The following is a 72089-nucleotide window of genomic DNA, read 5'->3' as shown; positions in this document are numbered from 1 at the left end:
TATTGTATTGCAATGATGGCAAGTATATTGTAATATTCCAAATATTCTGACAAAATGTTCCAAATTCCTATCACATGCACCTTCTTCAATCAACCGGTTAACTTTTTCTCCTTCTTTGAGTGAATAATATACATGTAACCTTTTTCGCTAGCATCAAAGTAATAAAACCAGTCCATGGACATTAAAACTCAGAATAACAAACAAACAAACAATTAACAAACGATATTGATTTTAGAAATAAGGCCCAAAACGAAACAAAACATGTTTATGAATAAAACTTAAACCTTGGAAGTGAGGTACTTTTTAAAAAGTAAAGAAATGCTATGGCGTTAAATAGTATCGGCATCTGAAACATAATGCAAATGTAAAGTTCTGTTTTCAAATTTGAAAGCACTTGGTCGATACTGCTTGTGATATTCACAGGGTATCATCAGCTCAATATAGTCAGTACTGACATCAATTTTTAACAAACTTTTAAAAATTGTCCGTTTATAATTTCCAAAATTATTAAAAACCTAAGGTTTCAACTCCCTCTGGTAAAGTTGGCCATAGATGAACATTTAATGTCTTTTCTGGTTATACAACTCTTTAACGATTTTATTTATCATACGTCTTTGCCTTTCAATTGGACTTTGAGCGTTCCTTGTGGAGTAAATTAAGAAAAGTGCTTAGAACGCATGAAATTTATAAAGTGATGTTTTCATATTTTTGGTATAGGACGGGTTTGCCAAATATCATCCCGTTATATGATTTAATTAATTTTGGGGACTGAAATGATTGTAAAGAACATATAAATTCCATTAGGCGTCTGAAACATCTGAAATATTTCAAAAACGAGGGCTCTCGGTGTGATCGGCTCGCCTATTAATTTAAAATATTTTTTCTTCCGATTTCTTACTGGCCTTTCACAAATACTACCGATTTCAATGAATTTTTATAGTGATACTTCGTGAAACCTCTTAGGAGTTCTGTTTCTATATATTTGTATCCCCTCAACAGTTGAATTTACCTTAGTTACCTTTCTGTAGTAGATAGTACATGTTCTATACGCTAATTGTTTTTGCATTTCTATTATTTCCTTATGTTTATCCTATCTATTGCGGTGTTCACACAGTGCCGAGTATGGGTCAAATTTGAGTTCAGACAGCGATAAGACACGACAAGTTGAAAAGTCGGATTACTATCCCCAATGATATGGAATATCCTTGTGTTGTCTACACGCAGTTTTTTACGTTCTAAACAGATTCCTACGGATCGAGAATAGTCCGGAGAGTTTGGCAAAACACACAGACTGTTAGGTGCGTCCCGTAACATTTAGGGAAATAAACTTAGCCGACTTTTTCTAGGCGGATAACAATCGTGACTATATTGTAACAAATTATGCCTTATCGGGTCAAAATTGTATAAACGTTCAGTGTAATTTGGACGGTATCCGGTAGAACGGACATAATCTATAGAAGTTTTCTATTTTTTTAGCCGATTGAGTCCAGATTACATCTACATGTAGATTATATCGAATACGAACTCTCTTTGTCGAAACCGTTCCGACGCAGTCCCGTTATTAATATAGAATTCGGCAATGCTAACCACATAAGCGTCCTGACAATCAAAGAGAACGTCATTTGTAATGCAATATAGCAGTCTGTGATAGGAATTGCGTTTCAACAATTCTAGTACCTGATTATCCTAAATATGACGAAGAAAGTTTTTAACGGATATTTTCTGTCAGCGTCGGTTCACTGTCTGGTCACGACTGTCTGAACTCTATCGAATCACATTCGGAAGAATCGGGACGCTGTCGGGACAGATGCTGTAATTTTTTTACCATGCGAAAGATACACAACTCTTCCCGTCAGAGCAATATATGATTGTTGTCGTGAATAAATAAATGTTTTGACAAGTTTTAATTAGAGTTTAAAGTTCCAGCCACAATTCACAGGATCTTGATGAGACACTAAATGGGTTTCCGATTGGGTCTTGCTGCATTTTTTGGTGCCCAACAGGTTTAAAATGGAAGATAAATTGCGTAATGATTTTTTGAATTCTGCTCTTTGGTGGGGTTGTCTTTTTGGCACATTCCCAGTTTCCATTCTCAATTTTATATTTAACCAAAAGCATGAAATATATAACTGAATCTTCTTCATAGTACTAATACTTGGACTGGATGATAGTGCGCAATTATGCTCCTAGGAGTCAATAAGACTAATGTAGATTAATCGTGATTAAAAAAGTAATCTAAATGTTTTGAAATATTTTAGTAAACTGGAAAATTGTTAAGACTCGTCGAGTCGGCGTTATGTTTTACAACAGACTACAACTGACAATTGTAATTTATACTTTATACAAATGAAACGGCTCAAATATTTTTGAAGATTTTTTTATTTATCATATCGAGATATAAAGAACAGATAAAAATGAAAATGATTTGTTTTGTAACATGGATGTTTTGACATTTTGTTATTTTCCCAAGGTAATTTTGTACCAAATTGCAAGATATGATTTCTGCAAAAATACATCAGAGCATCAATATGTCTCTAAGATTTCAAGTGTCCATCCATTATTTCTTTTATATTTTGATAAGAAATTATTGCATACGATTAATAATGCTAATATATCTTGTGAACTTCAATTGAACCTTTCAAAGAATTATATCTGGAATATGTCTAGCATGTATATATGTATATGTATATACAACGTATCAAATATGTTTAATGTTCAGAAAGTGTGATGCCATAAATATTACGTTTTCATAAATATTAAATCCGTGGCCACCCTTACGTAAATTGTAATAAGTTCACCCAGTGTTTGTGTTAATAGTGTGTTGTTCATTTTGATAAAGGCTGTTACCAAATACTATAGTATACAACTATCGACTATATGTCTACTTTTTTAAGCCAGTTTTATTTTCTTCACATATAAGTGAGAGAACTAGACATTTCATCTATATACTTATAGTTGTTATTCAGCTCTTCAATTGTTTCGGTTCTTATACTAGTATATCCTTCCAAAAATTCGGCTTTGGACGTTACTTATGAAAGTTAATCCAGCAAAGCGTTTCGGACACATGCAATTTATAAAATTGTTGTTTTTGCATTATTTATAGCCGACCCAAATTCGGTCGCCGCATCACTTTGTTCATTCTACAATTAATAGTGCTTAGACATTTACTAGTTTGTTCATATTCGTGTTCATTCTCATTAAAAATGATTCTTTAAAAAGTTCACTCTTTCATATTATTACTGCTGAAGTTCTTGTTTTAAATATTTGGCAGCGAACCAAGATGTTTGCTTTGCACATACGTGTTATTTTTAATATTTACTGTAGGAACAATGGGTGCTTGCCAAAAGAAACAAATATGGAAATATTCTTTTTACTTCGAGATGGATACAGTAGTAAGGGCAAAGGAAATTTGGCTTTGATGATTGAAATTGTCCAAATCTGGGCGAAAAAGAGTCGTTTTGATGCGCTCCGTTGAAAATAAGCAGCTTTATGTGCGGTCTAATTTTTGTAGTTAATACAATGCATGTGCTATATGTAAATGTATGGATAGGAAGCCTGCTTTGTTCTTGAAAAGGTTATGCATGTTATTCAAGTTTGGTAACTACATTGATCGCATATATACATGTACCAACGAAGCCGATAGACTATAGATGCAGTTAATAAACTCATCAGAGATGCCAGGATTAAATTTGTATTTACGCCAGACGCGCGTTTCGTCTACCAGTGACGCACGAATTCAAAACTGTTATAAAGGTCTGCGTCATATATAAATGTGTTACATAATAAAACCTCCTTATGTAGCTTCGGTCTAAAGACACGTGTACCTCAATGTCAAGTTTATTGTATTTCCAAAAATATAATGAAATTTGCACTATACGTAAGGCGATAGTTTTAAAGAAAAGTATGCCTCTTTTAATTTTTCTAAAATAAAATAAGTGCAGAAAAGCAATAATATCTATTGTTTATCATTTTCTAGACACTTAAGTTTTGAAAACAAAGAGTAATCGATTCATATATTGAATCGTTTGAAATCATTTTCCGTACAATAAACCAGAGAACGCGGATATTGTAGAAATACAGAGTTCTATATTAAAAGATGGTATACACCTTGAAAATTATAAGCTAGTTAAATATGGATTTTGTGTTATGAACAGTTTTATTAATCTGAGAATCATAGAAATTGACTCATTTCCACTGAATTGAATTTGCACAAATTATGCACGAAACGAATATTTATATATAACCATATTTTATTTATTCAGAATAGCGCACAAAATGAGAATATGAAGCCATTAATAACAATCTTTTAATGTAAAGTTTATTATACGATACAATACCGATAATACTTTGATCCATATTTTTCCATATCAAATATACTTGTCATAAACTTGCAGGCTCTTTTGATAATTACGTATTAACGCAAAATAATCGCATCAAACTTGTTAAACCACAAATAAATTTTTGTCATGCAAATTTTTTACGAGTTCAACCGTCGTTTTAATACACCTCCATAGAATTAGCTGTTTTAGTTAGCAGTGGTATTAGGTACGAGTCCGGCATCACCTTTGGGAATTTATGGAAAAGAGCAGATCTTTACTAATATTAAAATATTAGCATTTTAACAATTTACTAAAAGCATCCAATAGTGTTTTTGATGTGCTTGGGCTTAATGGATATATTTCTGCATATTTGGTGATAGAGCTAATTGACGATGAAGGTAACATCTCCGATATACTTAATTCATATATGATGGTACCATTTGATGTTTTATATATTGCAAAAAATTATAATCCTATCAAATCAAAACGTTCATTAAATTCCTTGATAATACTTGCAAATGAAGATTTAATTATTAAATTCACATTGACTTCAGCGATACATGTCTGCGGTTTTCTGAGAAATGTCAAAGTATTTAAAATTCTTTAGTTATCGTCAGTGTGTGTGAGAGTGAATTCCATGACGTGTCCGTTAATTACAGAGACAAAAAGAAAGCATACGTTAACTTAAATGTACTCAAACAAAAGTACAAAGTATAAAAAAAAAGTCTCTTTCTCCCCACGACGGGTGCCATATGTTAAGCTGAATCTAATTACCCTTCCTGAGCACCTGAGATCACTCCAAGTTTTTGGTAGGGTTCGTGTTGCGTCTGTTTGTTTTTGCTCTTTTCTAGCCATGGCGTTGTCCGTCTATTTTTGACTTATGAGTTTGAATGTCCTTCTCGTATCATTTCCTTCTCCCACACAAGATTTGTTGCAAATGTTTTTTTCCAAAAACGTAGAGCGTGTTCGTCAATTAAAGGTTACATATATGTCTCTGTTATTCTATTGTCCGACATATATGTACTATATATGTATTTTTGTCATTAAAGCACACAAAGTCATGGGTTTTTTTCCTGAATGTAAATGTCTTTATGCTAAATCCATTGGATGTTAGATGTGTTCTGATTGATTTTAGTCCTAGATGCATGATTTTTCATTAGTTGTTGTTGGCTTTGAACTATCTGTCAGTCACTGTGAGTCCTCTCAGATATGTCTTTTATGTTTTGGGGATGCCATGTCCGGTCTTTGCTTTTATTTGTTTTTTCTACTTTGTACAAAAAATATATAAGATTTGATGAGTAAGGCCCTTTCAAATGATTTTTATAGTTTGTTAATATGTTGTGCTGTCCCACAAACATATTTAACCCCGTCACATACGGTATATATTAAAAAAAAATAAGAAGGTGTGGCATAATTACCAATGATACAACTCTCCACAAGAGACCAAATGACACAGAAATTAACAGCACCAATGAGCAAAATTCATACCGCATACTAAGATAAAAAAAAAATACCCCCAAATCAAAAATGTAAAAAAATTCAAACGAGAAAACTAACGGCCTAATCAATGTGCAAAAAAAATGAACGAAAAACAAATATGTAACAGAGCAACAAATGACAACCACTAAATTACAGGCTCATGACTTTTGAACAGGCACATACATTTAGAATGAGGCGGGGTCCCATTCCTCCCCTAACCTGGGACAGTGGTGTAACACTACAACATACGAACGAACTAGATGGATACAAATTGAAATACATCTAACAAAAACACAGTATTGACGTGACCAAGTACTTGTACATCCCCACAACAAAAAACATTAAGTACAGACGTGAGAGTATGTACCTGTCCCAAGTCGGGAGCCTGTAATTCAGTGGTTATACTGAGTTAGTTGCTGTTTATCATATTTGTATTGCTTTCATTGTTTTGTATACCTCAGCAAGATATTGTTTATTAACAATTTCTTTTTACAATAAATGGAAGTTTTTAACGACCTTGACTGGCTATACAGCCCTTGCACGGTCGGCAATTTCTTTTTGAAATTGTGAAAACTGTTTTAAATGATGCCCCCCCCCCCCCCATTACTACCTTGGTCTCCAGAACGTTAAGAACATCAGATATTGTGTTTAAATGGTACTCATCACGATGCATACTGTTCTGGATATAAATATCCTCGAAATCCATTACTCTAAACATTTTGTTTACCTATCTTTTCAACCCATGGCTATGGAAATTTCCATCTTCGCATTTTTCTATTTGTCTCCTCAATTTGAACTAGGTATTCATTTCCTTAAATTGTAATCGAAAGCCCTTTATATCTACTAATTTAAAAGGCATACATATGCAGTCCAGTATCAGCTATCTAGAATTCTCAATTCTGGACCCAAACAAGAGACCAGACACTCAGTAAATGACTAGACGACTGGATCTACAATAAAAGACATTCATATCACATTCGTATCACTACAATTTTTAAACAAGATATGGTAAATATTCAGATCAATTCAATTTATGAAAAAACACTTCAAAGAAAATAAAACTGTTCGGCTGTACAAATCGCTGTTCTGGTTTTATTTTACCGTCATCAGTAAAGCTTACTCCCGAACATTTGTGGAGTGAGGGATGTATAAATACATAGAAACGTCAAAAGTTGTATGACAAAAAGGATTAAAAACAAAAGTCAAATTCATCTGAAGTCAGATGTGTTTGGGGGGATTGAATCATTTCAATTCTAGTTACTTCATCTTACAGCAAACCACCAAAATCTGTGAACAAAATTTCTTCATTTCAAGGCAAAACATGCAAATCATTTCAATTTATGCAAAAAAAATCTAAATCATTTCAAAACAAAACTTTCAAATCTTTATATTTTAAGATCAGAATCAAAACATTAAATTTCGTTTTTGGACAATCAAAATATTAAATCCCATGACTGGATTTGACTTTTATATTGTCTAATTCAATTAGTCCCAGACATTCATGTGTCCTTAATCCAGACGTTTGTATCTCCTCAGTTTCAGATTTGACATTTACGTTACCTGACAAAGGACTTAATTTATTTCTTGATTTAAGATCATGGATTTTAAACATTACGTATGAAGAATTATGAGCTCTTACATGGCCTGATTAAGCTCATTTTCAGCTGCAAGTTTTTATAATCTCCTGCGTTTTCCTTGGTTGTACTGTAAATATGTGTCAGTATTTGCTTATCCTTTGCGTAGTACCCGAGATCCCTCTTCCCCCGGTTTTGTGTTTGGTTGGCATTTCTCAAACTTCAGTTTTTTGTATGTTGTATTGTGTAAGATGTTGCTAGACTTTTATGGACAAAACACTATAACGTAGTATTTGTTCATGAGAGACCTTAAAATGACAAGACGTTAGTTTTTAATTTCTAAAATCGCAGGCCCACAGTTTTTCCATTTTAGCTCTTAAATCCTTTATAACAATTAAGTGAAAGTTTCACGTAGCATTGATTAAAATTTAAGAACTAGATCATAATGAGAAAAATGCTATGTAAATATTTGCGACTAAAAAAGTGTCAGATTCCTTGCGTATGAGTTTCAAATATTATATATGATGTCTTAACATTGTCAGAGAGTCGAGACTAGTGGTATAGTCTATGGGACGCAAAAATACAATTACTTTTATGAGAAATAAAAAAGTTGGACATGTTTATGTTTTGTGTGGATTAAAAATTTAAAACATACATGACAGGACGTCTAAATTGAAAGGAGTCAATCCCCGATTGAATTATTTAAAAGGCATTCCACACGCGATATTATGGTTTTTTATTTCATCACTGAGAGATTCAAGTTATTATATATCATAAACGTCTCCGCGGCAGACGTTTTTACGTAACGAGGAATGTAACTTCTGACGTTAACTACGATAAAATAACAAAAATATTATATTTGTTTAATCTATTTCCATCTAAATATTCCCATATGACATGAATATGTATGGCTGTTATTCAAAAATAGGGTAAAAAATTAAGAAAGGTCTGTGATCGAAAGTGAATTGTTTTTATTTAACGTCAGATTAAGGTGCAATTATAACCTGCGGTTACGTTTACGTTGATAGGTTGGATATAATTGTCAAAGCGGGGAATATCATTTCATAGCAAATTAATGCTTTATTGTGGCGTGTAAACTGTGAAAGTACTCTGAAGGTCTGGAATATATCTACAATGCAAAGATGAATAGTGCTGATTGGCTGTTTGAAATGGGAAAGAAATTATTCCGGGTAATTTATTAACTTCCATAGCCAGGCATTTGTACTTTTAATGCCTTCATATATATTTTCGTCGTGATATATCAAAGTATCAAAAGCTTTGTATATTTGAGACACAAAATTCTACCCAAAATTAAGCAGAAATGGAAAAATATAGATGGGGTTCAAAAGAAGGGGCTAAAAAGAAGGGATTAAAATTAAATAAAAATAGAAACAAAATGAAATGAAATACCAAAAACAGTCGTAAAATGGTCGCAAAGAACGACATCGCATATATCATACTTATTGAGAGTTCTTAGTAAAAAATGTAACTGCTATTTATCAATATAATTCATATTACTCAGTTGATCTTGAATTCTCCTCTGACAGAATCCAAACAAACTAATTTCCGTGTTTATATCATATGAAAATATATACATAACATAATTTTGCTTTGTCTTCGAGTAATTTAAAACATTCTTTGCTCGTAACTATGAAATTTATTAAAATGGCATAATGAAATATGATTCTTATTATAAGGGATTCCAAAGAATGTTTTTATCCATATCATACTGGATGTTTTTGATTGTCACTAACGGGCTTTTTATTTACATGTTTATTATACATAATTATTACTTTAAATTTATTACTGGTAGTAAAAACGATATTTAATATCCTTTATCCATACATCAAAAATTCATTCTTTTCAAATCATACAGAATGAAAAATAGGTGATGTAATTATTCTTCGTACTTTTGCGTATATCTCATATCAGAATGCAGGTAAACACAGATTAGAGACAACTTTTGACATTTTTAATATTATCATAAATGTCAATATGTTAAGTTATGGAAAATTAAGATATTTCTGCATGAAAGGCAGATGTCCCTGTAGAAAACTTTTCATAATCAGCGGTCGCTGTTCGCTTTCTTTGTCTAGAATCTTCAGTTACATGAATAAAGAAATTAAAATTTTAAGATACAAGAAAATTGTATATTATGGTAAATTTAAATATTCTAGATGAAATCTAATAAAATTATAATTTGTCTTATGAATACATAGACATCTAGAGGTCACCGTACGGTTCCGACAGGACAAGACTCGTTTCAAATTAAAAAAAAAACTCTTTACAGCACAGTACAGGGACACGTTATGAATGAACTCATCATAGATACCAGGATTGACATTTTGTATTTGCGCCAGACGCGCGTTTCGTCTACAAAAGACTCATCAGTGACGCTTAAATACAAAAAAAGTTAACTTAAAAAGGACAAATAAAGAACGAAGTAGAAGAGCATTGAGGACCAAAAATTCATAAAACCTTTGCCAAATGCAGCATGGGTAATCTGTTCCTGAGGTAGAAAAGCCTTAGTATTTCAAAAATGTTAAGTTTTGTAAAAAGTTATTTATAAGTATGACCATATCAATGATAATTCATGTCAAGACAGAAGTGCTGACTAATGGGCTGGTGATACCCTCTAGGAATAAAAACTCCGCCAGTAGTGACATCGACCCAGTGGTTGTAAATAACCTCATCATAGATACCACGATTGAAATTTTGTATTTGCGCCAGACGAGCGTTTCGTCTATACAGAAGACTCATGAATTACAGACGACGAAATAGCTGACATCAACAATACTTCAATTGGTCAAAGAATCATATGTAATGTGTTCCTAGATCAATACTTTCTGTCTTCTTCTGTTTGTTAGGGGGGGGGGGGATTATATATATAGACCTAGACCTGACTTAGGACAGGTGCAAACAAAGGCAGAGGGGTTGCACGTTTTATCTGACTCCAACCTTCATCCTAACCTGAGACAGTGGTATAACAATATAATAAAACATTAATTGAAAATAGGTTCAACTCATTAAAGTACGAATGCTAACAGATTTTAGACAAAAGATAGACCATGAAAACAAAATTACCAAATATAACTATAGTTAATTATAAACCAAAGAAATATATATCAAAGCCAAAAACAGAATCAAATCACTCATGGAACATTCAAAACGAGCTTGTTGATAATGATCTTTAACGGGGAAAGAGCGTGGTACTCCTTGAAAACGGGACCTCGGATTAAACGTCCCAATCTGACGGACATTAATGCAACAATGGAGAGACATTGATTGTCGAAATGCGCATCTGGTAAAGGATACAATGTTCCGTTTACGACATAAAGGTCATTATGGAAACAAACTAAGTTTATGAAATAAAACATTATGGAAGCAAAACTAAGGCCTTTTATAGCTGACTATGCGGTATGGGCTTTGCTCATTGTTGAAGGCCGTACGATGACCTATAGTTGTTAATGTTTGTGTCATTTTGGTCTTTGTGGATGAACGCCATACTACACTCCAAATTATACACAAGAAGCTAAAGTGAAAAATAATACAAGACTAACAAAGGCCAGAGGCTCCTGACTTGGGACAGGCGCAAAAATGCGGCGGGGTTAAACATGTTTATGAGATCTCAACCCCCCTAATACATGACTGTGTACCTTGAACTTAGCAGTAATAAGATACTTATTTAATTTCTAATGTTCCTTCTTCTTCCTTTAATGCTGCTTATGCATTACACGGATAACGTCATGTAAGCGTCAACTATTGCTTACTGATTAGAAGAAGCTTTAAGATTATTTCCAGTGATACTTACAAATAAAACAGTTAGACCTTTTACAAGTCTATATTTTATACAATTCGCAACAGTACTTCCGGAAGGCTGCTGCTGTGCAGTATTGACTGAAGTGTGAAGCTATTTTAATACAGGTAATTTTTTTTCCTTCAACACTATAATATTATAGGTTGGTTTCGTAGAAGTTATTAATTAAGAGTAATTTAAACAGAGGCACCAATCTCAGAAAAAAATCATATGTATCTTAAAATATGTTAAGGTATATAGGAAGTTTTCTAAGACAAGTGTCGTGAAATTAAAGCTTCGTCCTCTATTGAAGGTGTATTTAAAGAACATGAGCACCCATAATCATTTACATTCTATAATTTAATTAGAATTATTGATTTCATATTTCATATTGGGATGCTCAGATACTTAGTAAGATCATTGAAGTAATATATTGACTATATTTTTATATTAGTTAGTTTTCTCGTTTGAATTGTTTTACATTTGTCATTTCGGTGCCTTTTATAGCTGACTATGTGCTGATCCTTTTCCGTTACTTGTTTTGCAATCAGTTGTTTTGAAATAGAAATGTTTTAACTCGCGGTCTTTCACTGTCGTTTATAAATTTTACATTTAATTTTTAAAAGTTGCAATTCTGCCCTCCAATACCACGAATTTCTAGATCTGCAGTTTATTAATTGTGGTCCTTTTTCGTTCAATATGAAACTTGCTGGTGTCTCTTTTCCGCTTTGTTTAGTTGATATATGTAAAGTGATCGGCTTGGAGACCAATACCAGTATCGGGAGAGAGCTTAGATGGACAACAACTCTTCATATGGAATTTAAAAAAATCATAAATCGCTGCATTGTAAAACTTTTTAAAAGTTGTGATATGATTTCCGTATGGACAATGTGTGTTAAGAAAATAATAACCACCACCTGCACAGGGACTCTTGTGTTATAAATCTTTTTGAGAGTATAAAACGTGGGTAACATTTATTTCATAATTTTTTCGTTATTTAAAAATGTCAAACTCACTGGCTAGGCAAGATTAGACGCTTACCGCGGACACTGTCAGTCCACTATAGTAGTTGTCACAGTAAAAACGAAAGAGAATGAATTGAATAACTATATCGACTGCCAAATGATGAGAAGAAAATAAAATATTCTATGACTAGCATTAATTATTATTATTAAATTCAAATAATAATAAGGAACGAATCATGAAATGTTTGAAGTAACGAAATTACTTGTTAAATCACGTACCAGCATGGCTTTACATTAATAAACTTATGAAATTCAAATGGGTATCATTTTAATATAACTTTATATGAGGGAATGTATAATCACCACATTAATATTCGCAATCACATATTATTGCCTGGCTCTGGAAATGGACCGCGTTAATAACATTTGATATCATATTAGCTATGAATATACAAAATCTGAGCTGTAGTCATATGTTGATAAATTAGTCGTTTCTTTTACAATAAGAAATCCATACCGACAATAAAATTACCCAAATTGCCCCTTATATTTCTAATAATAATTGTCTTGTACATAGGTCAGAACATTATTCTCGATTATCAAGATCATTTGATCCATATTTTGTATCATAATTTGACGGATTGATAACTGAATTTACAAAGATATCAACAAATGAGAAAATTGTGAATATAGACTGGTTATTTATGGAAATAGAGGTTGTTAATATTGTATTGTTCATAATTGTTAATTTCATAACTTTAGATAACATTCTATAGTTGTAGCAGCTCTAATATGACAGCTACTTGGGTGAATTACGCCACTTGGGAGTATTACAGCAGGAGAACAAGACTGGGAAAAAACAGACATGTACATAAATTGTTGGTATTTATTTGAAATATTGGAAATGGACAGTTTCCTAGGTTTTTTTATAGGGTTTTTATACATGGACAATACAGTTAGTTTTACTTAATAGTTTCGGCTTAGATTAACTATGCCGCGACGATCCTATAGATAAATTTATCATAAAAGGTTATCAACTCATCTTTGAATATTGTTTCATTGGTATTAATATAACTATCTGTCAGTAATTGAGAGTATTCTCCGATCTGTACTTTGTGCCTTTTGTTGTTGGGATGTACAAGTACCCGACCACAGTTATTGTTAGATGTATTTCTATTTGTATCATTCTGATGAGTTAAGCCTTTTTCACTAGATTTTTATAGTTCCTCTTATGTTGTACTGTAACACCACTGTCCCAGGTTAGGTGAGGGTTGAGACCCCGTTTTCATGTTTAACCCCACCGCATTATGTATGTATGTACCGGTCCCAAGTCAGCAACCAGTAATTTGGTGGTTGTCCTTTGTTGATGAGTAACACTGTTACATATTTGTATAGTTCATTTCTTTGTACATTACTTAGGCTGTTGGTTTTCTCGTTTGAATTATTTTACATTTGTCATTTCGAGGCCTTTTATAGCTTTGCTTTATGTTGTAGGCCACATAGTAACCTTAAGTTGTCAATTTCTGTGTCATTTTGGTCTCTTGTGAAGTGTTGTCTCATTAGCAATCATACCACATATTCTATTTATAAGTATATAACAAATGCTGCCACATAAAAATATCCGTAGAAATAACACGAATGATTGCTTTATGGTCACATCCATAAGTAAATAGCAGACATCTTAGAGAGGTTGGCAGACGGGAGTTAATCTAAAACGCCTGACAATCTCAATGACATACTTTTGACTGGATTCTGGGTTACTTATTTAACCTGCATACAGACTATAAATCGATCAACCATAAGACAATGTGAAATAATCAAATGAAGCCGTGGTGCTACATGTATTATCAGGTTTGACATAGGTTCGAGCTCTAAGTGACGCTTGTGCAAGATTATCAGGTATGACATTGTGTCATGTTCTAAATATAGCTGGTGCTGAACTATCAGGTTTAACACTGTCCTTTTTAAAGTGACTTTTGTGCAAAATTAGTTGGTTTGACACTGTGTCTTGTTCTAAATGACACTGTGGTATAGGATTGTCTTATTTGACACTTTAAAGTTCTAAGTAACGCTTTTGTAAGATTATCTGATTTGACATTGTCAAGTTCTAAGAGACGCTTGTGCAAGATTATTTGGTTTGACACTGTGCCATGTTTTAAATGACGCAGACGCTTGAGCAAGATTATTTGGTTTGACACTGTGCCATGTTTTAAATGACGCTGATGCTTGCTTGTCAGGTTTAACATTGTGTCAAGTTCTAAGTTATTGTGGTACAAGCTGATCTAGCTTGAAATTGTGTTAAACTCAGTCTTTGGTTTTTCTTTCTTGTGTTTTTGTGATCTGGTTGTCTTCTGGTCGTTTTTCTTGTTTAGCATGGCATTGTAGTGTGTTCGACTTTTGAATTTGTATATCCTTTTAGTATCTTTCGCTTCCCTTTTCTAATTGACGTTAGTACAAGATTGTCTGGTTTTGCATTGTTTGAAGCTCTAAATGAAGCTGATGCAGAATTATCTGTTTTGACATTGTGTCAAGTTGTAAATGGCGCTCGTGCAGAATTATCAAATATAAAACTGTGTCAAGTCGTAAATAATGGTGGTTCGTACGGGGCGCCGAATGGGACTCTTGTGGTTTTGTACAAAATTCAATTCTGTCATAACAAAATCATTTTTGTCTTACAAAACTATGTGCTACAGACTTGTTTTGTGAGAACTTCAATTTTGTGATGACAAAATTCATTTGTGTAGACAAAATTCATTTTTGTCATGACAAAATTCATTTTTGTAGACAAAATTCATATTTGTCATGACAAAAGTCAATTTTGTCTTAAAGGTATGCAAATATAAACATATTTGCATACAAAATTGACTTTTGTTACCTGATATGGAAATTAAATCACAAAAGTCAATTGTGTACGGTAAGATTCAATTTTGTGAGACAAAATTGACTTTTGTGAGACTAAATTGACTTTTGTGAGACAAAATTGACTTTTGTGAGACAAAATTTACTTTTGTGAGACAAAATTGACTTTTGTGAGACAAAATTCAATTTTGTCATTTTTGTTGAGACAAAATTCAATTTTGTCATTTTTGTTGAGACAAAATTCAATTTTGTTAATTTTGTTGAGACAAAAGTCAATTTTGTAAATTTTGTTGAGACAAAAGTCAATTTTGTTAATTTTGTTGAGACAAAAGTCAATTTTGTCAATTTTGTTGAGACAAAAGTCAATTTTGTCAATTTTGTTGAGACAAAAGTCAATTTTGTGACGACAAAATTCATTTTTGTGATGACAAAATTCAATTTTGTAACAACAAAATTGACTTTTATGAGACAAAATTGACTTTCGTGAGACAAAATTGACTTTCGTGAGACAAAATTGACTTTCGTGAGACAAAAATCAATTTTGTTGAGACAAAATTCAATTTTGTTGAGACAAAATTCAATTTTGTCAATTTTGTTGAGACAAAATTCAATTTTGTCAATTTTGTTGAGACAAAATTCAATTTTGTCAATTTTGTTGAGACAAAAGTCAATTTTGTCAATTTTGTCTCACAAAAGTAAATTTTGTGTAACAAAAGTCAATTTTGTGTAACAAAAGTCAATTTTGTGTAACAAAAGTAAATTTTGTGTAACAAAAGTAATTTTTGTGTAACAAAAGTCAATTTTGTGTAACAAAAGTCAATTTTGTGTAACAAAAGTCGATTTTGTATGCAAATTAGTTCACAGAAACCAAACTAAACTAATTTAAATACAAAATTGACTTTTGTCGCTCAATTTTCAAATTAGGTAACAAAAGTCAAGTCTTTGTAACAAAAATGAATTTTGTCATGACAAAAGTGACTTTTGTCCGCTGATAGATAATTTTGTATGACAAAATTTCAAATTTGTAGTATGATACAAATTTTGTTAAACTGAACTCATTTTTGTTGAACAAAAGTCACTTTTGTCCGTACAAAATTGAATTTTGAGTACAAAACCACAAGAGTCCCATTCGGCGCCCCGTAGTACGGGATTTTTTAGTTTGTCAGCATTGTGTGGGTTTATCTGGCTTAACATTGTGTTAAATTCTGAGTGACACTGTTGTGAGAAGATCTGGTTCGACATTGTGACAAGTGACTAATGGCGCAAGTGCAAGATAATCTGGGCGTAGGCTGTAAAATAATTATAATACCATTATAGTGCGGACTCAGAAATCAACCAATCAAACTACTGGATTATATATAGTACACATTGTGTACTCCGAATACTGAGTAAAGTTTTATGACAAAAAATGGACCGAAAAGCTAAGTTTGATATTGCTTCGAGTTCTAAAGATTCAAGAGTATAGACAAATAATTAATTATTTATGCATATATATTACCAAAGAACTACAACAAACAAAATTTCTATAATTAACACAAATTCTCAGAAATAAAGAACAACAAGACTCAGATAAAATTAAACATGACCAATGACAAGCATGAGGTACCTGATTTGGGATAAGCACGTCAATATTTCAGAATTTTTCATTGTTTTCATGCTGGTAAGCATTGTTAACTATCATTATAAGTTAAAATTAAGAACAATTACGTTATCAAGTCCCCGAAAAGAATATTTGATTCCCCGTAGGGTTCAGTGGGAACCTATTTGGTGGTTTTTTTTAAAGATTGTATGGCATCAAATCAACGAGAACATTGTTTTTATATTATTTTTATTAAATTGGTAAAATTTATCATTCAGTGGCATTAACTCATAAAATGAGCCTGTTAAACTATGAAACTTATATGTAGATCTTTCGTTCCTTTAGTTCATTGCTATTTACCATTTTTTTGGGGTCTATAATGGTTTTTACAAAAAATCAAACAGTGGATATAAACATTTTTTTTTAAGGCCATTACTTCTGTAAACGGTCGATTGACAATGTCACAAACATGATTCATCTTTACATCATATTTTGCTACAAAAATCTTTAATTAACTAAAATTTCTCTTTATGAGTTATAGTTTCTACAAAAAAATCGCAAAAAGGTAATGATATATTTTTTCAAGGGCAATAACCCTTGTCGATATTACAAACGAAAGTTGCGAAATTTGCAAAATAATATGACATTTCATGGACAATAACTCTAATATTGGTTGTTTCTGAAATAATTCCGCAGAAAATAGAACAAGAATTATTGACCAATATAGTCATGTAAGGTTTGTTGTTATTGCTTTTCGAAATATAAGCTCAATCTGCCGATTGTAACCCATGTTCTATGTTAAGAAACAACGGCAATGTTTGTCGATGAATCTTTCCCGAATACAATTTTTAAACTAGATACCCTAAAGTATCCAGGTACAGTTTGGATTTGGGCTATCAGTGTCAGGAAAGAAATAGGAGCTCAATAAGCCAAAAAGAGATTTTGCGTCGTCTAACTTTCCCGTGCTTAATTTAGAAGAATCAAATCTCAAAGTTTGTAAATCAGAATGAATGAGTGTGAGGGGTTATTATAAAGGAACCCTCAAATAGACATTCATGTTTTTTCGGTTTTTTTAAGGGTTGACAAGTTTAAGGACTATAAACTTTTGATATGCTTTTCATGTTAAACTGGAAAAGCATTCTAGATCATTTTGAAATCATGCATATGAAGGATTCTCAAATATTCATTGTTTATAAACTATAACAATGATAAAGTTTAATGCGATTTATCCCATCATATATCTTTCCTATAATAAACTACTATATAGTACTAGTATTGAGTGGTAGACTTGTATGTTAAAGCTTACAATACCTTTAAATAAAATATGTTATTTTTCCTAAAATATGTCCCAAGTCTGTAATCCGTCATCAGTAGTTGTCTTTAGTTTAGCTTTTGGTATTATATATCTTTTGAATTTTTCGAAAAACTAAGAATTTTCTTATCCCAGGCATAGATTACCTTACCGGTATTTGGCATAACGTTTTGGAATTTTGGATCCTCAATGCTCTTCAACTTTTTACTTGTTTGGCTTAATAAATATTTTGATATGAGCGTCACTGAGGAGTCTTATGTAGACGAAACGCGCGTCTAGTGTACTAAATTATAATCCTGGTACATTTGATAACTATTATGATATAGTACTAGTGACATCTTTTTAAGAACGTAAATATATGTAGACCTCATGGGATTGTTGTGTCGTTAGATTGTTGTCTATTTGTCGTATACAATGAAGCACCTACAAAATGCTACAAAATCCAATTTAATTCATAACAATAGTACACATGTTTATCGTGACAGAATTTCTGTCGAAAGTCTTTGATATAAAGGTTTCACTGCAAGTATCACGTAAACTTAACATAATCATTAATCCATGAATATTAGGTGAAGGTCGAATGAACCCTGCGACACAGACATATACACCTTTCAATCACATAATGCACCAAATACATTGAGCATACTACTTACAGACTTAGTATCTTAGAAACAGGCTTAAATACCATGCAATCAATTCATACACTAAGTAAAATTGACCTTTTGCTTATAGTATATGATAAATGAACATAAACATTGACTTATGAACCATAAAAATTAGATCAATGTTAAATGAACCATGACACGTAAAACTTACACGTATTCAAATATAGTTGCTCCATTGCTTGTAGTATGTGAAAACACATCAATCTACAATGAATTAACTTTGACCAATGAACCTTCAAACTGAAGTCAAGGTCAGGTGAAATCTGCCAGACGTACATGTACGCATTACAATCAATCCGAACATCAAATACTAAGTACAGTTGACCTATAGCTTACAGTAGAGAGATACGGACTAGATCACAAAAACTTAACCTTGATCACCGATCAATGAAATGAGGTCAAGGTCAGGTGAACCTTATCTTTTGGGAAAAAATATCTTGCAAGTATCAGATACACCAAATATAATAAGACTATTGCTCGTAGAATTTGAAAAAAACCATACCTAATAATAACCAGATGCTCCACAGGGCGCAGCTTTATACGACCGCAGAAGTTGAACCCTGAACAGTTGGGACAAGTATGGACACAACATTTAAGCTTGATACAGCTCTGAATTTGGATTGTGATTAAATATAGTTGACACAACATAGGTTTCTGACACAGAATGAATGTGGTCTGAGAAATTAAACTTAAAAGTTTTAAATTGTACATTTACCTATTATGGTCCAATATCCAAAATCTAAATACATGGTTAGATTCAGCATATCATAGAACCCCAATAATGCATTTTTTTATGAAATCAAATAATGTTCAATTTTAGACCCTTTATACCTCAACATGAACCAATTTGATAACTGGGCCCAAATATTAAAAATCAAAATACATGGTTAGATTTAGCATATTGAAGAACCCCATATATTAAATTTTTTGTTGTAATCAAACAAAGTTTAATTTTGGACCCCAAATTGGACCAACTTTAAAACTGGGCCCATAATCAAATATCTAAGTACATATTTAGTTTCAGCATATCGAAGAACCCCACGAATTCAATTTTTGTTAAAATCAAACTAAAGTTTAATTTTGGACCCTTTTGGACTTAATGTAGACCAATTTGAAAACAGGACCGAAAATAAAAATCTAAATACACGGTTAGATTTGGCATATCAATGAACCCCAATAATTCATTTTTTGATGAAATCGAACAAGTTTAATTTTGTCCCCTTTTGGCCCCCAATTTCTAAACTGTCGGGACCAAAACTCCCACAATCAATCCCAACCTTCCTTTTGTGGTCATAAACCTTGTGTAAATATTTCATAGATTTCTATTTACTTATACTTAAGTTATTGTGCAAAAACCTAGAAAAAAGCTTATTTGGGACCTTTTTTGGGGGGCTCCTAATTCCTAAACTGTTGGGACCCAAACTTCCACAATCAATCCCAACCTTCCTTTTATGGTCACAAACCTTGTGTTTAAATTTCATAGATTTCTATTTACTAATACTAAAGTTAAAGTGCGAAAACCAAATGTCTTCGGACGACGACGATAGCGACGACGACGACGACGACAACGTCATACCAATATACGACCAACGGTCGTATAGAAATTGACCAATGACCACTGAACCATTGAATGAGGTCAAGGTCATATGAACCCAACCAGAAAGACTTTTACACCATATAATCATTATCTACACCAAATGAAATTGACCAATTGCTTAAACTATCTGATAAAAACACTTAACCACAAAACCTTAACATTGGCTAATGAACCATGAAAATAAGGTCAAATGAACCCAATCAGACATACTTATACACCATGTAATCATTATGTACACCAAATAAAATTGACCAATTGCTTAAACTATCTGATAAAAACACTTAACCACAAAACCTTAACATTGACTACTGAACCATGAAAACAAGGTCAAATAAAACCAACCAGTCAGACTTATAAACCATGTAATCATTATGTACACCAAATACAATTGACCTATTGCTTAAACTATCTGATAAATTCACTTAACTACAAAACCTTAACATTGACTAATGAACCATGAAAATAAGGTCAAGGTCAAATGTACCATGACAGAAAGACATGGACACAGGCAATTCACCAAAAATAGTTGCCAAAATGCTTAAGTTTATGAAAATCATACCACAATAATAGATAAATATTGACCAATAAACCATGAAAATGAGGCCAAGGTCAGATTAAACCTGCCAGTCAGACATGTACGACTACAATCAATACATACATTAAATTTGGTTGACAAATGTGGCCAAGGTCAGATGAAAACTATCTGTCAGACATGAAGATCTTACAAGTATCCCATATATAGTCATCCTAATACTCATGATAAGTGAACTTTTTTCCCCAGCAGTCGCTTAACCATGAAAATGAGACCAAGGACAACGGTAACATAACATAAGGTATCTGAATCAAAGACAAGGAATAAGTAACACGACGAGTGTCCCATCTGTGGCAGGGTCTGCTCACAAGGAGCACCTGAAACCATCCTCAATTTTGGGTGGGATTCGTGTTGCTCAGTCTTTAATTTTCTATGTTGTGTTTTGTGTACTTTTGTTTGTTTGTTGGTCTTCTAATTTTTTAGCCATGGCGTTGTCAGGCCCCCATGTCGGATGTGTACCGATTGATAAGTTAGTCCTAGATGCATGTTTTTTTTATTAGTTGTTAGTGGCTTTGAACAAGCTGACAGTAACTGCAATTACTCTCAGATCTGTAATTAGCGTCTTTTTGTTGTTGGGAAATTTCAGTACACGGCCACTAGTATTCGTAATTTTTATCCATCTGATGAGTTAAGCCTTTTGCAACTTATCTTTATAGTTCGTTCTTTTGTTGTAATGTTACACCAATGTTCCAGGCTAAGGGGGTGTTGGGGTCCCGCTAAACATGTTTAACCCTCAACATTCTGTATGATGTATGTGCCTGTCCCAAGCCAGGAACCTATAATTCAGTGGTTGTCGTTTATTTATGTGTTACATATTTGTTTTTCGTTCATAAATTAGGCCGATGGTTTTCTGGTTTTGATTGTAAATACATTGTCATTTTTGGGCCTTTCATAGCCGACTATGCGGTGTGGGCTTTATTCATTGTTAAAGCCGTAAGGTGACCTAAAGTTGTTAATTTCTGCGTCATTTATTCTCTTGTGGAAAGTTAGTCTCATTGGCAATCATACCACATCTTCTTTTTTATATTAATTGTTAAAACTACCTTAATCCAATATGTTAAACCCAATGCTAAAGGGTACAGACCGACACACATATCCCACTACTGAACTAATGTAAACGGGGTTGCTTATGTTTCATAAAACTTTATTGTCGAGAAAATATATAATGTGCAGAAAAACTTTTGTGATTTTTTAAAGTTATTTGTATTTAGATCCACCCATGTGAAGCTGCAAGCGCTACTTAAACTAGTATTCGATTTGTTAATTCTTAAAACATTTGTACAGCGTGTTGTTTTTAACGTCATCATAACTTAATTTCGTGTTCTTTTAATACATTTAAAGCTCTCAATATTTATTACCAAAACTAGCGGAAACTTACCTTGATCGCGGAGATATAATAGTCTATGACGAAAGAACAAAATGGAAATGATAGAATGACCAATGCCATATGCTTCCTTCTTATAAATGCTTAGTAAAAATACAACATATCTCTTGTTGTTAAATGATCAATAATCAATCAATAGTATATGGTTGTTTGCTTAATGTCCTGTGGAACATATTTCATATATCATCAGGACGAAACAAAACGATTGTGTGAAAATAATAGTCTTGAATAACAAGGAATTAAGTTGTGCGTGTGTTTTTTATTTATTGTTTTGTTTACCATTTGCTTCGTTCGGCACTATCCTCTGGTTGTCCATAAAACGCAGCAAGGTATCTTTTAATTGTTATTATGAATATATTCCAAAGGCATAAAATAACTAATCAAACATGTATTGGTCATATTTATTTGTCCTTTTAAGACGTAATATGAACAACTGACTACAAATTCTTGTTCATAAAAAGAATGGACAATAACAAAAATAATGAAAATGACTATAATAGTGTATTTCATGCCACAAATACATTTTCATTAACACCAAACACAGATGTAAATTTCTGTGTCTGTAAATGCAAAAACATTACATAATTTACATGCGGATATGTATACGATTTGGAAAACATTGGATTTCTATGATAAAATTATTCCATTTATTTATTTTTTTATTTTGAAGTACAAATAAGGATTTCATCAAAATTCTTTGACACTTTCAATAAAAATTCGACTTTACTGCTTTTATTTCTTTACTTGTTTTCTTTGAAATTCAATACCATTTTTTTTAAAAGGCAACTGATAAAAATTCGGATAGTAAATTGATATGGAAGAAAGCTACTAAATAATAATAAAAAGTTATTGAATGGAAGAATGGGGGATAAACAAATGAAATTAAGCACCTTCTCAAAATACATAATGAAAAAAATGTAAAAAAAATTATATATGGATCTCATTCTCAAACATAACAAATACATAAACATAAAATCTTAAACATATACAAATAGCAACACATAAACACCTACAGATATTGCAAACTTAAATTAGTATATACAGCTTACTACTTATCTTTGGTGGTTTCGAGAAAATACAACTTCTGGCAAGAACACTTTTTGTGCTTGGGTATAAATGTGGTGTCACATAAACAGAACACAATAACTTGGGAATAAATGCACCTTTTCAAATTGCGTAGAGATCATGCAAGCATTGGAAATTAATGAAATGTGATCTACTTTTTAAAGCAAACAAGAAATTTGTCCAGCTCATAATAAAAGAAGAATATTTAAGTATGCATATAAAAAGATGTATAAAGTGTGAGGTTCAATTACTTTTTCAAAGACTAGAAATATCTACATCAAATATATACAATTAAGATAAAATTTCAAAGGCTAACTTATACCTACACATTGTGGGAGAACCAATGAAGGTCCTCAATGTAATAAACATATATAATTCACAACCACAGTTTTTTGTCCAAGTCACACGTTGTAACAACAGTCAAATATCTGTTTCAACAACTGCTTAATACTGCTACAACACAACATTGTCTTTTCACTATATATAGTCACTTTAGTTTGTTTACTTTTTGCAAGTGTCAAGTTTTGTTAAGGAATGCAAAATTGTTTGAAACAACTACGTTTATTTAACGGCTGTGACGTTATGTGAATCGACTTTCATGTGAAATGTTTGCATGTGATGGTCAAGTGCTGTAGGTGACAAAAAGTTCTGACCACACAGATGACAAGACGTTTTCCATGACGACCATGAACTAGGAGTGTCACTAGACGGTGAAAACTTTTTATTTGCAGATTTCATGCTTAAATCAAGTTCTCCGTTTGATTCCTTTTTCAGTTCTTCATCCTTTCTCCAAGTTTCTGGTTTGCTATCGTGTTTAGACAATTGATGCGGTGATGTCATATCCGCTGGAAGTGACATTGGTAAATGACTCATTCCAGCGGCGGCCATGCCCTGAATTACTGATAGTTCATTCATTTTTGGTGGAACTCCATTCATAAACGGCGGAAATTGAAATGGAAAGAAATCAGGTGCTCTTGGAGCAAATCCTGGCATATACGGGTTTTCTTTGTGAGACATCATGAAAGGAGGTTCAATAGACATACGGCGTCCTCTACGTGATGGACTGTTGTTCCACATGTGTGTTCCCATGTGAACTTTGAGATTACCTTTAGTTGTAAATGCTTTCCCACACACGTTACATTTGAAAGGTTTGTCCCCAGTATGTGTACGAATATGAATCTGAAGTGCACTTGCACTTGAAAATCCCTTTTGACATACTCGACATTGGTGCTTTAGTGGAGTCTGATTTCTAACAAACTGTGACTTGTCTTCTTCTTTTTCATGACTAGGAGATGTTTTGACTGGACTGTTTTCAGCGGTATTTGTTTTGTTACTATTCACATTTTCATTTGGCTTATCGTCAATTTGTTCTGAAGCTAGTTCTTCTGAAGATTGGTTATCAATGTCACCAATGTCACACGAATCAAGAGAATTGTCTAAATCACTATTATTACTACTATTGTCAAATGATTTTGGCAAGTCTCGAATTTTGTGCGTCAACATGTGTTGTTTCATATTTCCCCGTGTTGTAAAAGAGCGGTCACAAACTTTACATCTGTATGGGCGTTCTTTAGTGTGGCTACGATAATGTATTTCTAGAGCACTGCGACATGCAAATACTTTAAAACAAATATTACAAGTTGTAGGTCTTTTCCCTGCATCTCCTCTCAAATCCAGCCCACCTAGCAAATACCCGCTTGTATTTGACATATCACTGGTGACAGACAGTGCTGGTGTCCCTGGCTTGCTTCCTTCTCCACTTATGCTACTAGAATCCGACATACTTGTATTGAGACCATTGTGTGTTGGAGGAGGTGAGTGTCTTTCACCATGTCTCATAGGAAATCCATTGTTCATGAGATAGGCTTGATTTAAACGGCTCAAAGACGAGTCATTCATTGAACTATTAATATTTCTAACACTGTTCTCTAAAGCTGCTAAAGAAGTAGAGAAAATTGGTGTTGAATGCATATTTGCAAAGTTGGAATACATTGCAGCTGAAGTGGCAGAGAATGGTGGAGAATGGCCCTCCGATCTTGGACTTGGTGATCGACCAGAGTCAAGAGACAAGGAAGACGATGCTGAAGCTGGACGTTCTAGAATTCGCCGAGCTTCTTCTCGTTGTTCTTCAGTTCCACTATGTTGTCCATCGCTAGCTGTCCCAGAATCTCCAGATGGTTGGTCCATCTCGTATTGTTTTTCTCCAACTTCCTTATCCTCTTCGTAAGAGATATCATGCTCATCTATGTTCATCTTTTCATCGTTGCAGTCATCATTGCTTTCATTTCCATCATCTCCATGAATACTCCCATCTTCGTGCATTTCACGTCTACGCTCTTCGTGTCTATCTGTACTAAAAAGGGCTGATTTACTTAAATCAAGTTCTTTTTCTGGTTCTCTCTTCATTGACAAATCATAAGCTCTCGATGCCATGTCAACCATGTGTTGATTCATACTATGGTACATTTGAAAATGGTTCATATCTGGCATTGGTGGCATCGTCGGAATCCCTGCATGACTTCGTATATGTTGTTGAAGAACTAACAGATTTGTGAAACTTTTATGGCAAATGGGGCATTGGTGCATCATCCTGATTGGTGGTTTCATACGATGAACACCCATATGTGTTTTTAGATTTCCCTTTGTTGTGAAAGAACGACTACAAATCTTGCATTTAAATGGTCGTTCGCCGGTATGAATGCGGTAGTGCATCTGTAAAGCACTTTTACAACTGAGAACTCGGTGACAGATTACACACTGGTTAGGGTCCGATACTTTGTTTTCAAGATTATCAACTAACTGTTGTAACTTGGACGTCTCAGATCGATCGATTTCCATATACTGTTCCAAACTTTCTTCATGTTCTATCATTTTAGTCGGCAAAATGGAATCCCGGTGTCCAAATGGAGACGACGGTATGAGAGATGGTGGTGCTGATGGCAACGAAGCCATTATAGGATAAGGACTAGCCATTGAAACATGAGGTATAGATGGCATTGGTAGTGACATAGTACGGTGTGGTGGAGAAGGTCTGTTCATTGATGGCAAGCTGGATGAAACCAGTGGTGGAATCTCGTGATCCTCTTTAGTAGAAATCGATTGTTTTTCTGTGCTGGACTCTCCATGCTTTGATGATTTCGACGTCTCGGATGACGAGTTCGATGTTAGACTAGACGACAGCTTTTCTTCAGGGAGATTGTTAAGCTTGGATACAATACTGTTGGTGAACACGGAGGTGGCAGATGACGAGTGTAATGAAAACGGAAACATTTTTTCTGGTGTTCTAGGCTCAGGTTTTGAATGATGTGACGACGGAAATGATGTACTCATTAACGGTGTAGGAACTTTATCTAGGTGTTCTGGAACTGGATGAGGATTCATTTTGACATGTGGATATCTTGCTCTATGCCGTTCAAAGTGGACTTTAAGATTTCCTCTTGTAGTAAATCTATTACCGCATATGTTGCACTTAAATGGTCGTTCACCTACAAATACAAAAAAATAATATTTGAAAAAACATTGTTAGTTACTGTTTCGACCTTTGCACAGACAAATTTTGTGACGTCGAAATGATAAATAAATCATCTTCATACATTTTTTAAAACCGTGTAATAGCATATAATATCTGGGTTTATCCATTATTTAAAAGTTAAAAGTGCATAATTTCGTCATTGCATTTTTAGGACAAGGACAGACAACATAGGGACGAACTGTTACAATGCTTACTCAAATGAACAAAACTAGTGAGATACTCCCTAGGGTTGTAAATGCAATCGTTTTTAATATGGATTGTATACGAATGGCCATTAAATTCACCTCATCTAAATTTAAAACTTTTAAAGTGATTCGGTCCATTATAACTTTAAAGTAAATGTACTGGGTGACTTTACGCAAATGTTTTCCTATATTAACCAACATGAAAACAGTTATATAATTTCGTCTGGTGGTCAATCTGACCTGCTATTATTTATGAAAGGATAAAGAGCAATTTATAATCTGATGTTATAGTTATCAATTCTCTTTATGATATAGTGAGACAAGATTAATTTCACAGTTGGTCAATTCGGTTCTATGGCTAAAGATCAGAGAAACCCCATTTCTATAAGTATTAATTAATACTCAGTGAAGATCAAATTTTTATTTTCTATTTTCATAGCGTTAGATCAAATATGTCATAATTATTGAAAAATAAATTTTACAAAGAACTATCCAATTTAATTTGTGCTGGAGACTGACCGTTCTTTTGATGTGGTAACAGAGGTGTGTTTGGCCATGACGAGGCTTTGTGGACACAGGTAATAACTACGCTCACAAAACAGGAAAATGGATATGAAAATGTAAATAAAAGATGAATTTCGTGAACTTTACAATTAATTTTAATCAAATATTCATTTAATATCCCATGGCAAAAACTTTATTGTTGGTCATAAAAAGAATCTTTTCAAAGCCTCTTTCGGTTATGTAACATCCTTGACCCAATCGTTTAATTTATAATATGACTGGCCACACACGTTATAATTGAGGTCCTGTTTTGTTCATCTTGACCGGGGCAAAATCAAATAAAAAACATTTCAAAATATGTATGCTTTTAAATCTAATTTCGATAACGCAATACTTAATTTACAAAATATTTTAAAACATTTATGCTTTATATAATATATAATTTCAATGTTGCAACACATGAATTTACGTTTTTTAATGGTAATTTTTCGATATAATGATATGCATTTACATTCAAAATTTCAAATAACGTTGTGGTGGACAACCTAGTTTTTTTTTAATAAATCCGTGTATCATCTTTAATTCATGAGTGGAAAATCCAACGAGACTTGATAGCGTCGTAATACATTTATTTGCAAAGCAACTACACCGAAAATTGGAGTCCAGGAAGAAACATAAAACACGAACTTTTTAACAGATATACTACTGTCACCACAATTAGTTTTTGGCGGAAACCTGCAACAGTGCACAGACATGCACGAATGTAAACAAGCCGTCCACATCTGCAGATCTCGATACTTGAAAGTGTCATGCTTCACCGTATAATACAGACCCACTTCCACATTTCAAATATTAAAATGAATGTGATAATAATACGTTATAAACTTTCTTACAACTGAAATGATTTCTAAAGGAAATCCCTATCCATTAGTTACGGATTATGTTATAACAACCTTTCCTTATTATGCGAGTGATCTATGTTACTCAACTTCAATAAGACATTTCAAGACACCGTATTATTATTAATTCTCCCATTTTTCAGTAGATTTTTAAAATATAATTCTCATGCAAATTTTTCGAGTGTTATTGCCTCTTGCAAATCTTCAGCTTTTGGCCATCTGCAAAGCTGATCCAAAGATTTTGACATGACACTTCTTAAACAAAACTTACCTATTATGAAATATTATCTTTTCATTCTTAGACTGTTAACGGGGGTTAAACGGGGTGTCCTCTAACTAATTTATCAATGTGACAAGGCAAAAGATAGGACGTCTCAAAAACGCAAAAAAAAAATGCCATTTAAAAAAATCAACTTATGGTAACGAAAACAAGTATTACACTTAGGTCTCCGCAAATGTTTATTCATATAAATATAAAATATTACATGTAATTGGGTTTCTTTAAACGATTTCTTGACAATTTTACTTCTTTTTTTTTTCTCTTTTTTTTTTTTGTAAACGGTACTACGGAATACCCCAATGGTTTCAGCTATTCTTGATTCCGTATCGAACACAGACCACCGAGCTTCATGGTGATGGTCAGAATGACGTATTCCTTTTAGAACCCCAAGAACCCGTGCTGTGTATTTAAATATAAGTATGTTAAGGATTAAAATCCCTCATCTTCAGACATTAAAATATTTTATCACTTTTATTAGCATTTAATTTCTAGCCATCTTTCAAACTTGTCATAGGACCACCTGCCATCTGAGAAGTTAGCCTTTATTCTCCATCCAGCCATGACCATAACATCTCAAACTGTCCATCGAGAATTAGATAATCATAGCACTTTCATCTGGGTCACTTTTCTGATTATCGAGAATAACAATTTTGTTAATCTAAAGATTTTTCCGTTTAGTAATTACCGCCCTAGTGTTGGTAACTGTTCATCCATTTGCACGTCTGATGTGAAGGATTGGAATTCAATCAAAGAGTTATGAAATGCATATGCATTGGCTTCAAATTTAACTTATTCCAACAAGATCTTCCTTTATCTATCGAGATTGGCTTTACCCAAATTGTCAATTCTAAAGTATTTGGTTTTTTTTGTGTTGGGTTTTGTTTGTTAATGGAATATCTTTCGAAGAAACTCTTCGAAATTTAGAAGCACTGATATCAAAATTCAAAATATATAAATTTTGCTATTTTTCTGCTGCTGATTGACTGATTTTTTACCTTCAAGAGCCATGTAACGTTAGATGAAAATTTACGGTAAAATTTACCCAGCATATTTGTGGTCAGAGGAGAATCTGCCCATATGATGACCATTTTAATTGTTAATTCTAAATCGTCATAACATACAATTATAAATGACATTTGACCTTTATTGATGGTTTCCTATTCCCATAACTTTCTTGTGAGAAATTTCCTTACAGATTTTCTATAGGTCTTGTAATCTCAATGCTTTACAAATAAACTACGTTTGTCCTTTAACTGGTCTAGTTTTCTAATTGTTCCCAAAGATTCATAAAAATTATCAGGCTTATAAAATATGCAAATTATTTTATTCAAAAATGCAAGTTATTTCCAATCAACAAATTATTTCCGGTTGTACAATTTTGACAATTAAAAAAAAATGTAAAAATTAATGACATTTTAAAAACGAACAAACAACTCTGACAAAAATATTTTGTATGAACATGGTAAATTGTCATAATAACTAGCCTTGTACCTGTCTGATGATAGTCCAGACTGCACATCTCCCAGAGGCTAATACAATCCATACCGTGTTACTTTTAGAAGGACTCATGACGTTCTTACATCATTTTTTATGTAATTAAATATGTAATATACGACCTAATATGCTACAGAAGGTTGAATTAACAGAAATTGGTGAAAAATAAATGATAAAGGTTTTTTAGACGTGATTTTTTCTAATGACCTATCAAATTCTAGACATCCTTCCAAAAATAAACGCAGTGAGTATGATATTCTTCTTTGAAACATTCTCATCTAGAATTTCTCAGAAAGTGATGACCATTTGTCATCAGGGCATGTCAACAGAATTTTCACTTTACATAAAAATGTGGTGAAAATTACGACCTTTTTTCATAACAGATGACAAAGTTTTCAGAGCATAATTCATTTTTCTGCTGATTAGGGCATGGTAGCTGGAACTAATCTAATTCTCCAACAATTTTGTTATAGCTATAGTTGTAATGAACTGCCATTTTAACAAAACAACGAAAAATTATTACTTTCAAGCTCACAGCACCCAGTTCTCTACTGCAATTAATCCGAGTCAAAATTCTATTTTACAATAAATCGACAATAATTGAATTACTAGCATCTTTTTTATATCATGTTGATTAATGCCCTTTCTTGACTTCTCACATTGTCTTGCATGCCAAATACGGTGTTATTACCATCAGTATGCTGAACAAATTGTCTTAATTACACTTAAATCGCCTAATAATCATTAACAAATGAAATATAATGTTTCTTTGAATTTCTCCCGCCAGACGCAGGTCTAATTCACTTATAGTGCATGAAAGTTTCCATTGGAGTAGTGGAATATTCTTTTGGTGTAAAGTAATCAGAAAAGATCGGAGAGTTACTAATTTTCATAATCAGCAAATAAATATGCTGCATGATAAAGTCCTTCTAGGTGCAATATTCCTAAAACATGAACATTTTCCAAGCCCAAAGAAAGAAAAAGGTCTCTGAGGGACATCATTTATGAATTTGTACAATAAATGCCCTCTTTCAAATGTTGACATATTTCATCATAACTACACAAGAGATGAATATTACATGAAAAAGAAATAATTCATCCTTTATAATGCGTATTTTCCTCACATCCCCGTCATCTATTTATGACTAACATCATTTACAGTGCAAAGTTGCAGAAAAATAGAATATTTCATCTCAAGCCTATTGGCAAAACTCGTTAATAAATTAATATCAAAAAGCAATTTGAGTATGAAATATTGCCAAAACTTATGTCCAAAAGCCCAGAGGACTGGGAGGCCATCTGTAAGGAGATGACTGGTATATGTAATAGTTTAATAACTTTTTATTTTCCTATTAATTACTGGATTCTTCTTTCATTTGATATATGACTGTGTATTGACAACTGATTATAAAACTGTTACAATAAACATCCAAAGAATCACTTTCATAGCATTTGCAGACTGACATTCTATCTGAATTAAAGCTTGGTCCCATCTTCATTGACTAAGATTTAACTTATGAAGTCCAAAATAAATTGTAACTTTAATCACCATGATTGAATTAAGACCAGATTTTCAACTAACAGTCACATTAAATTATACTCATGATCTGTGACTTATGACCGAATAGTTTTGATGTAGTACTACTCAATCCTCCACATGGTATGACTTATGGATCCTTACTTTGTGTATCCAATTTTTGGTTTCATGAAGACTCAGGTTAATGAAAGTAGACTTTTATAAATTGTCACAACTAATTAAAGAAATCTCTTTATGTATTTATAAATTTTTTGTGATTAGTCATTCCAGAGTTACTGTACTTGACTTGTTAACTGCCTAACTAGACTTTTTTCATACTCTCCCAGAAAAAAGAATGCTTAAATGAATCTGGATTATACCTAACAATTTGTATATTTGTTTAATACCATGCATGAAATCAAATGTGTCCATTCTAACTTGCACTATTTGTGCCCCCATCCCTGGTGTAGCTTTTTATTTGAAATGTGTATTCCATTTTACTTTCAGCAGAGTAGAAAAACAAACATAGTTTTGAGCCCTAAGATTCTCTCAACAGCAGCAGAACAATGGACCATTGTTAGAGATATTTACCAGACAGAACTACAAAAATCACTACTATTACTTCAAGTGCTACTAAATTTGAACTATTTAAGTTTATTTTTTGCCAAAGTGCATTAAGGAAACTTCAAAAATGACTCCTTACCAGTGTGAGAACGTATATGTATCTGTAATGCACTGTCACTGCCAAACACTTTATGACAAAGTCGACATTTGTGTCTAAAGAAAGGATCCTCACTAACATACTGGGACCTCTCTACCACTGAAACACAAAAAGTCAAAATCAATGGAATGTACTATAGGCTTCTAGTTCATAATAAATAAAATGGTTTCTGAATTTTTGCTACTAATGACAAGAATTAGGCTTGTAGAAAGCAGAAAATCGGTAATCTTTGTAAAAGATTTTTGTTCTCAGTAAAATAATGCATTGTGTATCAATATAATCTGTAGATACATCATTTGTATATCATCAACCTAAATAAAAGATTTTATGCATCTTTAATCTCCACATTTTTTTATCATTTCAATCATATTTTAGATATATCAAAAGCATAATTATTTCTTTTTTTTTACCCTCTGAAAACTTCCTATCATCACTAACAATAACAAGTTTGACTCTTCACAGAAATTTCTTGGAAAGGGTTCAAAATAATTTGCTTTCTAATAACTATCTCCCACAATGAGGCAACTTATGTGGTGGATCCAATCCCTTTTGGGAACATTTAAAACAACTGCCATTCAATTTTGTTAGAACTGCTGAAAGGACAGAGATAATTTGCATTCACCAACTGAACATTGTGCTTTTAGATGAATAAAATGACAATCTAATTTAACAATCAACAATTTGAAGTCCACTCAATATTACACACATCAATGGGTATAATGTCTAGCTATAACATTATGGCTGTCCTCAAAGCATAGCTCTACTACCAATAGCAACAAAGGCAAAACTTTCAGTGGGCCAATTTAAAGGGTGCCTTAATTTGCAAAGAAAGTTGCCTAAAATTATATTTTTTTGCCCTCATCCTAAAGACCAAGAACTTTTTTCTGCACCAATGTTATGTTTCAATGGCCCATTGTCTCATGATACAGCGGTCAGAAAATGTTAACAACCCTATCAAGGTAAATTTTCAAAAAACATTGCACGATTTAAGTTATGTGCGAATTATTTACACCTGTTTGGAAATGCAAACACAGAAACCAAGAATTTGTTAAAAGCACAAGAAACCATTTTTTTCAAATATTTTGAGCAAAGGAAATAAATCTCACATGATTTCTTTTAATACAACATTAAATCATGCCAGATATCATATTTGATTTTTTTGCTCCTACAGATGTTTTCCATCTCTTTTTAAAGACAACCTTTTCTATAAAAATCAAAGGAAAATATATATTTAAACAAAATGTGTATGATTGTTCCCACATGTTCTATCATATCAACAGTTTTATGAATGTTTAGCAGATTGTTAACTAGAATCATGATGTACGTGTTCCAACTGCCAAAAAAATGAAATAAAAAATCTCAGCTAATTTTCATCTTTTATCGTATTGTGGGAGCCCATCAGTATTGTAGAAATGACAAATGGATCAGGCTGGCAGGAATGTGCCACTGTCAGAGTTATTGCCATTTCTAAAATAATAATTTTAGTAAAAGAAAGTTATAAAAGTGAATTCATCCATGTGTTTGTTTAAAATGGCCATTTTCCAAAAACTATATATCTATGAAAATTGAAGTGCAGCTGTTTAGCAGGAGGGAGGAATATAATTCTGTCAAAAATGTCTGATAAAAAAGATCATATTTTTCAAATTTCCAGCCTGAATTTTATTAGAATCAGCAGTGTTGTCATTTCTACTCTGGTGAATTATTATATTTAATTCACATTTAATCTTCTTCACAGAATCTGTCTAACTGACTCTGGGGAACAGATGAGCTACAAATTGAAGACATGATGTTCTAACTATGTCATTTTTCCTCAGTTATTTTATGAGGCACAAAAGCGCTCAAAATAATTAAAAGAGTTAAGTTTTTATTTTGAGAAATGAGTTAGAAAGTGCAAGTGGACACTTTATCTAAAAATTAATTAATGAGTCTTAGTAAGGGAAAACTTGCAATGAATTACCATTGATGAAGTTTACCAAAAACATTTGTTTCATTAATTGGACAGGCAGAAGTCAATATTGCCACCTTTTGGACTGACTAGTTGGAGAGCTCTTCTGTAGAAAACCAGAAACAAAGATGTAAATTGATAGTAAAATAGGGGATACAAATTGTATACCCATTCTTGCATCACAATTCCTGTCCTTGATTTCCTTCCTTCTCCATAATTTAATCATAGTCAGCTGTGATTCATAAGGGGAAATAACCTTTCCCAAGAATATGTGATTAAAAATCCTATTTACAGCATTCATTTAGGGTTGCATCTTGAGCCTCCTGATTTACTATGGTTTATTGTAAGGTTGTGAAATATGACAAATTGCCACAGCAGTAAGCTAAATATCTGCCATCCATCTATGATAAACTAGCTAAATGTCAGAACAAGAAATTCTATATCAAATTTAATAAATCTCTTCCAAGTACATGGGCATGATTTTAACAAAGATTTCAAATTCTGTTTGAACTGGGTTTCCTCAATGGGAGTTTTTAAATTGAGATATCTTTATATCATTTTACCATTTAATTATTATTTGTATGATAAATATTGACACTGTATTATTAATATTATTGATGGATGTAGGTATTTTGGGTGCAAACTGTTTAGATCCATGACCTAGGTTTTAGGTAGATCCCACCACATTTGAAATTCAATCCAAATTTATGGCATTTTGAATGAATGCCTTTATAATTCAATCATAATATTGATATTAGGTGACAATGATAAAAGAAATGTGTTTTAATCTAAAACATATCTATTTTAACTTTTTCTGAAATGTAAGGCTGAAGATAAAGGTGCCAGGGTCCATAGGGATCAAGAGGCCAAATCTGTTACAGAGATTGCTCATAAGATAGAAAGAAGAACAGGGTACTGAGATGACCAGATCATTTATCACAAATTTGACAAATGTTAAAAGAACATGCACGTCAAGGACTTATAATAGTCCCCTTTTCTATGTTATTTTAATTAACCATGAATTTATTGAAATGTGAGGTGGACCTTTGATCTCTTAATTCAGTGGTGTTTCATTAAATCTTAATCAAAAATTCTTTGTTGAAAGTATTTAATGGCATCTCATCCTGGAAAAATATTATATTTGTCATAAAATGAATAAACATATTTTGTTGTACTTTAATCTTGTTTAAATTAATCTTTAGACTTTAGTATCCTACCATTGATGTAACATTACAAAATATCTCTTTATTATTTCTGTCCTTTTGATCTTTTAATTTTCATATCTTATAACAAATTTAATCATTTATTTCAATATCATTTTGTTTTTTGGCTTTTCAACTTAATGAAATATAACCAGCAAAAATAAAATACATCAAAATGCCTTCAAAGTTATGACGAAGTGAAAAAATAGATGCACAACATATAGATGTTGACTAAAATATTTAATATTCAAGTATCTAAACTTCAGATTTCTAATAAATTATTATCAATAAATATTAATTTATAACGTTTGAATTGTTTTGTTAAGTCTTTAGCTAGGACTTTTGGTAATAAATTTTACAATATTATCAACATCTTCCATACAATTCTTTATGACAATTTGTCATCTTAAAGAAATATCAAATATTTTTTGTCAGTTTATGAGAAAATTGTCTTATGATTTATGGGCTGATATGTACTTAAATGTTAATATCTGCCATATATGATTTTTAATGAAATGACCCTTGACCACTAAACCTTTTTAAAAGATTAATGATTGTATGCAGTATACCAACAGAGAGGATTTTTTGCTAAGATACAAAAAGTTTTAGCATGTAATTCAAACATCCTTGATGTTATATAATATGATATATGATTTATTGACTTGAATTTTCATATCTAAAGATTAACTATATTTAACTGTCCTTTTATGGAAAGAAATGAATGGGAAAGTTTATTTGAATTAATCTGTATTCTATTGAATATAATTTTCTTTTTTTATATATATCAAAAAGACCACTCGGGCTAATTTTAGTATCTTTGTGTTTAAATACTTTGACTCTGTTAGTAAGTAAGACTGAGGGTCCAGTGAGTGCTATCACAATTTGGTACTATTGGTATCTGGTGTCTGTCGAACCTTGGCGTCTCATGCAAGGATTGAATTCATTGGGTTTGTAAGATTGGGCCATAGTACATGTACAATGAATACAATATCTCTAATTTTTCAATTTCCCTAACACATTTACACCAAAATTCATAATCAGGTGTTAAAACAATTGCTATTTCAAATATTGCAGAAATTGTCAGAAATGATTTTATACTGCTAACAAGGATACTGTTATTCAGTGGGTGGCCTTAAAATGATTGACAGTTAATGCACCTCTTTTAACATCAATAATTCTCTGCACATGTTATATTTTTAATATATTTGTATGATATAAAAAATTTCATGCACCTGCAAATATTATTGTTTTTTGAAGTCTAAAAGAAAGAAAATCACATCAGAGGCACTTGAAGGGTTGTTATGTTTTTTTGTATTGTTTTACAGAGAAAATCCTCCTTTGAAATTTATTCAAACAGCAACTTGTTGAATCAACAGAGTGGTGATATTTTTATAAATCAAAGCCAATATTAAAACTGTGATGTTTCAGTAGAGTATAAATGTTAATGTCAAAAAGAATGATAAAATTGACAAGAAAGAGAATCAAGGTGTGTTAAGTATGAACCATTTATAAAATAATTTTTCAGATTGATAAGCAATTATTTCATCTACTGGGTGATAATTAGATTTTGATGAGGCTAGCTGTGTGGGTTGGGGCAAATTGTCTTTTACAAATAATCAGGTTCAGAACTTAACATCCGGCACACATTTCATTCTTCTGGAGTAATCCCAAAAAATCTCAAAAGTGTTTAATTTAGTTATGCATCTCTGCAAATTATCAAACTTTTCCACTTCAAAAAATAATATACCGTCAGCCAAAATTATTCCAGAATGCACGCTTTCACCAGATTATGTATATACATCATTTTAAGAAAAACATATTTTCTTTTATAAACAGAAAATGCCACATATCAAAGTTAATTTCTTGCATATGGTTTGAAAATCAAACATCAGAATTGAAAGTAAATATATAAGACAAGACATTTATCTATACAATTTAGACAAAGTCTACATATACAACAGATCATTACTCAAAACCTGCTCAAAATTAATCATTTTGTTGATTTTAAATGTAAATGAATTGGATCACAATTGCTAATTACATAACAAACTTAATTACATCATCAAACTCTTTGAATTCCGAGAATTAGGAAAGGGAAGTAACTCTATTTTTTTAATTTTAAAAAAAATAAGGGGACATAATCCACAAGTTTTCAGTGCCACCTCTCTATTCGTTGCTAAGGATTTTTGTTTCCAATCACAGAAAAATGGTTAAAAAGTGGGACTTTACTTAACAACACTATGATAGATAACTAGAATTCTGCTTTTAATTAAACGCACTTGCAGTTTAGTGCAAACAATTTCACTTGTCTTGTTAAGCTTTATGATTAATTTAACTGATTAAATGATTTAAATTTAAATCTAAAAATGTTTAAAAAGGTGGCATTGATAGTTTAAAGATTATCCTTTTAAAAAATATCTGATTATGCAATATTTAAAAGAAAAAATTAATCAGTTGAGTAATCAATAACCCAACCTCTAAACAAACATAAAACAAGGACCGAAATGCCCTTGCCGTGTCAGGAACTTTGAAAAAATGAAGTATTTTTATTTAAATATTCTATAAAATTTGATAAGAAATATATATTCATAAAATGTGACACATCAAAAATATCAAGCTTATGATCTACATGTCACGATATTTTTTTTTATAAATAAACGGGTGACTACCACCCATGTTTAGGTTTCTTGTCATAACTAGATTAATTAAGTGATGGATTAATTATCGTTATGACATGCCATTTTGAAATTTTGACATGGAGGTAAATCTGATCTGTGCATTCAATATCTATCCATAAAAAAACAATTCTTTATCGACCTTGATAGTAATATTATTCTGGTTTGTAAGAGACAGGGCAAATTTTCTACTCGATCAATTCACCAGTAAGAACATTTAAAAAAAAATTGACTATTTACTTAAATTTGAGGTATAAAACGTGTGCATACTTGGAACAAGGAGCTTCAGACGAATAGCATGATCCATACCGACTTCTCAAAATCTACATGGGGGATTTTTAGCACAAGATTTTTAGTCTTGCATACTAAGGTTTTGAATGAGTGTTAATAAATCTTCAATGCCATTTGAAATATTAATCTAGTTATATGAAGATAAAGAGATTTGAGATTTGTGATTAATACAGCCAACCAACAACACAAAAATGATTAAACAAATTCACTTTTGAAACATATTGCCAAATTAAGAGAAAATAAAAAATAAATAAATTTAGCAATACTTTAAAATATCCATTTGTTGATACAAAATTGCCGTAAACAAGACTAAAGTATGATTTTCATAAACGGGCGTAAAAAAAAAATAATCACGAAAAATGATATCTAACCTTGTATTTGTCAAACCAGAGGATTATATTCTAATTTCAGTTTATCAATATCAAATCTTTATCTCTGAACAAGTGAGTTACTGTTCTTAATTGTCGAGGGTAATTTTTCATAATCTCTGACCCATCGAGCAGAAAATGACAATATTGTGAACTCACAGGCTATCGTTATATGATTCATTATGCTATTACCAACCAATACAGATTTTAAGGTTGTGATTTTGTATAAAACCCTACTGACAAATTGACTAGAGAGGTGAGCTCCGTCACGCTTCAATCTGACCTTCACTTAGCAGTTTCAATGGTTTAAATCGTAGATGATTCTGACAGTATGATCCCTTTATTCGTCTCTTGTCAGATTTTCTGATAGGACAACTTTCTAAAGCTGTCATTTTCCACATAACATTAAAGTATCCTGTATCTCATCTTAATTTTATCCATTAAAGAGTTTTTTGTTGAAATTTTAATATTAAATCTGGTTTTAATAATTTTAACAGGTATATGCTAATTTACAATTTTTTTCAACAAAATACTTAAAACCTTCTGCTTGAAAACCACTTGTACTTTTAAACCACATGGTATTTGACGTTCTATTGTCATACCTAAACTTAATTTCATTAAAAGTAACAAAATACTTCAAATTTTCTCCTTTCCCTTGAACATGGGGATCTATTTAGCTCATTCCCGTGTGGATTCAAAAGTCCCTTAAATTTTATAACTTTTATAATGAAATAAGATGTATTTATTCATAGTTTTTCACTTATATGATTTTGAATCTCCGAAAGTTAAAGCATGAAAAAGGATGATCTTATTTTTTTATTACAAGGATGTAGAAAAAATCAGAAATTATTTTCCTAAATTTCCTTAAAGCACTTTAGTTTTATATCTCATTGTCAAGTTCCATAAAAGTAACAATTGTTTTATTGTATGGTATATTGCGTAGGGGACAATGGACCAATATACAAGATGTGCTTCGATACCTCACTAACAAGACCATTAATTCTGTTAGCAAAGCACTGTAAAGCTAAAACATGGATTATTGGTATACGAATCGGTGACAGTAATTTCATAAATCGGATGTATTTTCCATAAATCATCTCTGACCTGTCAAAGTCGGCAAGAAGTGCAGTAACTTTGCCAATATTACTTGGTCTGTTGGGAAAAGAAAATCATATTTAGTCGTGTCTTTCAAACGTCAGATTACGGCTTTATTGATGAAAATATGAATGTTGTTGAAATGTATCGCCACTGGTAATAGATCATTTCAAATTTAATAAATCAATTTTCATCGTGACTTTCACGGAATCCTGTTTGATACAAAATTGATTGTCATGACCCTAGCGCCTTGCAAATAAAATTGTTATGTTATTATGCACTCCGATGTCAATACATATCATCGCCAATTTTTGTGTTTTTCCTGATGCCTAGTCTATGATATAATCGTGTTAGTGTGATTCTTTGGTTAACTCCTAACACATTATAATGGGATCTTCATTCTGCCTCTTTTGACCCTACTGATTTGATTGAAATATATATTTGATATCATCATATTGATTCTAGCATGTCTGAGTAGGGTTGATTGTTCACATAATAGTGGTAAAAATTCCAACCTGCATCAATTGTTGAGTTAATCTACAGAATATTGGAATGTTCATAGCTTCACAATCAAACCTTTTTCTGATTACAGTCATGTTTTGATAAATCATTGTGAAAAAATGTTTTGCTCAAAATTTTATAAAATTGAATTTTCTTGTTAGTTCCATCTCTTAACAACACAGTTCATTTTCTGAAATTTTATTCTATTGTTTGTTTTGGAAGAAATATAAATATCCAATTAAATTTAGGTCTATTTTTTAGTGCTAATTCCATCATTTATAAGGACTTCCCGCCATAATCAAATTGTCTGGGTTTTAGTATCTACCAATATCATTATGAATCTTTCAATTTCTTGATTATTAAATCAAACTGATATTCTTCAGTTGATTTTAGTACATGTCACATAAAGGGGAGATAACTTAATTTAAAGCATAATTTTTGTTCTGGATTCTGGCAGCTCATATAAATGATTCTTGTATTGGATGTTAAAATGAGGTATTGTTGGATAGCACCAATTGCTGATGGAATTGTGTAGGAAAAAAACTCAGCCTTTTTTGGACAGTCCTATCATTGCCATAAAATTGAAATAACTTCAGTCATGCAATATACCACTATAACGCCAAGAGGACACAAGAAATATTCATATTGAATGTCTGTGGCGTAAAGACTTTAGTCTTGATAAAAGACGTTCTGTTATCCTCAGTACTGGACAGTCCAGGCATAGCAATATACTTTCACCTAGGCTGGTACTTTCAGACACAATTTGTTTGCTTAACATCACCAGACAGTATAATTCAGCATGTATCGGAACAAAATTTCAATATTTGAAATGACAATTTTGTTTTATTAATTCATCATGCAGTCATTCGTCAGATTTTTTTCCAAAAAAAGACATTAAAACAATTCATTCTGAACAGATCTTTTGATTAAAGGCAAATATGGGAATTTTGTGTCAATATTTTTTAATCTGATGGATCCCAAACTAATGGTGCATTGAAATTTCTTTTGGATCTAGAGAACAATCCCTTGTCTATACTTACAATCTATCATATTTTATCTTCATTAATTGATTACAATACTGTGTCAATAAACTTTGATGAGTATGAAGTACTCTATAATCAATATCACAAGAAAAAAATACTGTAATTTGTCATTTTTTTCTGTAACTTTCACTTTTATCATGGAGTGTTACATCTTATATCTTATGATACGTAATATGTTTATATAAAAATACTGCAACGTAACAATAGGGTAACACACAATGCAAAAAAGATATAAACCTTTGATCAAGTCATCGTGGAAAATTAATGTCCATATCGGATTAATAAAAAGAAAATGTATCATTCTGTAATTATCAAATAAATCACAAAAATATGAGAGAACTTGCATCATGAAAAATGAAAGGTAATATACTTTGAGTGATGTTTTCCACTTTTATGGCAAATGGTCCTTGTGTTATTTGTTATTATGTATTAGATTATTAACTTGTTTTTATAAATAAACAAAAACAAGAAAGAGAATTTTGAATGATTAACATAGTATTTTTCTGACGATCTTTTGATTTGCCTTCTAATTATCAAATGCAAAGAAAAATTTGTATTCAAACAAATCAATTAAAGAAAAATGTCAAGAATCAAGTCACAAAATTTTCTTATTAATTTCATTATCGTTTTTTTGCAGTTGTTAGTTTCTCATTTTATAAAATTATGGATATCTGCTACAGCTATAAAATATAACATGTATAATAAAAAGACTTATAATTGCATATTTTCTTGATCATATCAAACTTGAATTACAAAATCCATGGTAACAAACTGAAAAAACAAACTAAATATGACTTTCTATGAATACAGTTAAAATTTATTGTCAATTATTTCTGCTCTTGCGAAATAGATCATTTTGATTTTATGATTTTGTATTATATAACCATTAAAAATATATTTCTGGATGCATATGTCTCTACTTTTATTACCAGGAAAAAGCCCTTATTTTTAATTTGGAAAAAAACCATTAGTCTCAGAAATTGAAATCCAATCTTTCTAAAAGCAAAAACAATAATTCAATCAAAGAGATATTTAATTTTTTGAAACTTAAAAAAAAAATCATCCTTTTCCATGAAAATTGAGAGGAAATTTGTATTTTTCTAACACTAAATTTGTGCCACTAAAAACAGGTAATTCACAAAAAAAGAGTACGGTATACATGTATCAAGATTTCTAATAAATTCATGGGGTTGAATACTTCAAATTAAGCATAATCCATTTTTACTGTACATTTCCATTAAAAAACAAATATTTTATCAGATTTGTGGTATTGAGTTAAATTCTATCACAAACTTGGCTTTTAAAAGTTGTCTGGCGGTAATAAAACTCCCAGAAGAGTTGCGATCTTCTGTTATCAATATATAATTACAGATAAATATTGATATGCATAAATCAATATTTCATAAATTGTAAATTGAACCAAAAATAGACAGTATACATTTTCTGTTATAATTAAACTTTAATACTAATTACTGGCAATTAATGATCTTAACCTTTAAAATAGTCCCTACGCAGTTTAAAAAAGGAGTCAACTAAATCAAACTTTTTTTTCATTTTTTTAACATTTAATGGATCCCAAAGGAGATTACTTAGAATAAATATATCTGTGTGTCTTCAGATTTATATATATCCTTTACTTGTGAAGTAGGGTTGCTGTCACATAGGTGTGAACCCCACACATCTCTTTTTTTACACCTTTGGAAAATATCAGAATAGTCTTGTTAAATAGTTCATTGAATAACAGCCAAACAGACATTTCAACACTAAAAGTTTCCAAAACATCTTGAAAACCTGATAGCAAGAAATGTTGGTTGAATGCTACGACAGTAACTAAAATTATAATTTTTTTTCTAAAGTTCTAACTTTTGAATAGATCTGTTCGATTGTGAGACATGAATTTATTGTTTTTTAAAGATTCATATAAACACTTCTTTGATTAGTGCATGCTTCAATACTCTAAACCGTAAAACAAACTGTGATATCATCAAATCTGTTACTAATCAGTTGTAAAACCTACAGCAGAATATAACTAAGGTTTAGTTTATAGGACTTTTAAAAATCTACAAAAATCATATAACTTGTGATTGTTGTACCATTGTATCCTCTACCCCCCTTTTTTAGGATATTCTATGTAGTAATCAAAAACAGTTCCATTAAACAAACTTGGTCTATTGGGACACTTAAGAACATGATTTAGCCAGAAAAGAATTTTTTAAACAATTTTTTTTTATAGGTTATGTATGATACTTTAAATTGAATCCTGTCCCATCTTGCCATGAAGTAAGAAAAAAGAAAGGATATAATTTTATTACTCGTCAATTATATTTAATCATATAGTTACACAAAATACTGCCATTTACTTGTCACCTCATGCATAAATCATATTTTATGACAGACAAATTATAGGTGAAACCAGGTGTACAATAGATGCCTGGTAGAGTACACCTTAATCTGCATAAATATCATCTTTATATGTATTACAAAATTATACCTTTATTTTGGTATCATTTTCACATGAATTGTTGGATTATTTAACAATTGGATTAACCAAACTTTTCACAATTAATGTTGATGACCACCCACAGCCGTAACAAAAGCAACAAAATCACACATTTGTTATTTTTTTCAAAAGTGGTTAAAATCTAATTTATTACCAACTTGAAAATGTCTTACATGTTATAGAGACAGTACTGCCTCGTTGGGTTCTGTGGGATCTTAAGTACAGAGATAAACACTTCCCTTTTCACCTGCCTTTTGTGTAGGTCTTCCATACATTTTGGGATTACATGGATTAGGTTGTTTTTTTAAATTTGGACCAAAAATCATGCAATAAAGATTATAAATCCATGCAAGGCATGGCAAATCTTGCCATTAATCAGTAGTGTAAAATATTATATAGAAGTACGTACATTTTGTAAGTTTGGCAAATTCTGATGGTGGACCATTGGATGATGTTGAATTACTTCCTGGCAATGGCAAAGAAGATGGCAGACTTGTTTCTGTTGATGCTGCCATGGATACAGCAGGAGGGGGTTGTGAAGGTGTTGTACAAGCACTTCTAGATTCACCTGTCTTTTCTAATGGTTTCTCATCTTCACCTTTGATTAAATTTGTATAAATATTGAAACATGAAAATTATGTAAAAATTTAGATAAACTTTCGGTGAAAAATAATCTTATTGTGAAATTCTGATCAATTTTGGAATCAACTTGCTAACTGATGTCCATTGTGTCAGTAGTAATTTTTAGTAATTTATAAATTTCCAGTTATACATTTTTAAAGCGAGGGTTAAAATTGACTACATTCTTTTTTTCTATACCTTGTAGGTGACTTCAACATCTATGAGTAAACTGACATTTTAAAAACTTATAAATGGAAAACCTTAAAGATTATTACCGCTGAAACCTAGATGTTAACTAACGCCACCATATTATCTTTTGACCAAACTTGCCCAAATGCTGTAATTATTTAGGTATAAAATAGCTATATTAACAATTTAATTTTCATTTCTAATCAATCTGCATACCTTTTTCACTTTCTAAATCATCACTGTCTTCATCATCCTCATTCAAGTCTTCTCTTGATGGCAGCATGGGTAAGCCCATAGGGAATGGGAAATGCCCCATGGGTAGATTAGTGGGTGGTATTCCCATCATCAGCTGTGTCTGTAACTGTTGTATCAGTTGTAATTGTAAAATCTGTTGTTGTTGCAGACTGTACAATGTACTATGAAGAACAGCAATATCGTTCGGTGGCAAATTGTTATTTTCTGCAAACTGTGCCACTGCGGCTTTGGTGGCCAACAATGGTTCTAAAGTCACATTTGAATCCATGTTTGGGAATCCTGGTCCGAATGGAAACATTAACTGTGACAATGTGGCATTCATATCAGCCTCATGTCTGACTTTTTTGGAATAATCAACATTTTGATTATGATCTTTATGTTCATCGTCATCTTCCTCTTCATTGTCACTATGATCTGATATATCATCTTCATCATTCATCACCACATTATTTTCAATTTCATCATCAACATTGTCATTTACAAAATCATCACCAATTTCATTGTTCTCCTCTTCTTCCTCAAAATGTTCCATGTTTCCTTCTCCGTCAGATCCTGGGTCAGGAAGAAATGTTTGACTATTGTCTAAGTTTGATTCTTTACAGTTTGAGTCAAGTCCACTATCGGAAAAGTCTTCACTTTCACTAGCGTCAAAAAATACACAAGGCTTGTTTTTCAAACACTGTTGTTTATGTTCTATAAAGTCGGGAAGTTCAAGGAATTCTTCACGACACTTTCCACATACATGGGCATCAACACGGACAGGAGAGGGAGGGGATAGGGCTGGAAGCTCAGAACCTGAAAAATACAATAAAATATATTGTTAAAATTTACAGTTTATTATATCCAATTATGCCTGTACTCCTTGCAGTACAAAGTATGGCTTTCACCTTTTTTTCTTTCTGAAAATTAAGAATTCAACCACTATTCATAAATAATAATACAGTGCTATATGAATATGAAATGATTATCAATAATGTTATATATTAATATTAAACTATTAAGGTCTCTTCTCATTTATATGACCATCAGCAGCAATTCAAGTTTAGATACCTGAAATTGGTACATTATTGTAAAAACAAGATTTCAGGGTACTAACGAAGTTAAAAGTACTTTTATTTCTTACTCTAATGAAAGACCCCACAGACCTCCAAAGATGACAAATCAAATTTTTGACAGTGTTATTATACTGACCAATTTACAAATTTGAAATCAACTGTGAAACCACATAATAAGTTAGATGTCTGGTAGACAATGTTTGGTATAAAAACAAGCAGATGGTAACACTTTAGTCATGGGATGATTGGTACAGGTATCTTGTCTATGATATGCCTTGTTAATCTTGTTCAGGCTAATAATTGGACATAATTTTCTTGCTGAGTTTCAATTTTCAGCATCAAAATAGATGATCCTTATAATTTCATTGAATCTTTTATGATTTTTTTCTAAATATCAAAGTTTTAAAATCACTTTATGTAGCTGTTTAATGTAATGTAATTTCAATTGTTAAAAGTGAAAATAAATCCAGATTGGAATTCCGATAAAACTTGACTAAATTTAAAGCACATTTTAATACCGTTTCTATATTTATTTTCACTTTAATATCTTTCATTTATTCAGCATAATATTATTATTTTTCAAATTAATACCCTTGTACAATATTAATCTCCGTGTTCATCTACCCTGTAAACATACTTCTGAAATTGTTTTGATTCAATTATGATCATAGATATCATAAAATACTACAAACAACACACTAGAGAACTGACAATTTAAATATTGAATATTTGTAATCTTTTTGACCATATGCCTTGACGATTCTATCATTTATTGATGAAAATGTGCAAGTTTTAATTCATTCCATATAAAACTCATAGACACCATCAACGTTTGCCGACATCTGATGACTCTTTTTGATATGATCTGTGAAAATTTCATCTTCCGGGAGTGATAAAACATTCAAATGAATATGATTTTTGAAATCTCAGAACTCATTATTTGAATTTTGATTACAAAATGTGTGTGATTATAATTATAAGTTCAAAAAGTCGATATTAATACACTCTTGTCATGCAGGCCTTCGACATAATTATAACACACTTAATGTGGCAATGATGTAAAAAAAATCAAAAGGATTATCATTGTCAAGTCTGAAAGCTGTTATTAGATGTTGAAAAAATGAAGAACAGTTTGTCAAGTTATGAGAGAGAATGATCAATTGATTTCCACATGCCATATGGCCTGTCTTTGGTATATAATAGAAAAACTCTTGTTCATGGAGTTTAACATTTGATTTCGGGTTTTTGTACTTTTTCAAACTAACATGGATCTAAGAAAAAACTAATTTAAGCATAAAGTTCATGATGTAATTTGCACCCTTATAATGTATTATATGTAACCAAATTTGTTCATGGAGTTTTAATATTTCAATTTTGAGTTTTCACCCTTCTTTAAAAAAAATTTGGTTCAGGGGAAAAACCTTTTAAGCATGAAGTTCATGATGTCATTTGCACCTTCATACTGTATATGTAACCAAATACCATTCCAAATTTTAATATTTATCAAAACTGAAAGAGTTACATCCCCTTACATTCAATGAAAATTAAATACATAATTTAATTTGCATAGCAATTGGTTAGAACAGAGTAAAACATCAAAAGACATTTCAATGAACTAACAAATCCCTTTGTAAGTGGGGATAACAAAAGGGTGTAAAAGAATAAATATGCAATAAATTTGTGAAGTCAGACACCTCAGGACCACCTCAAATGCTAAATAATACTTGTTGATGCATAATATTATACACCTCAAAACTAAGTATATATTAGACAGGTGTTTTTGTGACCAGGTACAAAATGTGACTCACAGATTATAAAATGAAAATGACCAGCCTTATAGAAAATTTTATATACAGTATCAAAATACATGATTAATCTATTTTCTCTTTATTTATTATGGGTTATTTTCATATCATTTTCATGTTATTTTAAAAGGGATCTGATTTGTTACAGTTATCTGGTCCTGGGTGGGTTTACCATCACCAGATGTAAAACTAATAAATTTACCTTTAATTGCAAATTTGAAATTTTAATATGGAAACTTGACTTTGTCAGAAGTAGGAGATTAGATGCAGTTTTCCCTCTGATCAAAATTTGGATAAATTACCGCATATGAAGAGATTTAAGTATAGGGCAAAAGTGTCATGAAAAAAAATTTGCTGAAATTTGTTAATACCACCTGGCATAGCATCTCAATTTTCTCCTGCATAATATTACAATCAAGTACTCTTTTTTTGTTCCCTATGATTTGAACTATCATCATTATTGAAGGATCTTAATTTAAACATGAAAGACGATCCTAACCAACTCCTAGGTTTTGCCTCCAAAACAACTGCAGTTGCAAAAAGTTCCGCTTTTATGGAAATTGAAAAACCCAAAATCCTTCAATAAATTATTACCTCAAATTCTTTTATATTTAACACTGTATATTCATATAAGTTTTATAAAATGGGATATTTTAATGATGATATCATTGTAATTTAGTGTCAAAGTATTTCTTACTTATATTTTATGATTGGGTATACTTAACATTAGAGGAGATCATATTCTTTTCTACAGGTGCAGGAAGAGCTAATAAAATATAATTTGAGATCATCAGATCATTTTTTAAAATAAATATTATTTTTTTCAACAATTTACAATAAAACAAATTTTTGATAAATTGAAACACAAAACGTGCCTTTGAAAGTGTCAAAAATATTATATTACAAATTTGTATCTTCTTTTAGTACGTTTTCACTTGAATTATGAATCAAGGTTAGCAAAATAGATGTTCTTTTGTACTGTATCAGATAATTAATTGCTGCTTAACATAGAATACATAAAACACCCTCCTTAGTTTGAGAACTTCAAATTAAGTTATACATGTATATATATCTTAAAAGTTTTCAGTAATAAGATATAAACAAAATGTATCAAATAGATGCCTTTTTATAGATTCCCAAATGCAAGTCCTCCCTTTTTTAAAGGGCTCCCTTCTATCCATTTGGGGGGGGGGGGGGGGGGGGGGGGGGAATTTGTGGATAAACTAACATATGTAAATCAAGTATACAGATGTCTATTTAAAGATCTCTAAAAGCAACCTCTCCTTATCAAAGGGCTCACTTTTATTATTTTATTGGGATTTGGGGTAAACTTATTATCAGTTTATTTAATTAGAGACATTAATACAGATGTCAAAGCCCTCACATAATATTTAAATCTAAAACCCTTGTCTTATTTTTTTTACCTTAAGGTCTATATAAATATTGCATGACCATATACAGGTGTCATGTCAAACTTAAAGAAAAGAAATGCAATGTCTCATGCACTGCCAGTAATTAAAGCTTACATATTGTGTCATACGAACAAATAGTAACATCTATATCACAACTAAATCTCAGGGTCAGATATAAATTTACATGATTTTTGTTGTTATTTCAATAACTGTTTTGTTTAATTTGACCTCAGGTAGGTGGAAGTCCTACCATTTACAATATATGTTGAACTACCACCCTACATGTCATAGCAGCAGTCAATGTGGTCTTTTTTTATTTCGTTACTATTAAATATCACTTACTGCACAGTTGATAGCATCTTTGGAGATAAAGATATAACTTCAGATTATAAAATTGAAAATGTTTTTTGACAGGTCAATAGAAAATAACATTTTGATAGCAAAATTCAATATCTTAGATAATGGAATATAATGTAAAATCTACATCAGAATTCATAGCAGTTTTGTCTCAACAACGTATTTTATTTCATTTTTCCGATTTTTGAATTGATTATATGTTAATTTTTCATATCATGAAGCATGTTTTTGCATTTCATCAATAATACAATAAACATTTGGCGACAAAAAGTTGTGAAAACTTTGTTCATGTAATATAATAAATGTGCAAATAAAACAAGAATTGTTTAGGTTACATGTAATCATAAGGAAGATATGGGAGGTTATTTAGGAGTTATTTATATTTCTTTTTAACACTGCAATTTTGCCTTCTCAACTTTCAAAAAAAAAAATGTAAAAAAAACATAACAAAAATTTTGAAAAAATACTGAATAGGATTAAAAACTATCCTCAAAATAGTACAATGCATTGTGCAGTGGAAAAATCGTCAATTGATTTGTCAACTTGCTTCACACTTCCATATCTTAATTGGTTTGACAAATATAATAATTTGATCCTACTACATGTTTGTAAAGTGGGGGTAAACACCAGGTTACCCTTTGGGGTCAACAATGTTAAAGCTCTTGTCAATAAACTATAATGGCTGAACAGTCTAGATTTCTATAACACCAAAGAGCTTGTACGACCCTTCTATTCCATTGGTATTGATAGCTGATAAATAGACTCTAAATAATCATTGGTATCAATATGGTTTATCTGGGAGATTCTTTGATCACTTGTAAAATCATTCACCTGATGTTGACAAATGCCACAGTACTATGATAGCTCTGTACTACTGTACGATTGTTGACAATTTCTACTATGTTCGAAATGTAATATACATGTAGATAAACAGTTATTACCCCTTAATTTTAGATAAGATTTTTCGTAAACCTTTTAATCAGTTAATAAATTTACTTACTAAAAATTTTAACTAATTTCTTATGTACCCTATGCACTGATAAATACCAAAATGCATGATTCAAATGATTAAATAGTTTAAAAATTCATATAAATATGATGCAAGATTAAAATGCAACATAATATATGATTTGTGTCAAAACGGTACTGATATAAAGGTAAAAGTGGTTGCAGTGGTATACATCAGTAAGTAAATACTTCAGATTTTACATATTCTGGATAAATCAAGAATATATAATTGCCTTCAAGATGAAAATTGAGAAAATAATTGTCAAAAACATTAAGATATGATGTAAACCATGTGTGAATTCTCTTCATAAGCCAGACTAACCACACACCTATAACATCAATTTATGACAAATTTTCAACCATTATAATGATAAGTTTAGTCTGCAGGAATCACAGATAATCATTACTAAACATGATTATTTCCAGAGTTAAACTATCATTTCCTGCTGAGAATTTATGTTTTCTAACTGTGAGTGGTGCTCCCTTTTGACAAATCACTTGATAAAATGATACATTAAGCTCAAAAAGGGAAATAACTCTTTGTTTAAAATATACTCCTATTTTGTTAGAAAGTTATTTCCCTTTAATCAAATTCTTAACAATAAAATCATATAAGAAAAATCTTTAAATAAAAACCAACATTATGAAATGGTATTGCACTAAGATTTGAAAAAAACTATTAAAGACTAGCCATGAACAATTCCGTTTTTTAATTCAGGCCATTTCCAACAATGATACTTGATGCCTACTTGAGACAGATTTGTCAATAACTTTGAACAAAAACAATCTGGTCAAAATATCAGAAAAATAATGAAATTCTCAATGAAAAAAAGCTGTGATGTTATCAATCAATAGTTCAATATAAAAACATTCCAACAGCACAATCCTTTTAAAATTCCAACATCCACAAAAGCAAATAAAAGCTAGATAATTGATATTTTACACAAATTGGGGGTCACAAAGTTAAATTCATCAGCGAATTATTCATTATTTTAACAATCTCTCAGGGACTGATTTGACTCATAATCATAAATTTATCAAGATCAGATAATCATCTATGAGTTAATCACATTTAAATTTAAAGTTAATAATTAAAATACTTATATTTGATTGTTTTGAACATTATGACATGAATGTCAGACCACACACTGGGTTCTGAGGTTTCTTGTATCAGTTTAGGTGTGACTAAAATCTATTTTACTGCAAATGTATGGTTATATTTGTTAGAACTTTTGAAATTTATAACACAAACAAGTTAATAAAAATGACAATTTTAATACAATAAACTAAACCAAAGTCTAAAAGTACTCGACAATGGGGAAGTCTGCACTAAGGATTTATTTAAATGTACAGACAAGAACTTTACTACAATATTTTGACAAAAATGGCCTTAGAAAATTAAATGTAAAACAAACAATAAGTCTTAACTAATATATACTACAGATGAAAGGAACAAAAAACTAAAATAAGTCAATAAAAGGCAGAACATTTACCCATCAGCGCATTCTGTGCAAATAAAATTCCTTCCAAGCCAAAAGACATTTTTGAAGTCAACAAGTACATGGACCAATGTTCGGACCCTGAGAAAAATATGCCTCTCAGAATAACTTAACCGTCCCTTTAAATGAATCATGACAAGTACTGCATTTAATAATGTGCAAGATATGACAAGCTACTTGTGAGGTAGATTTTTGTTTTAAATATCATCCTATTGAGATGAACTGCAACAATTACTCCAAGAATCTGCGTTGTTTTATGGCAGTCTTTGAAACATAATTTCAGGAAATTAATATGGAAGCAAGGAATTTTAGTAATGACTTTGATAGCCTTGTAACAATGAAATATATGCCTATTATGATGTGGGAAGATTCCGATACGATTTTATGCATCATCATCAAATGCAACCTGTTACCAATGTTTCATCTACAGAACCTTGTTCTTCAAAGATCCTGGGAATTAAACAATTAGAACAATAAATGCCTAACGAATTTATAAAATGTACAAGAGTTAGAATATGTCATAAAAAGAACTGATCAAATTATTTAAAATTTGTCAAGTGAATCTTCAACTATTAAACATTTTTAAAGTCAGAATAAATTCATAAATCAAAGAAATGAGAACCTTGAAATCTGAAATCAAACATTCCCCCCTAGCTTTTAATTGTTTACTTCCTCAAAAATCAAAGAAAATGAAAAAGTGTTATTGTCCTTCCTGTGAAACATGGCACATATGTAAGATATCAGTGGATATTGTGAAATATTAACACTTATCGTTTTATTTTGTTTAGATTAGCGAAAATCAAGCATAAGTTCTAAGGCCATTATATTAACTCTCACCCTTTGATGTTTATAAGTTACAATATGAAATTTTAATTTCTCCATAAAGCCTGTTTATGTAAGCTAAATTTACAAATAAAAGTCTGAACAAGTGTACCATATTGAATATTTTATTGTTATACACCTTAAGTTGCAATTTCATATCAATCTTACCAATTCATTTTGCCTGTTATCGATCAATTTATATTCATAATTTGATATCAAAGAAACATTTCATAATCGCTGTTTAATGAGTCATTTTGCTGAAAATTCAAATTTCATGCACATTTATTGATGCACAAACAATACAAAGTTATTGTCCCATAAAAGTTTCCAAATAATCAATTTTACATAGCTGTTGTTTCTATTGCTTTCAAATAGAGTAATTTCCCCTACGGACAGTTCGCATAAAGCCTACTGAGTTCCATTCAGAACAAACATTCTTTTATGAAAACTTCAAGCTTGCACATATCTGTATATTAACAACTAGAAATTTCAAAAGCAAATTTGAACAGTGTAAGAAATAAGTTATTTATAACGAAGTGAAAATGTAGGAATTTCATCTTTCTAATTCAATTACTATTCAATTAGTTTTCAGAGTTATCTCCCCTTCAAATAAAAGTCACAGAATTTTGTAAAATGTAGAGAATAAGTGTAACCTGTCAAAAAACACATAAATTACCTGTCAAATAAACACCTGAATTAATTTACCTGGCAAAAAATTGACAAAATTCCTGTGTTCTTTTTTCTCCTATTTCTGAATGATATTGTCACCTTGTCACTGATCAAGTTATTTCTGACAATTGAAACATTTTTGTCATTATCAGATATCTTGGGTAAACAAAAAGTCCAGATAATCTTCCAATAATAAAATTTTTCTCTGGTCTGATATTCAAGAATAAAGCTTTCGCCTTACATAATTTGAAATAAAAATTGGTATGTTACATCATGATTAATAAGAAATGTAAACTTTTGGCAATTACTTGACAAAGCCTATACCCAAAGGACATACCTTTATTTTTAAAATGTTGTAAAGAAACATCAATAAAATGTAATTACAAACATTTTAATGTTTGTTTTAATATAGAAAAGAATTTCGTTGTAAACTACATGTCATTTCACAACTTTCCCATAAAATTTGAGTTTCATGTTACTGTTTTTAATTACTTTCTGATTCAATAATTCATAACTCATATTAAATTTGAATCTAATAGTATATGGAAAATATCTAATATCTTTAATCCCTCTATGATATTTGTTGCATGCCTCAATTTGCAAAGTTTAATAAAATTTTGATTAAATTTTGTTGCATTATGTAATTTAGAATATTAAAGTTTAAATCGTGTGATATTTAATTCAATCTGTTGAATAATATATGAACATGCACTGAAGAAACGATTAGCAATTTAACTGCCTTTAGTTTGATATACCACATTATTCCTTCGCGACATTAAAATATGAGGTGAAAGAAACATGTTCATGCATATTTCCACTCATAAACTTGCATCAATATCATACATATATAATTTAATTGAAACTGTTGACAAAAGCATTTAGGGAGAAATATTCAAAATGCCATCGATCCTTCTGCTCGACTTATTTATGACGATTAGTGATAAACCTATTCAATATTTTCACCTGGTCGTCCCTTTCGTTCCTAGTTACATTTTCCTAATAAATTGCCAATACTTAAAATATACCAATATATATCATTCATGTTTCTATAATACATATCTCAAGCTTTGCAAAATTAATCTCACCATTGTTGGCCACAAAGGGTTCCTGGTGTGGGTATTTGTCTCCTTCATCTAGGTGCACCACTTAATCGCTTGCCATATAAATTATTATAGTCTTTGTTGAAATGTCAAGCTTTCAGAAATGTTTGAACTTTTACAAAAATATATCTAAAATGTACTTGAAGTTTTCATAGATACAAAAATATGCGTCTTAAATTAATCCCATATGACAAATTTTAAAAGTATTTTTGAAAGATATTTAAAAAAAGTAAAAACAATTTAAGAGTTAATTCCCCTTATCAAAGGCCAAAGCACCGTGTAAATTGGATGTATCAAAGATTATCATTTGAATAAAAAGTTTTAGATAAATTCAAACTAACCAATGAACAAGATCCTATGTCAATGACTTAGGGGATGCATTTAAAGGGGCACAGCACCTGCAGATGGGTTACCCGTTATATCGTCTTGTGAGGTTGAGACAGAGAGTTATCATGAAAATCTTAAAATTAAATTGATTTGAGAATTTATCCCTGTAATAATAGCAAACTTTGATGCAATTATTATTTGATGGGTATGATAACATTGTAATGGAATTTTAATTTATTTAAATGACACATTTGACCATTGTCCACTGTGACAAGTTTTTAATGTCCAGATTTCAATGCCAACATTAATTTATAATCCCAGTTATTTTCTCCCACAATAATTTCTCTTCTTTTCAATTTATTGTGTAGAATATTATGCAATTTTTTTTCACAATGTCAGTACAGAGCATAAATTATGTTTCTTACAATTAAGCAGGAAGTCTTCCATTCTCTAATTTGACAAAGGTGATGTTTTTGGCTATTATATTCAAAATATCTCATGTCCATTTTAATGACCATTTTTATATAAAAGCAATATGGACAGAATCCCTACAGAGAAATAATTTAAGATGTCATAGATGTGTGCTAATTCCACCATAAACCATTGTGTCCAGCCAATTTCTATAGATGACCACCTATATGCTGTTGTAATAATTCTTTTTTATCCCTGGGGCCTAAACTAAGGTAAACATTAAAAATTTTATATCTCATTTAATTTGTTTTACATAAATATTTGGTATTTCAAAGGAATTTAGATTACCACTTTTATTATTCAAGAAAAATTAAAATCCAGTAAATTTTGATTCTGGATAAGAGGATTTTAGAATACTTTTGTCTTTGTAATGTACTTACAATTGAAATTGAAGATTATAATCTTATTCTTGAAAATTTGCTAAACAAACAAAATTAACTGCTTTCATTCAAGATTTTTAAACTTCAACATGAGGAAGAGGATGAATATCTTAATCAGTCATGTATGCAAAAAAAAGATAATGTTGAAGCATGGCTCCTTGATGAACCCCCAATTATTTGGACTTTAAAAATTGATAATAGATGTCAAAATTGAAATTGTTGAACCTTATTATTTTTTGGCCATCCTTTTCTATTGAAACTGATGAATCATGGTCATTTTATATATCCAATTTTTAAATAACACCTACATTTTAACCATGTTAACTGGTCGTTTATTGTCTGTGAAGGCATTAAACAAGAAATATGAATCATTTTAAATGATATTTTAAAGAGACATTAATTATTTTACCCAGGGTGGACATAGGTCACTGTGGTCTGTCATGAAGGTGTGTCAATGTGGCCACACAGATGATTTTAAACATGTTCAATGTCATTTAAAACAGATTTTTGGGAATGGGTTCCTTTCATTCAGTGAATCATGAAACATAATTGAGCAGGAAAAGGTCAGCACTTCCCATTAATTCTTTACTGTAGCCCCCACAATTGACATAAAATAAATAAAAATATTTTAATTATTTTGCTTTTGAAATGTAACATATATATATGAACCGAAATATCAACTTCAATAAAAAGCTTGTACAGAAAAATAAAATTGTTGCTTCAATAAAAAGAATAAAATAAAGTCATTGTTCAAAGAAGAACAGTTTCCGAATATTTTCTTAGTAAGTCAACAATGGTACTGTTTTTGCCCTGCATGGGTGTAAAGATATCAAGTGTGTTTGGGGGGGGGGTGGAGGGGGGGCTACCCAAATGGCAGGTGGTTAATGTCTCTAAAACAATTAATTCTGCTAAATCAATTTTCAAGGTAAAAATGTTTACTCATTTTAAGACACACTGTTCATGTAAAATCATTGGCAACTATTTAAGCAGATATATATCAAGCTGAGACAGAAAGATGGTTAAGAGCATTAAAAGAGCTATACAAAGAAAGAATGAATGAATACATCTAAAAATATGAATGAAAAAAGAATTGATATTAAACCATTTACGCAACAAAAAAAAACGTAATCTGAGATATGTACATGTATCTTTTTATAAGGATATATTATATTATATATAAATAGCATTTAATTAATTAAAAAATTGAAATCTACATTAAATATGGTTTATCTATTTAGCATCTTGTTAACTGATAAATTGCCATTGATACAAATGAAGATATTAAACAAACCAACAAAATTTTAAACAATTATCAAATAGCAATAAATTAAATGTGGTGAAAAAAGTTAAAACCAACAAAATCCAATAACAATCAAACCATTAAAGTGTTAATTTCAAAGTTTTTAAATTTCTCTATCAATCATTTAAATGAATATTATGCAGACAAATTCAGTTGATTAATTTTTTCAATCCATGCTATTGAAAATGTACTTAACATCATATCTTATCGCTCAGACATAACTCATGAGCAAACAAAAGTTAAAATGTTAACCCAAATGCAAAAGTTATTTTATTTTGGTGAATATCAATATTGTCAGCATAAATCAAAACTTATAAAAACATAAGTTACCCAGCGACCATCAGCCTGTTTCTAGACACAAGGATACCTGCAAAAGTTTATGCCTTTTCTCTGGCCTGTCAATGAAAAAGTAGCAAATTATTAATTTCTGTCTGGAAATCACTCCAGCTGCTTCAAAGTAAATGATTTCAAAGGGGAATTAGTTATACTTTACTAATATGGACTTAATTGTATTTTTGTTATTGTATTTTAGTTATTGTATAAAATACCAACAGGTATCATAACTTCAAACAAAAAATGTTTGAAAACTACAAGAACCAACATACACACCCCATATGTCATTACGAATCAAAATCATTGACATTTCCAGTTTTATATCCTGTCAAAAAAATGTTTTTCTCAGACTATAAAGCACACTTTAGTCCTATAAAATTTACTTATAAATTGTCAAATTAAGATTATCAAGTACTTTTTATCTCAGATTTGAGTAATTACTGACAAAGTTGATTTGGAACACCATGCAAAACTTGACAGTTTCAATTGAGTGCCATTCAAACAATTTCTTAACTTCCAAGATTTTGCACAAAAAAAGAAAGAAAAAAAAACCCAACTTGTGATGAAGAAATGGTGTAATAAATTTAGCAAGTACAAATTAATACTAAAAGAAACCTGTGCAACAAAAAAGCTACTCAACTTGAAATCAATCAATACTCAGATAGTTTTGCTATAATACCTCCTTTTATATTCTATTTTAATACTTAAAACACTGGGCCTTTAAGATATAAACTTCAAATAGTTATATTTTTCTATTAAAGTGGCTACCTAAGCTGTGATACATGCAAACTTAGTAAGAAAACACTCTCTATTTACTTACAAATTAACCCTATCAAAAACTCTTTTAAACATCATAGTATTACAAACTACATACAAATTGTCTAATTTGTATCCATTACGATATAGGTAATATCAACAGTACTTGCTTGGATAACTTTCTACTTTTATCACTAGTTGTCCCGATACTTATAAACATATACAGAATGTCATAAGACAAAATATTTTGGCAGATAAAATTATGTACATTAATGTCGACTTCTTCATCAGCTTGTTCCTAGTGATCTTAAGATTTGTTTACATAAATTTTCATAAACGGATGCCTTGCCCAAAATTTTTGCTCCATGAGCTGTTAATTGGAGTTTGTTTCAATTTGTCAAAAATGTGATATTGCAATTTTCCATTAAAGTTTTGATATCAACCTTGTAATGCTTTTAATCTTAGATTACAACACTTCCTTTGTAAACTTTTATACAATGTCCTCTCTTTAATTCTTTCCCTTCAAACACATATATAACTTCAAATATTTATTTAATGGGATGAAGTCTATACTTCTTGGTATCATCTTCAAAAAAATCAAACATCATTCCAAGATTTTATAGGATGAATTTCAAAATATAGCAACTAAAATTTTATTTCCCCAAAGTCATATACATGTATATACTGTGTGGGATACTTTTGGTCAATGTGGCAATAATGATCTCATGTTTTCTAAATCCAAACACTTTGTATTAACCCCCTGTTAACAGTTGCTGGTGTCTTTGTTTGCAAAATGCAATAGAAATGAAATCATTAGTCGTCTGTGAAGCACTAAATTCATTTGGCAATGATTCTGCACTTTAAGACTTTAAATAAATTAAACTTCAATTTTAAATTGAACAAAACCTAATTGGAGTTAAAATTTAACTAGATTTCCAGACATTTCAAATCCATTGAAGAAACGAAGACAGGTGAATCTGACTTTTGAAAAATTATTTATTTACGCTAAGATGATATGAAAAATGATAATTGCATCATTATTTGTGACATAAGTATTTATTCTTTTTTTCCCTGCATGTTTTGAATTTCATTCTTCCCATTTCTTTTAAACAAATATGTGATTAAAAAAACAAAGAAAGTCAAAGTGACATTTATCATTTCAATAAATTTTCATACTTATCTTCATAAGATATCTTTACAATTTGTACATTTATTATTTTGAACCATAACAGCTGATTTAAAATAACAAATATTTTTATTTTAAGAATGCAGATAATATCAGCACACAAAAAAAATATCTATTTGTTTGAGTCATGATGCCAACATTTTTGTTATGATTTTCTTAACAAACTCAGAACTGCCAATTTAGCAAATGTTGCTAAATAGTCTGTCAAAATTTTTCTGAAAATCATCAGCTAAACAGCTGTTTGTATAGTTTCTTTCTGTCTAAAATGTCAATTTCGCATATCTATCATTTCATATCTGACTGCCCATCTCAATATCTATCTTAGCTTGTCATCTATTTCAACAAAATTGGTTTGAAAACTTGTTAATATCCAACTTCCATTATCAAAAGTATAAAATAACAATTGACTCCTATTCCAACCTTACCAATTACCAAAAAATATTTCAGATTCAATCATTTAAATTTTCTTGCACACATAGTAAATAAATAAATGACAATGTTCATGTTTTTGAATAATTGTGTACACAAATGTATGACATTGTTATCTTTGTATTAAAATTGGCAACAATGTAACACTGCTCAATGCAAATATGATAATAATCAAACAATAAAAATATAAATATTTGTCAATTTCATTTTATTTCATGAAATTGACAATTTCTAAAGATCATGTACATTGTACATTTCACAAGTATGAGATCAATTACAAAGTAAATATCATCTAGATGATAATTATATCTAATTATTTTGTATAGATAACATGATCCTTAGGGCCTTTTCTCACATTTTTTATCCCCCCTTTCAGAACTGTAGATACAGAAATAATCAAAAAGAATTTGTTGGATTTGCTTGTTTGACATGCTTCCCTTTGGGTAAATTACACCCTTATCTGAAAATTGTCAATTACTACATGAAATATATAACTAAATGAAATAAATAGCAATTTCCTTGATCCAGGTAGCAACCATGAGTGTGTCGTCACTGAGAAAAACTCCACAATTTCTTAAGAAGAGGCATTAAATAGTCTTATCAATTTTCCCTTTCAATACAAAGTTATCAAATTTTCTTAGTTTTCTTTAGAAATATTACATACCTAGCGGATATTGATATGAATTAGTTTATGATTTATAATAATCTTAAGGACCCATTTGTTTAAATTTCTAATACTTCTCACCCTGTTTTCAACATGATTCCTTCATCCTTAAGTCCACGAAAAGAGGACTCAAAATTTTATTTAAGCACTGGGACGATCTTTTTATTATTTCATAAATCTTGCAATCTTTTACAAAAGGTTTTTAATATTTCAGGTGTTCTGTATTAAGCTAGATCAATATTGTAACTTTTTCATACAGGTTCAATACCAGCAAACTTACTCCTTTTTTATGTCTAGGTTTTCAAGTAATTATAAATACGACGTTCATATCAAATACAGATGAAAAGCAAAATTGTGCATGATTTGCTTAATTTCTTATCAAATGAAAAGAAAATCTTAATATTTGTACCTAATATCAAATGTTTGTATATGCTACATTAAACGAGACACTGTATCAATAAATATTAATATTCCTTTTATCAACAATTGCTTTATAAATTTGTATAATTCTATAAAGAGATTAATGCATTCCCATGTATAACAGTTACCTAAGCATGCCTAGTCAATAGTAAATATTAAGTGAAAGTACGAAATATATTTCAATCAAATATTAAATAAACATTGTCCCGTCATCTTAAGATTCAAAGAGGTTTTTTTAAATCTAAAATCTCCGTAATTTTTTTTCTGCCGCACTTGTCAAATATAAATTATGCATAAAAACCGTATATATATACACTCCTGTTAAAATAATTATTGTAATAATACTAATAATCATTAGCCACAATTAATTAAGTTTAGCACCTTTAATTAAGAAATAACAAAATACTACTTTACCGTTCGCTGAGCTCTCGATGAATGTAGTCTGTTAATCCCCACGTGCTAAGACCAAGTCGGGTGTAAATTTCGCGGACTTTTTAAAATAGGTAAACAAGCCGCAATAAAGGAGTATTTGTAAATAAAGAAAAACTAAATGTAATACATAACCGTTCGCCTGCTTGCTTCCAAATGAAATTAAATTATTGACCCAAGTTGAATTTAAACCTCCCTAAGGAATCTGGATGAAATGTAATCACTCCGATCACCTGTCATTTGAAACAAGTTGTGTATTCCGTCTTTTCTCGTGTGTATTCCCTTTTTATCAATGAACTTACCATTCTGGATTAAGGAGGCAATTTCAGATTCCGTTTCGATATGTCTCGGCTTTGTCTGTTTACGCCGTGACATTCTTTAAGAAAAGTAAGAAACAAATGACAAAGTTTCTCTAGTTATTTTTCTGATTACTGCATCTCATTTGCGCATGTCAGAAAATATGATTATCGATACATTGAAGATTATGATAATAAAATAGAAACAACGTTTTTGATTGGTTTTGAAATAAAGAGATTCGGGAACATGAGATGAGTAAATCAGTAAAATGTAATAGCTGAGTGACTTTCAATGCGCAGGTTCTTCGTTATACCATCTGATGATTGTTTAAATAAACAAATGGTATATTGGACATTATTTAAAATCTACAATTATATAATAATTTAAATATATTTAAGTAAGTAAACAAACAAAAGAAATTACATGCGATAGTATGATAAATTTGTATAATTATAAAACCTTCAGGCATTTTCATAGCGACAATCATATTAGCGGAATTGTCGTTACAAAATAAATGATATTTATATATAAATATTATTTTTACTATAAATGGTTTAAATTATGTAATTCTATTTTTTAAATTAAAACTTATTACCGAGCCATTAATAATGTTATGTTTGTTTGTTCGTTTTAGTCTCATTTAACGCGGAGTTTTAAACGAAGAAATAGTTATTACATTATTTGCAAGTGCAGGGCATCGCATGTCAAATTAATGTTAATATCAGTTATGATATTAATTTTCATATTGCATGTTTAATCAAATGTCTCACATATATAAAAATTTGTTGTATTAAAGGGACTTTCTTCCTCATCTATATTTAAACAATAAACCCACCTTCTTTTTTTTAAATTTGGTCTCAGATGGTTTTGCTAATTAATTGAAATGAATTTTAACTTACAGAAATTACCCTTTGCTATGTGGAATATGAATGTTTTGTCAGCAAGTGCTAAAATAACGGCCTATCTTTAAAACTTAATTTATAATTAGATTAAAGAACGGCAGAGCTCTTTTTACCGACAAAGATGCGCCTTAATTACATTTCCAAGACTTTAAGACTACAAATGATTATTTAATGAACAATTATTGATTTTTAGATAAATGATATTCTAGTGTGAAAATATCCTCAGGGTTTATATGTTTTTTAATTGTCGGATGTGACATAATTATTAGTTATTATTTCTGAAGAATGTCAAACAATTGAGTTTTGTGAAAGAACCTTTCTTATTTGATTACTAACTTAGATGACATTAACTCAAACGTGCTAATCTAAAAAGCTGTTTGTTTTACAGATAATCCAATTCAAGCAACGATTGTCAACTCGCAAGAATTACTCAGCGCTTGTGATAACATTTCGTAAAAAAAAAAATTTACAAAATTACTTTTTGATTCCTGACAACAATTTGAAATCATAAATAAAAATGATTATTACTTTTTTTTTTATGTAATATTAACTAAGCAAAAGAAATTATTAATGAATATAAAACATTTTCGCCCCTGCTAGAAGGAGATATAACAAAATATATGATTCACACAAAATTTATTATTATTATATCGTTTGATGCAGATTCATGCAATCTAAATTCATTAATTTCTTCATAAAATACATGTTAACAACCACCCACGCCAAAATCTAAAAACATTTGTTTAAAAGGACCAGCCGTTGTTATATGACTGCAGAGCAAACATTTGATGTCATAAAGTTGATGATGGTAATTAATTAAATTAATGGTATTGAATATGCACGTATATGTATCTAATTTTTCAGTCCCTCTGATCAGCAGTTTTCATTTTTTAACACACATGCTAACAACCACCAACGCTATTTATTTGTCCCTCCAACTGTTTTTTCAAACAAAAGAGAGCACCACAAAATTACATTCAATAAAAGATATGCATAGGGATTTGGAAAACCTAAATTTCATGTATTATTTTTGGATGTATCAAAACGAAACAACTTTGATTTGATTATTTTGAAGACTTTTGTTCAAATGAAAATACTGACATCAGTAAAAATTCCTGTAATAATCAAGAGTTAAACCTGGACTGAATATCCACATTTTTATATGCAAACAGTCTGATCATCATAATAAATGACTCCAAAACACGGACCTTTGGGGTCTCATTTTCCATCTTCTGAGATTTTGTTTTAATAAGTTGTTTATAACTTCAGTTTAATTTCTTTCTGTTATCTATTTAATACGTTACCCAGTGTTATAGTAACATCAGTATGCATGTTCTGTACCTCTACTTGTAAGAGTATGGTAAAAGGAAAATAAACCTAGAAACTATAAAAAAAACTCTATAAGATGCTGAAGTTGACGGCCCATAAGCGGATCCAAAGGGTGAGGGTGCTGGGCCCGGGTTTCACCATTTGAGGGAAACATTTGGTTGCTTATATAGGAAATCGCTTAAGCATGACCGGAGCTAACCCCACCCCTTTTTTTAGGTAGTCAGCGCCGCATCCCCCCCCCCCCCCCACCCCATTATGAAAAGTTCTGGATACGTCACTGCGGCGGACAATTTGATATCCTGGCCAGTGGCAGGATTTAAAACGGATTGACATACCAGTGTCATCTGTTGCTACGCATGGATATTATTCTCGGCTCTTACCAGGCCAGGATATTGATTTCTGAAATCCTCCTACACTCCCACCCCACTCTCGAAAATCAAATAGTCGTTCTGATGAAGAGAAACTTCGACCAACCGCTTGTTTGCGTATTATATCTGCTTTAAAGCTTTGTTTTGCATATCTTTTCATGGAAGTTGATCGATTAAACAAAATTTGCTCGAGTCAAAAGGCCGAGTTCATTATTTCATTTTTTAATTACAACCGATGAATTGGGGGATATTTTGGGGGTTTTCTTCTGACTGACTGTGTGGCTTGAGATGGCATTGCAGTTTATGTCTCAAATGAGTTCAAATCCCACCGAGACTTCGCTTTTAGTAACACGTGGTGCCACATTCACTGAAACATACATGGTAAAATGTGGTGATTTTGATGCCAATAATTTACTCTCATAAAGAGATTTTTTTTTAAAAGTAAGACTTTTGAAATAGATAATGGCCATTTGATAAAGTTGAACTCCAATGCTATATTTGGCCTAAAGTGAACCTTGTCCTTTCATTATTTGTAAACCAACGAAAAATTCTTCTTATAAACATTAAAGTCATAAGAAACGAGTGACCGGTGAAAAATAATGTTCTTCCAATTCTTGAACCAATGCATACAAACATCATAAACTTAGTCTTCTGTGCTCGAATTTTTCATTTTTTTCGTGTAAATTTCGTATAATTGTCATTTTTTTTTCAATCGGTCAGTGTTGTTGTGAAAATATGGCAGGTAATTAAAGTTCGTGTTTTGAAGCCGAAGTTTAACGATTGTCACCTGTTTGTCAACAATTGACGAAAAATAAACAAAAAGCATGGAAATTGAGCACGTGTTTAACATGTAAATTCAGATAATAGTTTATTTTAAGGACATCCATGCGTATTGTGGTCACCGGATTTTTACGAGATGGGTCACACTGAGGTCACCTTGCTTACGGAAAATATGTCGGGGGAATTGCTTGCTGGAAGGAAGCTATTCAAATAAAGTAAACTTCTTCTAAATATGAATAAATTAAAGAATTTTCTTCAGAAAAAAGTATATGTACATAAGTTTTATAATGAAAACTATCCATTGAGTTATTAAAATCATATGCATTATTTTTTTTTGATTTGAGGTTTCTTATGACTTTAACAAAGCTGATCTTTAAAAAAAACAAATGTCCCACCACTCTCTGTGATTTTTCTTACTGGCTCTGCCTTGGTAGGCTAAGTGCTCTGAAGTAATATCACTCGACCAGTTACCAGTTTCGTGCTAAAATGATATTAGTTTAAACAGACAATGCTTTAACTTCAGTTTTCAATCCATAAAAATCAATCATTTATTATAGTTTTCTAGTTTGTAAAATACGGTTAATCAGTTTTCAATGTGCCCACGCTAAGTTGGAATTGATTTTCTTTTTTATTTCTTTTTAGATAACACTTTCCTTACTTTAACATTTCTTAAAATGGGCCTTCAACGTTTTCTTTCGATTTTGAATCCCCAAATATTCAAGTTAGCCTCGAGGGTCAATAAAGAACATTGAATATAGTTAGGAAATATTCAGCTATATATAGCTGCATCTTTCTGCCTTTTAATGTTAAGGGGGTCCTAAATTACCAGTAAAAAGAATGGTTTCCTCATTGTTGAAGTCCATATAGGGTTCTATCTTTGTTCATTCTAAGAAAAAACACTTTACCTTCAGCAATAGTTGTTGGATGGGTTGCAGGAATGATACAAAACCAAATTATATATAAGTATTATGCTTGTGACAAGATGTGTGCAAAGTCTATTTCGGTATTTCGTAGAAATTAGTAAACCATGCAATCATGCTGTATTTATAATGCAGTGTTCAAATGTGTTTGTTAACGTCCTTTAAACAACATTAACTGCATGTAGCTAGCTATATATAGAACGAATATGCATGAATGTATGTATGTAAATCAAATTGTTTTAAATAAATGTATATGATATGCAAATACTTATCAGAATTTGGATTTAACAATGCTGATTTTATACAAATTAAACTATTAAATTCCTTGCCTAAATCTTTACAGGAGCAAGCATCAACCCTATATATACCATATATACAATAGAAAAGGTTGCAAAACTTAAGAATGATGTTAATATCAAATTATTACTAATATGCATCCAGCAGTACTAACAGAAAAGTCTTAAACAATAAAACCGAAAGATATTGCAGTGCTTTACAAAAAAGTTTTCTTTCATCCTTTCATTCAAATCATAATTTCAAATGATATATTGTTCAAGCAGATAGACACAAGATGCTGTTCGCAACAGGAATACTGCAACAGAGGGTACAAATTATATAAGAAACTAAGTGTAAAAACGATATTTATGCACCTGAACCATTTATCATTAAGCTTCATATAATATAAACTTTCAAACGTTCTTTCTTTAATGTTATATATGAGTGTAACATCATCGGATTTTCTTGTGATTTATGTATATCTAATTCCACCTATTTTCTTATGAGAACTATAATATAGAGTTTTCGTACTAATTTATTATCATGTATTTGAAGTGCTATATATTTGTATTCTTTTGTATATAGAAATGCTTTTATAAAATGATAGGTTTAAGTAATTTTATATGCGACCTCAAAACAAGTTTGTGACAAACTAAAATTGAAACTACAATATATGCCTTTTTCTTGAATAAGAGAAGTCATCACAAACAGTATTTATTCCCCCATATTTAATGACACTTTATACTCGACGGGAAATGGCCCAATATGAAATTACTCGCAGAACGAAGAAAGAATTTGCTTCATCTCTGGAAAAAGTTGAATTATCTTTATTTTGTGTAATAAAATCAAGAAGCGACTTTCCGGTTGTCTCCATAAGGTTTTTATGATATTGCAATAATTTTAAGGAAATTCCAATAAAAGCACGTAAAGAGCTTCATACATCATACTATAACTCGTTACTCGTGTTTCTACCAGCTTCAGATCAAAGATTACTTGACAACGACTTAAATTGACAAAATGTCTTTCTATTAATGGACAGAAAATGTTTTATGAAAATGAAATAATTGCTTGATCACATCAATTTACTTTGTCATCAGAACTTGTCGTTCATCATTTAACATTCAGTTTTATTGGAAAATACCGAAATCACGACCATAATTATTATAAAGGTTTTGGTATAATAGTATCTATACATAATTGGCAAATGGAATTTATCAGGAGCAGTTGTTTCCCTTCTGAGGCTGAAAATATAACAAGCATACCTTGATGTCCTTTTCAAGTTATACGAGTTATTATTTTTTTTGTTTTTGTTTTTGTTTCAGACATTGTGGTGAAATGCATTTAATTTTCCTGGCATGTGTTTGTAAAATCACCGCCCAGTGCATCACCATGTTGGCATTCTTCCAATTTGCAATCACGAAGATGAGCGAAAACATAAGGACCATTACTTATGATGCACCGTTGGACATAGTAAAATCTTTGATATGAAGTTTCCAATTGGACTTCCAAAACCCTTGTAGAGTATGCCTTGATATTGCAACGTATAAGAACCTTTACCACATCTTTATATAGTAAAAGAATGTTAATGTGGCTATTTATGGTAGAATAGAAACTCGGTCCCATTCGATTGGTGAAGGTTATTCCAAAATCCACAAACACAGAAAAAAAATAACAGAGAGACAAATAAATGTTGCAGAGAATGCACATGTAAAGATTGGCAGACATATCATACTTCAATATAATCCAAAACTACCTGCGATCACTGGATTAATATGAAATAATTTGATTAAGTAAATATTACATATGTCAGACAGGTTTGCAAACATATCAAAGAATTGCATAGTTACGCAAAATATGCAAAAAGAATCACGGACCTAATGAAAATGTAATAATCTGACCACTTCAGCGTCGCTGCGAGTATCAAAACGAGGTTAATAGTCTATTGCTGAATACATCATACCACTTACCAAATATGTTCTGGATTTAGATTGAATGTTTATTTTGTTTTACTGTATTGAAGTTTTATGTATTTTATTCTAGGCATTGAACAAGATCATGTCATTCTGCCCTATGTATTGTGCATGTCTATGAACATATTATATTTATATTTATATTAATATTGTAAGGTACGACTATGCTGTAAGCAATATTCTCGGAAATACAACCATGAACTGATGTCTATGTGTGGAAGAGTATATAAATATAAATAAGTATCATAGTAAGCTTTCAGAAATTGCAAGTATTTTTTTAAAAAGGTATGAAATATTTCATTTATGTTTTGTTTATACTTGACTGTGTTTAAGATATTTACTTTACTGTTATTTTAGAAATTATGTGCTTTTCTTGTACAAGTCTTTTATACTACCCTTGTCAACCTTGATTAAAAGGGAGAGGATGCCGATGGTGGCTACAAACTAGTATTGACCATTCAATAGTCATGTGTCTAGCCCGAGCAAGGATCATCATCAAAGGATTATTGTAATGTTTTAGTGTAATTATGGTTTTTATTTTTGATATAGGTGTTGATTGCTGATATTTGATGGCTTCTTTTCAATCTATTCACAACTTCTTTATATTGAGATTTAGAGCATCACCACAGAGAAATCGCCAAAATGCGCATATGGTGCAATACAATGAATACCGTTAATGTTATTACTAAATCTGGAACTATAACTTTGTTGAGAGCTTGTTAGATCCAAATGTATGAGCAGAACAACTGGAAATATAACTTTGATGAGGGACTGTTAGATCCAAATGTTTGAACAGAACAGCTGGAAATATAACTTTGTTGAGGGACTGTTAGATCCAAATGTATGAACAGAACAGCTGGAAATGTAACTTTGATGAGGGACTGTTATATCCAAATGTATGAACAGTACAGTAGCACGTACTTCGGTACTTATAAGATATTGTTTAAGTATAAGAACATGACAATGAGACCAAAGTCATGAAACAACGACTAGCAGACATGCTAAAACATCAATATACTAGTATACCTTTTTATATATGTCGGTATACTCAGTCCAAAAAGATTAAAGATGTAAAGGTATTAGTTTCATATGTTTTATATTACACTACAGGGATATTGAATATGAGTGGGATGAGTTTCTTCATTTATGTTCTAGAATCATGAATTAAATTTGAACTTTTTGTTGATTGTTTTACCTTTAAAGTACTTTGACAGTTTTAATAAATGTCATTAGCAATAAACATTTTAATATCTCGTCTGTGTAAGACAAAGGAGACAAATCGTTTTGAATCATACCATCAAAACCTAAAGTGCATTAGATTAAGTTGGAAATAGTTATCAAATATACTAGGCTTATGAATTGATACGCCAGACGCGCGTTTCGTCTACATACGAATCAGCAGTGACGCTCATATCAAAATGATTACAAAGCCAAACAAGGCTAAAGCTAAAGGACACTTGAGAACCTAAAATTTCAAAAAGTTGGGTCCAAATACGGCTTAGGAAACAAACCCTTTTGCAGCCTTTGCTACAATCACACTTCTCCAGGCGTCTGATATAACATATGATTTTGACCCTTCATTGAATTTGATACAAAGGGACCAAACAACAAACAGAAAGATCTCAGAAAATGTATCAAAGAGGTACACTATGTTCAGCTTTAAAAATACTGGTATGCCCGTTACATAAAATGAGGGCATTCTTTTGCAAATGATATCATACGAAAGGAGACCGTTTTGACTATTATCAGTGAATGAAAGACACACAATAGGCAAGGTTGTGTGTAGATTTTAGTACGTACTATCAAAACAGAATATTTTGAGCAAGGGTAAACCAATTACTAGTATTGCATAAAAATCCAGAAATACAGATGATTTTGTTTAGTCTGCTTCATTTCCAGGTTCATTGGTGTGACCTGTAAGACAATACAATTACTGATCGAAATTAAACGCAAAATATGTATAAGAATAAACCATTTGACTGCAGAATAAGATTAGATAAGATTTCATTTTGAACAACTAAGATTGTTGCGAGTTTTATTAAATTTACACCTCCCGTAATTGACAAAAATAACTACGATTAACGGATTTAGGATTTTCAAATGTAACAATTTATCATAAAATAACTCTTTTGAATCGAGACGCTTATTTTGAAATATAAGGATCAACCATGCAAATATAAACATACACTGTAGTATATCGGAGTTTAGTACAAGTCACTGGACATCTTACTAATGATATATCGTAGAATATCGATGTTTAGTACAAATTAAGGCGAACGTAGTTAACTGATGTTCAAATCTCGTACATCGATAAAAAAAAGAGACAAATCAAGGTAGCAAACAAAAACAGAGAGACCAGCATGAACTTCAAAGGGAGCGAGACTGGGTACGTTGACACATTAAGCGTCTCCTGTTAGAGATGCATCACACACAATGCGACTTCACACTTAGTTAAAATATTGCAATCGCGTATAGGACACAATTTATTAAAAAAGCCTGCATAGGTAAATAAAGATACAATGTAGTTTACCGATGTTCTGTACAAGTCACCGGGTTAATATAAAAGCACAATGTAGTATATCAATGTTCTGTCCATGTCACTGGGTAAATATAAAGATACAATTTAGTATACCAATGTTTTATACAAGCCACTGGGTAAATATAAAGATACACTGTAGTATTCAGATGTTCCGAACAAATCACTGGGAAAATATAAAGATACAATGTAGTTTACCGATGCTAGTACAAGTCACTGGGTATATTTAAAGATACAATATAGTTTACCGATGTTAGTACAAGACACTGGGTAAATATAAAGATACAATATAGTTTACCGATGTTAGCACAAGTCACTGGGTAAATATTAAGATACACTGTAGTTTACCGATGCTAGTACAAGTCACTGGGTATATTTAAAGATACAATATAGTTTACCGATGTTAGTACAAGTCACTGGGAAAATATAAAGATACAATGTAGTTTACCGATGCTAGTACAAGTCACTGGATATATTTAAAGATACAATATAGTTTACCGATGCTAGTACAAGACACTGGGTATATTTAAAGATACAATGTAGTTTACCGATGCTAGTACAAGTCACTGGGTATATTTAAAGATACAATGTAGTTTACCGATGCTAGTACAAGACACTGGGTATATTTAAAGATACAATATAGTTTACCGATGTTAGCACAAGTCACTGGGTAAATATAAAGATACAATGTAGTTTACCGATGTTAGTACAAGTCACTGGGTATATTTAAAGATACAATGTAGTTTAACGATGCTAGTACAAATCACTGGGTATATTTAAAGATACAATGTAGTTTACCGATGTCATTACAAGTCACTGGGGCAATGCAAATATCGATACAATGTATTACACAGATGTTCCATGCAAGTCACTGATAAATACAAAGATACAATGTAGTGTACCGATATTCAGTCAAATAAAGGCAACAGTAGAATACCGGTTATTAAAAGTAATAAGTCGATTGAGATAGCACAAATCTGGGTAAAAACTCAAACCGATGGAAACACATCAACTATAAGAGGAAAACAAAGGAACAGCAGGATCGCCTAAGTAAAACAAACACAAACACATATAGAAACGAACTATTTGATAATCAACTGCCATATTCAGGACTTGGTACAGGACATTTTAAAATAAAATTGGTGTAATGGCTAGCCAAACTTCATGCTTTATGACAATGTTAAACAAATATCGCTGAAATGTCAAAACTACGTGACATGAATACAGCAAAGACACATGCACGCAAGAACGCAAATCAAAGATAAAACAAACGAACAAATAATACAA

The 72089-nt window shown here is 31.1% G+C and overlaps 1 protein-coding gene across 7 annotated transcripts; it reads right to left on the bottom strand.

The window, feature by feature from the left end:
• Positions 1–22511: 22511 nt before the first annotated feature.
• On the bottom strand, positions 22512–61972 carry LOC134721275 (sal-like protein 3). 7 transcript variants are annotated; one of them, XM_063584150.1, is made up of 6 exons: positions 61727–61971; positions 57538–57602; positions 44964–45797; positions 44347–44535; positions 32300–32416; positions 22512–26671 (listed from the first exon to the last, which is right to left on the bottom strand). In XM_063584150.1, exons 3-6 carry the CDS (start codon positions 45532–45534, stop codon positions 23748–23750), a joined length of 3801 nt encoding a protein of 1266 aa, XP_063440220.1. In that variant the 5' UTR covers positions 45535–45797; positions 57538–57602; positions 61727–61971; the 3' UTR covers positions 22512–23747. The 7 variants fall into 7 exon arrangements, with proteins under 7 accessions (XP_063440220.1, XP_063440218.1, XP_063440223.1 ...); XM_063584148.1 differs by lacking the exon at positions 57538–57602 and having other exon boundaries at positions 61727–61972; XM_063584153.1 differs by lacking the exons at positions 57538–57602; positions 61727–61971 and adding an exon at positions 61560–61670.
• Positions 61973–72089: the final 10117 nt, after the last annotated feature.

This window comes from Mytilus trossulus, chromosome 6 (assembly GCF_036588685.1).
Source record: "Mytilus trossulus isolate FHL-02 chromosome 6, PNRI_Mtr1.1.1.hap1, whole genome shotgun sequence".
NCBI classification, from domain to species: domain Eukaryota; kingdom Metazoa; phylum Mollusca; class Bivalvia; order Mytilida; family Mytilidae; genus Mytilus; species Mytilus trossulus.
Note: the sequence above shows the minus strand (reverse complement) of the source record. Positions and strands in the feature narration are given on the sequence as shown.

Bases quoted from the DNA above. Each gene is read 5' to 3' on its own strand.
- LOC134721275 (XM_063584148.1), bottom strand. From the start codon at position 61,799: ATGTCACGGCGTAAACAGACAAAGCCGAGACATATCGAAACGGAATCT. The intron at 32,417-44,346 runs GTACGTACTTCT...TTTGTGTTTCAG, and splicing joins ATTTGCCAAACTTACAAAAT to TGGTAGAGAGGTCCCAGTAT. The intron at 26,672-32,299 runs GTAAGGAGTCAT...TTGTATTTGTAG, and splicing joins ACATATACGTTCTCACACTG to GTGAACGACCATTTAAGTGC.